Source organism: Malaclemys terrapin, chromosome 7, assembly GCF_027887155.1.
Source record: "Malaclemys terrapin pileata isolate rMalTer1 chromosome 7, rMalTer1.hap1, whole genome shotgun sequence".
Lineage (NCBI taxonomy): Eukaryota > Metazoa > Chordata > Testudines > Emydidae > Malaclemys > Malaclemys terrapin.
The window spans coordinates 57117425-57187792 of record NC_071511.1 but is presented as its reverse complement, the minus strand read 5'-3'; the positions used below and the strand labels follow the sequence as shown (position 1 = coordinate 57187792).

Sequence of the window (70368 nt, the reverse complement as noted above, 5' to 3'; positions counted from 1 at the left end):
CAAGGTGTTTAGGGGCCTAACTCTCAGTAATTGTTGGATCTGAGCCAGAATTTCACAGGTGTCTCATGGGATTTTCAAAAGCCCCTAAATAGGTTTGAACTTTCAAAAATCTAGGAGCCTAAATACCTTTGACTTGCTGGACTTCTGCGCCTCGGTTCCCAGTCTGTACAATGGGATGAGAGCACTTCCCCACCTCCCGGGGTGTTGTGACAATGACAATTGGATACCCCGGTGATGGGGGCCAGACAAGTACCTTAGAGAGGTAGACAGGTGTCACTGATAGACAACTGCCCCACAGGATGCCCTCTTGTAGCGCAGCATCACCCTTCAGGTGCGCTGACCTCTACTCCCCCACCTGGCTCTTGTACAATGCCACTCTCAGGCCAGAGTACTGTGAACTGAGATTTCCCCTGCGAGGGGTCTCATTTATTACATCTCTTATGGTACATCCCATTAGTCCTTAGCCCCTCCAGTGCATCCATGGACCCCCCTTGATTCAGGGTTCCACAGCCTTCCTCCTTGGAGGCAGCACAGATAACTCTGGCTGGCTGCAGACCTCAGTCAACTTCTCCAAGCTGGCCCCGTCCAGGTCTGGGTCAGCAGACAAACTTCTTCCAAGATCTCTGCCCTCTTTCTGTTTGGCTTCTCCTGCATCTCCAGGCCTGACCTGATTCTGACATGACCAATCTGTCAGGTGGCTTCCCCACCTGGGGAGGAGAGCCGAGTGAAGCATAGATGGTGCTTACTTCTTAAAGGGCCAGTCTCTCTGTGACATACCCCTCAAATTGCCCCCCATGTTGGCACGCAACCAGCCAACCATGACGATCAAACTGCCCACTCCCCCTTGGCAGGGAAGCTGGAACCACTGTCCAGGCTGTGAGTAATGAGGGGAATTCAGTTCCCAGGTCTGTCAAACCAGCTCTCAAAAATCATTACAGAAATAGCATATTATTAAGAGCAGGAAGGACGCTCAGAAGCAGTAGCTGGGCTCCACCCTCAGGAAAGCAGCTGAGGAGCGGTACTTTGAGCCCAGGTTCTGGAGGACACTTGCTCATGAGTCTACCTGGATGGTTCTTTTGTCAGGGGGCACTTTGTACAGCCGCCACTGCTAACAGCAGTCATCAGCATTGCATTATTTGTAGAGAGTGGCATGGAGTTCAGAGATCCCATCTGACTCAAGCCAGGACTGGAGAAATCGACTGAAATGCAGTCAGGGGCCAGCACTTTGTTTCTGGATGGAAATGCCGCCATACATAGTAACACAGATTACACAGGGCTGGTGCTTGGACGGAGGTGGTACGCTCAAGGAAAGGTCATGGACCTTCTGGCTGATCCAGCCTTCAGGAGCAAATTTAGCACTGGATTGGCAGCCCTAGAGATGGAAATGCTCTCCTTAGCTACAGCATGGGCATGCCCTGTGTTTATCCATAACACGGGCACAAAATATGCCCTGCTCATTCCTTGGTCTCTCTGCCTAGACCCCCTACACAGAGAGACATCACTTCTGTCCATTGAGACCTACCAAACTCATCTCCCATGGCCCTGTTAATGTTCCCTTGCCCCACCCCAGAACGGCCCAGCCACTTAACCCTTGGCTGTCTCCCCGTCAGCCTATTGCATGGTTCCAGACACAGCCCTTGGCGATGCTCGGGTAGGGGCTACTTTGCCTTACCAGCCTCTCTTAATTGTTACTGATAGTGTATGAAATTCATCAGAGGCAGCCAGACCCACCCAGCACGACAGCCCTGAAAAGCAGAGGGAAAGCAAGGAGAAACAATCACTTCTATTTTTAAAGAAGCCCTGCATAGAGTTGTTATGGTAACTGCACTAATAAGAGAACACATCCCTTCTTCTCTCCCCGACTCAACCACACAGCGATGGGGGAAACATCCTCCCACACCCCTTCCGAGTGCCAACAGGAGGGGGACCATCAATGCGAGGGGAGTGGGTGGGGAGGAGGGCTGACAGAAGGAGCCTAAGGAGGGTGATGGGCAGAGGAAAGGTTGGGGATGGTAAAAGAGTGAGGGGGGTGACAAAGTGGAGAAGGGTAAGGGGCTGAGGGGGCTGGATGGGAAGATGGGGGTCGGTAGCAGGGGGAGATGAGCAGTAGTGGGGAGATAGAAGTCAAGGGCACAGAGAGGGCTAGAGGGAAGATGGGGGTCAAGTGGCCAGAGGCAATATGGGGCGGGGCATCCTGAACAGGATGGGCAGGAGGGAGGGGGACAGTGGGGGAGGTGGGGAGCAGCTTGAGAGACAAACAGAGGGCTGATGGGTATGAGAGACAGATGATTTGCAGCCTGGGGGGTCCAGAGGAGCTGGGTGAACTGAGAGTCCCAGCACTTTCGGGGGAGCTGCATGGGCTGTTTCTCTGGGGGAACCTCCCTGGGGGAGACCACCCATGGGGGGAGGGAAGAGAGGCACCATGGAAAGGAAAAAGCATAACCCTGCAGAGCCGCCTCCAGCAGGGAAGGGAGAGGGGCAGGGACCCAGGAAGTTCATTAGGGAACTAGACACCCTGTAGCCTGGATTTCCCTGGGAAGGGCTTGGACCTTGGCAATGGGTGTGATCAATCAAAGCTTCCCCACTCCTCTCCTCCTCCCTCACCCCGTAGCTTCCTCCCATCTCACCAGGGGCAGGTGAGGCAATCTGAAGTGGGAACAGCAGGAGGCACCAGAGTTTATGGGGCGCCTGATGGGAGAGGGGCTGTCTGAGCTGGGAGCTCCCCAGTTGCCTCCTTTCTGCCCCAGGAAGATCTGGAGCCATGCCGCACTGGAGGTGGCAGAGAGGAAAAGGAGCAGATCCTGCTGCCTCCAGTCCTCTCTCCCCTCCAGCCTGTCCCAGCTTCTCCCCAGCCAGAATGGCCTGGCTGCCCCCCCCGGCACTCTCAGGGGGTGTGTGGGTGGGGGCAGAAGGTTGAGAGCAGAAGCCCCACACTGGGTGCACCATGTGTGGCTGGCTTGACATCTCCTTTCTGATACATTCATGCCCTATTCCCTCTTCTCCACCCAACCACAGCCCCATACATAAGGGGATGCACCTGATGGGCACCCACCCCTGTGTGGACATGCACCGGCTTGCACACCAGAACCTGGGGCTCCCCGCCCCCTTTGATCTGATAACTGCTGGGTGAGAGGGAACAGAGGGGCAGTGGGGGATATGGGGGGTGGGGTAGGGTAGTATGTGGGGGCCAGCTGAGGGCAAAGGACAGACAGAAGGGGTGGGGGAAGGGGTCACTATGGAAGGGGGAGAGGCAGGGATGGTGAGGTCAGGCTGAGACGACCGAGGGAGAGCCAGGCCAGCGTGGGGGAGCTGAAGACAGGGAGGGCTGGGGGTTGGAGAGGTGGGGCAGTGTGAGGATGCTGAAGAGGGGTAGGGGGAAGGGGCTGTGTGGGTAACGGGGCTGTGTGGTGCTCTGGCAGGCAGGGGTGTCTGGGTGGGGTACGTGTGGGGCTGAAGGGGATAGGGGAGAACATCTGTGAGGCTGGGGGCAGAGTGGGGAACAGAGGGGCTGGTTGGAAGTGGGGGACAGAGGGTGGGGGTTTGGGTGGGAGATGCATGGATGGGGGGCTGAGAGGAGGGGATGTGGGTGGAGGCAGAGGGCTGGATGGTGTGTGGGTGAGGGAACTGAGTGTGGGACAGAGAGGCTGGGTTAAGGATGAGGGGCAACAGTGGAGGGCAGAGAGGCTGGATGAAGGGCAGAGGATCTGGGTGGGGGGGTGGGACTAGGAGGGTGGGCAGAGGGGCAAGGTGTTTCGGGGGCAGGATTGGGGTGTGCATGGGGATGGGGGAGGACGGGATCTAGGTGGGGGCAGGGCGCGATGCTCTCTCTCTCCCCCCCACACTTACCGGCAGCGCCGCCCCGGTCGGGCGGGGGTCCCGGCTCCGCGTGGTGCTGAAGGGACAGCTCCGAGCGGGCAGCTCAGCGCGCATGCGCACCGCCAGCCCCTCCAGCTGCTCCCCCGGCCGGGGAGGAATGAGATAGGAGCGGGGGTGGGGTCAGTTGTGTACGAGTCTGTGTGAGGGATGGTGGTGGGTGTGTGTGAGTGGTGGTGGTGATTGTGTGTGAGTGGGTGGTGATGACTGTGGGTGTGAGGGGTGGTGGTGAGTTGTGGTGATGACCGTGGGTGGGTGTGAGGGGTGGTGGTGATTGTGTGTGGGTGTAGGGGTGGTGGTGACTGTGGGTGTGAGTGGGTGGTGATTGTGTGTGTGGGTGTGAGGGGTGGTGGTGACTGTGTGGGTGTGAGGGGTGGTGGTTGTGCATGGGGTGATTCCAAGCCCTTTCACACAGGCTGGACACCCTGTGGTGCTGGGCCAAACACCTGTGTACAGAGCTGAGGCTTGTCCCTGGCCAGTGTGCTGGGAAGAGGGGTCTTCATCTATGGCAGGGGCCTGCCTTCAGAAGCAGCGTGGGCCAATCCCCATGGCACTACAGCACAGCCCTGCCGGCTTCCCCTACCCCAAACTGTGCCCTGCCATGCCCCCAACCTGCACAGCCCTGATGTGTCCCCCAGCATAGCCCTGCAGTGACTCTCCAAGCACAGCCCTGCTATGCCCTGCCCCAGCACAGCCCTGCTGTATCCCCCAGCACAGCCGTGCCTCCCCGCCCCCCAAACAGTGCAGCACAGACACCCCGGCAGTCACACAGCAAACCCTTAGCTCCTATCTGAAATCTTGCATCTGGAAGCCGGTCCTCACATGTGCGCTGCAGAGATGCAGGCAGAAGCCAGCCAGAGGAGGCAAAGGGGCTTTACTGATCACCGGGGCAGCATCTGACCTTCTCATCCCATTGGTTCCTCCCATCCTACCCTGAGTGGCAAAACCTCCATGGACGCTAGGGGGAGCCTTCCCCCTGAAATTCCTCTGCGTTCCTGGGGGCGGGGGGTAGGAGGGAGGGAAGGGGCCTTCCTTCACCCAGAAATCAAGCAGCAGCCTGATGGGCTGGACTGTGGGCCCTTTAGGGTCTGATCCTGCAAGCTGCTGAGTACTTGGCCCTCCATCCACTGAAGCACATGCTTACCTCTAAGCATGTGAGGGGGCCCATTCAGCATGTGCTCCAGTGCTTTGCTGGATCAGGGCCTCAGTATTAGGTACATTGCAGGATCCAGCCCTTAATGCCAGAGACCATGGGGACCGATTGGAAGAGAAATGCAGTGTAAAGCAAATGATTTTCTGGCTGTATGTCATTGCCCCTTTCCTACCTCCGTTCATGAGATCCATGCTTCTTTCCCCCCATGCTTCCCTTTTTTGACTGCTATACACCTGGATCCAAATACAGCACTGGTGTAAAGGGACATGACTGTATTCACGTTGGTTTGAGTTGCAGCCGCTTAGAGTAGGTCTCATTTTGGGGTACCATTATGGGGTACTTCCTTGCAGTCATACAAGCTTGAAAAGCTGCTTAGCCCACCTGCAATGTTTAAAAGCAAAAGAAATGCAACAGAACATCTAATTTGTCTTTTATGTTCTGTTTGTTTTTTGCATTTCACTCAGCTTGGCTCAGATGGGTCAGTTTCACTTCATCTTTAGCCAGTTTCTCTCCCAGGTTCTCATGCGCTAGCCCAGTGCTAGCCTGTTTAGGTTTCTAACATTATTAATTATTTGTATAGCTCCAAGAATGTGTTAGGCATGTATAAAGACAGGGACTAGTTTCTGAGCTCAGTTCCACCAGTGTAAATCCAGAATCCCTCCTCAGCAAGGGAATTAGCTGAGAGCAGAATCTAGTTCTGCCCCCAAAAAACGTACAGTCTAAAGAGCAGGGGGAATGTTTAAAGGTAAATGGTTTTAATTTCAATGTTTTTAAAATCTTGATTCATTTCAGCATAACAGGGTTAGAAATACATCTGCCCACATGTTCTATATTTTTAACAACATTGACATTTTTCTCCTAAATCACTTGATGTATGTAGTCTCTTTACATTTTGAAATATACCACCACAAAACACAGTCCTGCTAATTCCCCTCCCCGCATAGGTCCTGCCAATGTCTTTTTCCCCTTTAATTGTCCCAAAGCTCACAGACATGCAGTGGGGCAATGAAAAAGACAGGGCAGCAATTCAGATACCAGCTGCACATTTCTCTCTCTCTAGCATTGCACTTTATCAATGCTGACAGCAGTACTCGGTTGAAGGGATCTCTGGTCAGGGTCACATAGAAGAGATCACTTTTCATTTCCCCTCAAGGGACTGGCATTTCCAGTGGTTAGTCTGAATTCTAGGCCTTTGCCTGTCTCCTCGGAACCATCATCCCAAGGAATTTCACAGACTCTGTATTTTCATCACAGAGCAAAACCTGATCTGGTTTTACACATGTAAATGCTTGATCCTTCCTCTGTCTGACAGGGGAGGGGAAATACTGCCCGGAAGGCAAACTCTGAGCCTGGGCACCTGAGCTCAGCCACCAGCTGACGTTAGGCAAGTCATGGGTGCCCACACTTGAAAAAGTGGCCTCTGATTTTGGATGCCAAAATGAAATACCTAAGGCCTAATTTTTAGAGGTGCTGAGCACCTGTTACCCGATCACCACCTCTAGAGTGCCCCCTTGTGGCATGAGGTAGCTCTGCAGGCACCTGCCCTCAGTTCTTTCTGGGTTCTCTGCAATAATTCCTCCCTTCTACAAGGATTTGGTCCTCCAGCTACGTCACACTTTCCAGGTTATCCAGGTCCAAGACAAACGGAGTCTCTCACTTCCTGCTCTCTATCCAACAGCGACTCCCAGGGCTTCTTGCTTGGAGTCTGACCTCCCTGGCTCTTCCACACACCTATGCTCCTATTTCTTCCCCAAGAGATAATTTAGTCACATGATCCACCCATCATGTGACATTACCCCTTGAGTCACTGGGTCACAAGTGGGGCTGGGCCTGTTACCTGAGCGAGACGGCAGCAGGAAATAAATCAATGGGGACACACCTGTCCGACCAACAGATGGTTGACACAAACAGTATAATACAAGAGTGCTCTTACTAAAAGCTACACTTCATTTAGTCTCAAGTACTTATGGTTCACAACAGGTTAGTAAAAACACCCCAACCCTCACATAATTACTGAAATCTGGATCAGTTTTCGAGTGGTACAGCAACAGACGTCCGATGGCCCATCTTCCGTTGGGGACCCTCAGATATGTCCACAAAGTGATCCAACTAGCCCAAATTTCTCCCCCCCTTATTTATTGTTATTATGACAATAACATGTTAATCAAAAAAACTTGTTAAGCAAACAATTTTAAAGGTTAAGCAAGAGTTTTCCTCAGACCATTAATTAGACAGATGTGTTTTTGCAAAGTCCACAGGCTTGAGGGTCCTGACAAACACATCCCAGAGGGCAAATAAGTTTCCTATAAAAACACATTCCTCAGCAATTCCAACAGAGATCTTATCAGGAAGGACGCAGGGCAAGGCTCCTTTCTTATGGCTGCTCAAGCCCCCCTCCCCTCCTGGGTGAGCTATGCTAAGGCTGCTGCATAGGCTCACTAAAGGCTACTGACTTGGCTGTTTTAGGCAATAAGCATGATAATCGACATTCCAACTACCGGTAGTGGTTCAGGCAATTTACCGATCCACCAAGATCTCCCCGTACAGGCCCATCTCGCCTTAAAGATGCCAGTCACCCTGTGACAGCATCTAACACTTCTACCAAAGTCAACGGGAACTGCAGGTTCTGAAAAGCTGGCCCAAGTCTGGCCCCCAGATTCAAGAGGCACTTTTGAAAATGGGAGCCTTAACCCCCGTCCTTACTCCGCTCTCCCACTGACCACAACAGAGTAACCTCCCATTCACACAAATGTCAGTAGATCACAACCTGGCTCTGTTGAGTTTCCCCATCTCTAGCACCCCAATCCTGGCCTACCATGCAGGGGTGTTGGGAGACTTCTTTCCCTAACGTTTGTGAGCTGTGCCCAAGATGCTATGGGAGGGCAAACTATGGTAACCTCCTTCACTAGGCCAGAACCTGCAGGTTTGACAGGAAAACTGCACCCAGCCCAAGAGGTTAGAAGCTCTCCAGGTATCAGGTAGCTGCCACAGAGAACAGGATGTGAAAAGTGCTCTCTTGAAGTCAGAGTCTGTAATTACATTACTGGGAGAGGCTGGTAGGTCCTAGGACAGGCTGCCTTGCAAAAAAGCCACGCTCATTTGGGCCACTGGTATTGAGGGAACCCAGTGGCAATCTCTGTGCAATGCAGTTTACTGCCTGCTGGAAATCCAGGCTATTTCAAAACAGGAATGAGCAGCAGTTCCAGGTCCTGCTCCTGAGTCTCCCGGCCCATGTGTGAGGTTTTGCAGCCATATTTCCTTACACCATTAAATGTGCTTCTCTCCCGTGTTGTTGTGACGGAGCCACACAAACGGCATGGAATTCTCCGCCCTGTGTTATACAGGAGGTCAGATGAGCTGATCACAATGGTTCTGTCTGACCTTCACATCTAGGAAACAACCAGGGAAAATGACAACAGGACCATTTCCCCCAAACGTGACAGCTGATTCTAGGTGTCCAACTGGAGGCACTTTGCTCCTGGTTTTCAGAAGGGCTCAGCACCCCCAGCTGACCTCAATGGGAACTGCAGGGGCTCCTGAAAGGAGGCCCAAAATGACAGGCCAGTTTTGAAAAGGAAGCTGTGACTGTCACAACTGTCACTGGAAAATGTGAAATTGATTATACCCAGGGGGCAGCCAGGGTGAAACTGACTCTACCCAGAATGAACAGGAGTACTTGTGGCACCTTAGAGACTAACAAATTTATTAGAGCATAAGCTTTCGTGGACTACAGCCCACTTCTTTGGATGCATACCTGTAGTCCACGAAAGCTTATGCTCTAATAAATTTGTTAGTCTCTAAGGTGCCACAAGTACTCCTGTTCTTTTTGCGGATACAGACTAACACGGCTGCTACTCTGAAATCTACCCAGAATGCAGCCAGGGTGAAACTGGCTATACCCAGAGAGTAGCAAAGGTGCAATGGGTACAACAGAACAACCTTCCAGTCATAGGTATCTCTGGGGTTATCTGGCTCTACAGTCAGTGACATATGTTCAGGCAGAGTTTGATACTGACAGTGCCTGTTTAACAGCCTAGAGAAATTATCTGAAGGGTTAATACTTCACAGTGAAGCGTTCTGGGCATATATCGGCTTTGCATGAGGCAGCAGCCATTCCCCATTTCACTCCTAGAGCAGGTGCTTCTCTCACCCTGTGACATGTTAGCACCCGGTTTTCCAAATAGCTCAGCATCCATTTAGGCACCTGGATGCAGGGCCCAGATTTCAGGTGCTCTGTGCCCAGCAGCACCCGTTGAGAACAACGGAGGCTGCTGGGAGCCAAGGTCTTTGGGAATCTGGTCACATGATTTAGGTGCCTAACTGGAGCTGTTGGAGGCTGAGCTCTGTGGGAAATCAGACCCTTAGTGCATATCATGATTGTTTCTTGGCCTGACTTAATAAACGGTGCTCAGCCTCTCTAGCTGCCACTGACTTCTCTGGGAGGGGAAGGTGCTCAGCACCCCCAAACATCAACTCATCTAGGCCCCCACCTTTCTAGGGGCATGAACAACGCAAGGCCTCAGACAGATGACTGTTAAAATCCATACTGCCACCAGATCGTAGAATCATAGAATATTAGGGTTGGAAGAGACCTCAGGAGGTCATCCAGTCCAACCCCCTGCTCAAAGCAGGACCAACCCCAACTAAATCATCCCAGCCAGGGCTTTGTCAAGCTGGGCCTTAAAAACCTCTAAGGATGGAGATTCCACCACCTCCCTAGGTAACCCATGCTTCCCCGCCCTCCTAGTGAAATAGTGTTTCCTAATATCCAATCTAGACCTCCTCCACTGCAACTTGAGACCATTGCTCCTTGTTCTGTCATCTGCCATCAGCCGAGCTCCATCCTCTTTGGAACCCCCCTTCAGGTAGTTGAAGGCTGCTATCAAATCCCCCTTCACTCTTCTCTTCTGCAGACTAAATAAGCCCAGTTCTCTCAGCCTCTCCTCGTAAATCATGTGTCCCAGCCCCCTAATCATTTTTGTTGCCCTCCACTGGACTCGCTCCAATTTGTCCACAGCCTTTCTGTAGTGGTGGTGGTGGGGGCAAAACTGGATGCAATACTCCAGATGTGGCCTCACCAGTGCCGAATAGAGGGGAATAATCACTTCCCTCGATCTGCTGGCAATGCTCCTACTAATGCAGCCCAATATGCCGCTAGCCTTCTTGGCAACAAGGGCACATTGTTGACTCATATCCAGCTTCTTGTCCACTGTAATCCCCAGGTCCTTTTCTGCAGAACTGCCGCTTAGCCAGTTGGTCCCCAACCTGTAGCTGTGCATGGGATTCTTCCATCCTAAGTGCAGGACTCTGCACTTGTCCTTGTTGAACCTCATCAGATTTCTTTTGGCTCAATCTTCCAATTTGTCTAAGTCACTCTGGACCCTATCCAGATTATCTACCTCTCCCCCTGGCTTAATGTCACCCGCGAACTTGCTGAGCATGCAATCTATCCCATCATCAATGAAGATGTTGAACAAAACTGGCCCCAGGACCGACTCCTGGGGCACTCCGCTTGATACCAGCTGCCAACTAGACATCGAGCCATTGATCACTACCCATTGAGCCCGACGATCTAGCCAGCTTTCTATCCACCTTATAGTCCATTCATCCAATCCATACTTTTTTTACTTGCTAGCAAGAATATGGTGGGAGACTGTATAAAAAGCTTTGCTAAAGTCAAGGTATATCACGTCCACTGCTTTCCCCATATCCACAGAGCCAGCTATCTTATTATTCATTTTACACTGCTCTGTTTTTACATAGCTGTACATGGATTACATTCCCTTTATACATTTGGGGCAGTTAAGTTCCAATAGAACCCCCTTATGTTCTTTGAAATCATTTGACTATGGACAATTTAGTCAAATTTGCTAAATCAGATTGTCTCTTTGCCTGGACTATTTACAGACATTCCTTTGGAAAAGGGCCCATTTTCCCTTCAGAATAGCTGCAAAGAAACCAAGAAACTATCTTATCATAGAAGGCAATCAGGTTGGTCAGGCATGACTTGCCCTTGGTGAATCCATGTTGACTGTTCCTGATCACCTTCTCAGCAGCCTCAGACCCCATGGCAAAGAGGTGCTCTTTAGATGCCAGATTAGATAGAGATTAGATCCGCCACAAACGATGGAAACCCTTCTCCTTCAAACCTCACCCCCAGGAAAAACTCAGCTGAATAGACAGGTCTTCAGTTCGTGCCAAGGATGAAGAAACCCTCAGGCCCACAGGAATGGGGAGGCACCAGGAATTGAAGCAGGGACCTCCAAAGTAAAGAGCATGAGCTGCTACAGATCCCTAGCTGGTGCTGTATCAGCGTCACATCCTCCTTGGACCAAGCATAAAGGGGGACCCATCATATACACTGCTCTGCGGGTTACACAAGCACTCCACTGAGAACGCCCTGCCTCCAGCGGTGAATCCGCACGTGAATTCCAGGGGATCTCAGCAGCCCAAGGCAGAATACAGGCAAAGAGGAGGTTGCCAGGACACATTATGATGGGCCTGAAAGGTTCCAGACAGCCAGCAACATGGGTATGAGATGCTCCCTGGGTGAGATGCCCCAAGACTGCTGAGCTGAGCAAGCGGGAAGCTGATTCCTCACTGGATGTTTTATCAAGCACAGTGTGGGATTCACTTTGGGAACCTCAGGGCCCCTTCCCAGGCCATGCTCAGGGGTGACTTGCTTTGAGAGCTGGGCTGAGATCAGGGCAGCCTGGTGGTCTGGCTAGCATGGGCTGGAACAATCTCCTCCAGCCTGTCTGGCACCTGATGGGACTCACCCCCTGGTTATTTCAGGAGACGCCTCCAAGTGTGCACAGGTGGTGCCTGTCCTGGCTGGAGGAGGGAGACAGTGTGAGTAGGGCACCTGCTCTAAGGCTAGCGCATGTCCCTGGAGAGAGCTATGCCAGCACATTCTCGGTCAGCGCCGGCTGCTCAGTGATCCCGCCTGAGTCTATTGACTCGCCAGAAGGTGCCTTAATCCCTCATCTGCTAAATGGCGAATCCTCTTTATTCACCAGTACCAAGTCTCAGATCAAAATAGCCATAAGCTGCATGAATGTCTGCCCTGCTCCAACACTCCCTCCCCCACCCCCAGGCAGTAGCAGATTAGCCACAGGCCCTATGGGACCTGTGCCCTGGGGCCTCGGTCAACTGAGGGGCCCCGGAGCCCCAGCCACTGGGTGGGCGGGTCAGGGAAAGTTCCAGCACCTCAACCCCGCTCCCAGGCAGCAGCGCCTGGTGGGCAGGGCGGGCGCAGCGGTGGAAGCCCCAGCACCCCCTGGCCTTGGCAGAAGCTGGGGGCAGCAGGGGAAGCCCCCCCCCCCAACCCTGGTCTCCAGAAGAAGCGCTGGGCGGGGCAGGAGAAGCCCCAGTGCCTTGACCCTGGTCCCCCGCAGAGGCACGGGGGGTAGCCCACATGTCCACATCCACCCACACAATTAAATTCAAATTGATGCATCCTGGGCCCTGTTGGCCAAGATTAACCCAGCACCACTGCCTCAGGGGATCCTTACACCCCATAGGACCCCAGTCCTTGCACTCAGCAGCTACTAGCCGGCTGGCAAACCCCACTGCCCAGCTCCCTGCTCCAAGCCCAGAGATCTACCTGGCTCTGGGCTGAGCACTGGGGCTAGGCCAGGCCTGGGCAGCTCAGCCACCTGCCAGGAAATAGGAGTGAACACATCCATTGTGAGTGGGGAGTCCCCCGTTCCTCACTTTGTCCACAGTACCCTCCCAACTCAAGGGAGACAAGCTTTCTGTCCCCTCACTGCCCCAGAGCTGGCACTGACCTTGTGGCTCCAGTTTCATTTCTGTCTGTGGCTGGGATACACTCCTGTTTCCTCCCCCACCACCTGTGTTTCAGGGGGTGGGTAATTTCTCTGGGAGAGGTTTTAGTTCTGGGTCTCTTTGTAATTAACAGCATCAGTAAATTGGACACAGCCCCAAGAGACACTGATCTCCCCCTACTCTGTAGTAAAACACCTGGCTTCTCTCTCTGCCCTCACTCTTGGGATTGTTTTGTCCTGCTCCCCTCATTTGCCCCCTGCACAATCCTGGCTCTTCTTTTTCTCGGATCTCACCAAGCCCCGTTGCCCAGGTGTTTCTCCTCTTTCCCCCTCTTGGAGTCCCTGTGAGCAGCAAATGGGGAAACTGGGCTTATCACCTCCATGTTAAAGACTGGGAAACTGAGGCACGGGGTAGTCAGAGGACTTGGCCATGGTCCCAGGGTGAGTCAATGTCCCAGTACTCAGGTGTTTCTGACTCCTCCTCCTGAGCCACCTGTCACATTGGCTATAAGCTATGACTAACTAACAGTAATCGCCTCTCACAGGCCTGACATCCTGCAGGGTCCAGAGGCATCTCACAGACTACGTGTATGGGACCCCACAGCTAGCTTGAAAGTGTGGCTGTCTCCAGGGAGGAGTGTCTAACTATGCCAGGAGCTCTGTACATCAGGGTTTGTTAGGGTAGCAGGCAACCAAGTGACCCCGTGGAGGATCTGAGCAAGCCAGTGGGGGGTAATCCCCCAGTTTAGACAGGAAACTCTACAGGAGTACGGACCCCCGCCAGGCCTAGACCGGATCGTTTTTCTCCGGGTCGGCCGGTCCAGCCGGACAGAACACATCACAGGAACGGACGTGTCGACGCCGTAGCGCTCGATTGAGTTGGTCTGTCAGAGGGGGCTCCCGCATTTCCGCCCCGCTGAGCGGCATGCTGGTGGATGACATGCTTAGCAGGTGCCCGGCGCCATTGATACGTCATCGCTAGGGGCGGGGTAGGCGAGCCGGCTGGCTGGCGAGGACTGGACCAGAACCCCATGGAGACGCCAGGGGAGACTCGGCCCTGCCCCAGGTACCGGCAGCTGTGCCCGGCCGGGGAGGGGGGAGGCAGCGCCCCCAGCTGTGCCCGGCCGGGGAGGGGGACGCGGCGGCAGTGTCCCCGCCTGTGCCGGGCCGGAGCGGGTAGTGCCCCTGGAGGCAGGTGGTGTTTAGGGCCAGAGCAGCCGCTGCTGTGGGGCTTTCACCCTTGCATGGGAGCCAGCGCTGCTAGCAGGGGGCTGGTCTCTGTGACCGATGCAGGGCTTGGTCTCTCTGCCTAGACTGGCAGGAGGGCACTTAGTGCTGCTGGCCTGGCCATGTGCACGGGAGCCCATCTGCCTGGTCTGGCCCGGCCCGGCCCGGCCCAGGGCTCCCTCGCAGCTGCTGGGCAGGAAGTGGGTCATTCCTTGCTGGTGCCCTAGCGATGGGAGGCTCCCTACTCCATCACCAACCCGCGCCACAGCTGGCGACCACCCAGCTGCCTCTGCAGTTTCCTCTGAGGTGACACTCTCTCTGTGGCTTTCCCTGGGTTGAAGGCTCAGTGATGAGCAGGGCGATGGGGAGTGGGGGAGAGGTGTAGGCACTGCTGACACGGTTGGACGGGGGAGTGTGCGTTTACCGGCTCTAGGTGTAAGTGACTCCTCAATTACCTTCGCTGCTGCTGGAATTAGTTTGTAGAGAGGCACTCGCCATGGTAGTTAGAAGAGTGACCGCCTGACAGTCATGCTGAGGCAGTTGCTCTAGCTCTGCCTTTTAAAGCACGGAAAGCTAGTTACTGCTCCATGTTTCAGTCCCTTTAAAAAAATGGGCAAAACTTGAAGCAGAAAATGTATTTTCTCCCCCCTGGAGGCTGCTTCTGCTGTACGCTGTGTTTCTTGTGCCCTCCGTGCCTCATCAGAGGGTGCTGGGCTCTGTTCTGCCACAGCAGAGCCAATTACATAGTGCCAGGGCCTGCATGACAGCCCCTCCCCCTATTTACATGTTACACTGGCTGCCCCCACTGCAGACTGCCCATATGGTTAGGCCTTGAATGGGAAGGATTGGGTGTGCGACAGAATAGGAGCTGAACAGACTGTCTCTGTGCAATTGGCCTTGCGCTTCAGCTCACTGTCCTTATTGTCGAGAGAACGCCTGTCCAGCAGCTGGGAATTGGGAGGCCTTTTTGACAGCCTGAAGGATGGAGGGCTTGACTGGAGTGGGAGCACATCTGAGATCCCCTGGAAAGCTTCACAAGAGAGAAAATCCAGCCTTGAGCTGGGAGTCTGCTAACAGTTTCCCCTTCTGACAGCTTGTTTTCTGGACGTACTGGTTAGCTGCTGCCCAGCCACTGTCGTGAAGCAGGTTGGGCTTTTACTAGAAACAAGGTCTAACTGGCATCCCAGGGTTTACCTGCCTTTGTTTTTCCTTCAGGGGCCACCTCCTGGACCTGCCCTGGGAGGACATCCTGGTGCCACACATCCTCTGCCATCTGCCGCTGCGACAGCTCCTGAGTCTGCAGAGGGTCAGCAAGTCATTCCAGACTCTCATCCAGCTGCACCTGGCCAACATGCGCCGCTTTGACTCTAGCCAGGTATGGGACAGTTCTACACTTGACGCTGGGGAGAGCTGTTACCTATGGGAAGAACCTACAATGGGAAAGTCAGGGTAGGTGGGAGGGAGGCAGGCAAATCACAGTGAGATTATTAATGCAACCCCCCCTCCCATGCTTTCAGGGGCTGACAGGAGTGCTTTAAGTCTCAGCAGTGAGCAGATTTATTTGTTAATAATAGGTCATTAGGCTGACAGGAATGATGAAACCAGAAGCCCCTCCCATGGCCCTATCCAAGCACCAGCTGGGGGGAGCAGAGAGGCCCTAGACTGGGAATGGGACAGACTTTCTGTTTTGCCCAGGTGTGGAGGCGGATGGGAATGATGCCTGTAGCTATGTGTGGAATAGGATGTGTCTAGATGGGTCTGGCTTCTTGAGGTGGGGGGATGGGAATATGATGTGCGCAGGTGTGTCCAGCCTTAGGGGCTGGAACTCACCAAGCCAAGCATTCTTCCAGCCTTACTGGAAAGGTGGTACGGGGGGCTGCAGGGATGGCTCTTCCTGATGAGTAGGAAACACAGGAGATTATAGGTTAGGCCTCACTGAAGAGCTGGGCTACACACAAATCAGCACAGAAATAGTAAGAGGTGGATGTTAAACCAGTTACAAATAAAACCACTGGAGTTATTTTAGGGCAAGTCTGAGTGAACATACTTATTACAGAGTAACAGTGGCTCAAGTGGATTTAATGAAATTCAGTTTGTTACTAACTGTGGCTAAAGTCACTTGAGCTGCAGTTATTCAAAAGACGTGTGTTCACAGGGGGACTTGCACAGCTTAGGAGAGATTGAATGGAAGGAGTGACTGGCTGGGAAAATAAAAAAAAGAGCAAAATGGCCATTGCTTGCCCTAGCACTGACTAAGAGGGGCAGGACTGTCTGCAAGTATTTACAGTTGGAGACTGTAGAGAGGCAAGGATTTAGAAAGAGAAGCTATGCAAGGGCATTAAGAGGAGGTAACCTTGGATAGAAGAGCTGGAATAACTTCTTGGGCAAGAATTCTCGTACTGTGGAATGGTCTCCTAAGGGAAGCTGTGGGAGCCCCATCACTTGGGCCACTGAAGTGGAGAAGAAGCTGCAGGAAGTGCTGCAGCCCTGGCGGGGGGTGTGTGGATTTGGTGACCTACCCGGTCTCCTCTGGCTCTTTAATGTCTCTGGTGCAAGGAAGAGACTGGTGGGGGAGAGAATTTAAGAGCCAGGGCAGCGTTGAAACACTGTAGGTCTTGTTCTCTGTTCTCCCAACGCAGGTCGGCCCTCACCTCCCCAAAGCTGCTTTCTGTAACCTTCTGAAAGACAATGAAGTCCTGCAACAGTTGGCACTCCAGAACTGCTCAGATTGGCTGACTGACAAGGAGCTGCTTCCTGTGATTGGCCAGAACCACCACCTGCAGGAGATCCAGCTGAGCAGCTGCCTGCAGCTGAGCCGACATGCCCTGGTGGCCATCTCGCTGAGCTGTCCCCAGGTGCGCTGTCTCTCCCTGGCTCACTGCGAGTGGGTGGACAGCCTCTCTCTGCGCAGCCTGGCTGACCACTGCAAGGGACTTGAGTCCCTGGACCTGACGGCCTGTCGCCAGCTGAAGGATGAAGCCATCTGCTACCTGGCACAGAAGTGCAGCAGGCTGAAGTCCCTCTCTCTGGCTGTCAATGCCAATGTGGGCGACACAGCAGTGGAGGAGATTGCCAAGTGCTGCCCTGAGCTGGAGCACCTGGACCTCACTGGGTGTCTGCGGGTCAAGAACGAGTCCATTAGGTACCAAGTTTGCTTAACTGTGCATGCAGGGTGGGGGCCCTCCATGTGGGGTCAGAGCGGGGGGGCGGAGGAGAGGGGGAGGGGAGATCAGAGAGAGAGAAGGGAGGCAGGGTCTCTTCCTTGCTTGCTTCTGTGGTGCTGGGTGCAGTGGGAGCTCTGCGCTGCTGGGGGAGGCTGCTGCCAGGCCCTAGAGGAGTGTAGATACAAGATGCAATGGATATGGGCTTGGCTACAGTAAGCTCTCTGGGATGCCATGGAGAGGGATCAGGATTGAGCGGATCACCAGATTATCATCTCCTGCTTGTGCTCTATGCCCAGGCAAGGTGGTCCTCCCATGGGACAGGGGTATTGGGTGTCACACAGATTCACCTTCCAGTAACAGTGCAGGGGGGTGCTTGGAGCAGGAGCTGTGGCCTCCAGCCTGCGCTCTCTCTTGGCAGGGTCCTGGCCGAGTACTGCACCAAGCTGCGCTCGCTGAAGGTGAAACACTGTCACAAGGTGGCCGAGTCCAGCCTGAGCATCCTCCGTGGCCGTGGGGTGGAGCTGGATGTGGAGCTGCCGCTGCAGAGGGCCCTTGTTCTCCTGCAGGATGGGGTTGGATTCGCCCCCTTCATTAACCTTCAGATCTAGAGGAGGGGGACAGTTGCTGCTGCTGAGGGGGGGAGAGAGCCCAGCTGGCCTCTGCCTCCTGCAGGGTGCTGTAAGAAATTGCTGCTGAGACACTCAGAGGGAGCAGTCAGTCCCATCAGTGTGGCTGGTCCTGATGGGGCTCTCTGACCTCCCTCTACCCCCTGCCTCCTTGGTGCTCTTTAGCCACTGCTGTGTTTGTAATGGGGCTCCCTCATTGCCTCCTGGGGGAAGCAGCAGCCCTTTGCAGTGTGAAAAGTGAGAGGCACTCTTAGCAGCACTGTGGTGCTGAACACGTCCCGGCTGGGCCAGGTCGGCTGGTAAATGGGATATATTATTTAAGCAATATTTAAAATCTCTAAGTCCAGCATGCTGGGTATCGGCTGTACAGAGAGCAGGACACTGTGCAAGGACTATGGCCATGGACTGGCTGCAGAACTGTTGAATAAACCTAACCACCTCTGCCCTATTGAAGAGGAAGTGTGAGCTCTCCTCCCAGCCAGGACAGGGCTTGCTGAGCTGTGGGGGAGGGCGTCTCAGTGATAGCTACAGCACGCTGGAATGACCTTGTCAGAAACCAGAGAGCTCTGCTCCCTCTGGGTGGGCCATCTCCCAACAGCAGTGGCACAGGCTAGTCACCCTGACCATGCAGCTGTGGGTCCGGGCAGCTAGCCTGTACCACGCCTCACTGCGTGTGCTACTGCAGCTGTTCTTAGCATGTGGCTCGATGAGAGCTGGGAATCACAGCCCTAGCTCCAAGTGTGGGCTGGAGGGGAAAGTGACACTAGCCCTGGAAAGGGGGGGCCTGATTCCCAACTGCTATAGCAGGGAGAAGAGCAAGGCCTCTGAGTTCTTACTGCCGGGGAACTCAGTTCACATCTGAGTGTGGTCAGAAGTGTAACAAGCCTTCATCCTGAGCTGTGTCCCCTGCTCATCACAGGGCTGGTGGCTGCCACTCAGGTTCCAGCCGTGAAATAGCAGGGCCCTGTAGGGGTGTCCTCAGCTGCCGGCCCCATCGGGGTGCTGCAGATCCAGCAGGAATTGTGCTGGCAGAGGTGTGGGGAGCTCACAATACCAGGCCTAGTTTCTAGCCTAAGCCCTTACACTCGCTGTGCAAACTACTAAAGGAGCTGCATGTAGCCAGTCTGCAGGCACCATCTCTGCCACACCCCTGCCTGGGGCATGAGAGAGAAGGATGCAGCTTGAGCCTCCAACCAACCATGAGACCCTGGTGACCCTTCCCAGGAGCAGACGTGGTCTGTCTGAATTCCACACTGATTCACACCATCTTTACTAACAGTCACAATCAACACCATTGCACACACATTTAAAAAGACGGCTGTCAACTGCACTAGCCACACATTAGCTATAAAAAATCCCCATGCAAGGAATGGCAGAGAGGTCCAGGACACACAGCAGCCGGGTTGGTCAAATTTGCCATAGCGACAGCTGGCTCCTGGCTGCAGAGGGACAATTTGGAGGGTTACACAAACAGCGTTGCTGAACAGGCTCCTCCATGGCATCATGCTATAATTACAGGCTGACAGCAGCATGCTGGCTCCCAGTGGTAGGTTAGTTCCAGTTAGAGGAGTGTAGAAGGCCCCTCTCACCCTTCCTGCCCCAGGGCTGTCCCTCCATGCCTCAGGCAGCAGGGTAGAGGGACGTTCCCTCCAAGGGATCGTCATCAGTGGAATTTGTATTTCTTGGCTGGCTTGAGGCTGATGTAAGTTCTCTTCATCTCCTCACTCTCTGGCTTCTTAATGTCTTTGTATCTTTCTCCCTTTGTACTCACCACCTGGTTGTCAATGTAGCGGATCAGTTTCTTGGGAGCCTAGGAAGGAAGTGAAATTGATGTGAAGTGGAAAGTGATGGGAGCCCTGGGTGGGTCTGCGGGGCAGGTGCAATTGGCATCAACTGAAAGGGTTAGGTTCTTTGTCTCACACGTTCTTTAAGAGCAGGAATAGCTGAGCTCAGCGGCTGGAGAATGCTGTGTTAGTCTTGGTTAAAGAACTGGTAGGAAAGCAAGATGAAGCCACTGGTGTATACCTACCCCCTCGTGGGGAACCACAGCATTAGGCTGAAGTGGTAAATAGTGACAGCCCCTGCTGCTCATCTTACACCAGTTCCCCCTTCCCTCCAGCCAAAAGCTCTATGAACAGGGCTTTCACTGTGGCAGATTCACTCTGCTGCCAACTGGTAGTTAGACCCCGTTACAGCCAAAGACTCTCATAGCCATGCCGAGCGTGGCTCTCCTCACCTCCTTTGGTGGCACCGGCCTGTGTGTTTTCTGGTCCTCCTCGCTGTCCACCATCATGTATCTGAAACACAGATGGGGATTAGTGAAAGCTGCAACACATACAACACTGTGACTATCATGGGCTACTCACATCCCGTTTCCTTACCCCCCGCCCCATTTTCAGTGTGACCTCAACACCTGCTGCCTTCCATTTCCAGCTGGAACTTGGGGTTGAGCCCAGGACTAACAGTGGGAGGGAGGAGGTACTGCAGCATCAAAGGCGCTATCCTTCCAAAGGGTGGGATCCTGCACAGCCAGCTAAAGGTTCCTGGAGCCTGGGGTGACGTCCCAGGCCGTGTGAAGTGTACCTAAAGGCAGACTGGCTACTTGGTTTGCTCAGGTAGGCCCAGATCACCAAGATATTTAGGTGCCTAGCTCCTAAATGGGAGTTAGGTGCCTAAATACTTTGGAGGATCTGGGTCCATAATCCTTGCCTTATCAAGAGTTGCTCAGAGATGTAAGGGCCAAGTTCTGATCTATTTTAGGAAGCAGGTTTGCTACTTTCCAATCTCTGTGGGCGGGCAGCATCGACGACGTATTCTGAGCACCACGCAGCTGAAGGACACGACAGTGGGTTCCTGGTAGCACAGTGCAGAAGTGGCTGCATCTCTCCTTTCAGAGGAGATGACTCCCTTTCAAAACTTCATGCACTATAATCCTTCACTAAAGGGGTTTGTTTGAGGGGTAAAGTGTCACCTCGCTCCACGTTTGACTGATGCACAGGTACTTGCTCGCAGCACTGATGAGTTCTTTACTTCTGTTCCCACTCTGGAGCCAATACAACTATGTGACAGCACAGCCAGCCTTGGTCATTTCCCCCCCGAGCTAGAATAGCTGCTCCTGTGTATTTCCAGCTAGAGAACTGCTCTCAATCACTGTGTTTGAGTTGTGTTGTAAGTGCAGGACCTTGCCAATGCCACCATTAAAGTGAGGTTAGCATATGTGACTACGTGGCACCTTTTTAGTCAACGCATCTGCTCCCTCGCGATCACGCCAAGCTTGTGTCAGATCACCTGGAGCTAGGTTAGCCCCTGGGAGACAGCACGGCTCTGGGAAAGCGAGCTGGGTTCTGTTCGGCCTTGCTCACACCCGCCAGCTGAATTCCAACTGTTGCTTATCCCTGGCAGTGACGTAAGGAAGCAGAAAGAACCAGCCTGGAGGGGCAGATCCCAGCTGGGCAGGTGCAGGCTGCAGCTTCAGCACTTATGGATAGCGGCTTTAGGCTCATCTGAACCAAACATGGCTGTAAGAATCAATAGGGAAACCCCAAACAGAGTTCACATCCCTTCTCTGACTGGACCTGCATTTTGAGATTAGCCATGGCCCAACATGCCAGGATCCTCCACTTACCCATGGCCCAACTGCAGAGTGGCACACGCCAAAGCTCTCGGATAGGTTGGTTTGGCAGGGTAGCCTGGGTGGGCAAGTTCCATTTGTGACCATTTCCCCAAGCTCCTCATTGGAGCCCGTTCTTGCCACTGAACAAGGACATGAGCTTGGTACTTACTTCTGTAAGATAAATCGTTTGAGGTCCTCTTGTTTGGGTGCTCGGCGGGGCCTTGCAGTCTCCTAGGATTAGAGAGTAGGAAAGGATATGTGGGAGCTACAAAGCAATCAGCCTGTTCAATCCCATCCTGTTAGCTAGTCCCCATGTGGAAAAGCCACCCCGGCTGCCGGCCAGTTGACATTAGGGGAGGAGGATGCCTGTGGCACAACCTCTCTTATGGCAGCCCAGCAGGCTGGACAGCCTGTACCTGGAGTCCCTGGGGAAGGAGCCAACTCAGTGGGATCTCACTGCTCTGCTCACAGTGTGAAGACCTGCTGGCCTCTTCTATTTGCTATGGGGACATGGAAGATCCCCACAGCCACTTTCAGAGATAAAGAACCACGTTTCAGCTTGTGCGATGCCCTGCTGTATTTGTGGACACTGCTTCCTCCAATCCCCCCCCGTGCTGCTGCCAGGGCCACAATACCTTCATGTTAGCGCCCACTGGGCCAGGTTCCACCTTCTCCTCCACCAGTAACTGCACCGCCTCTTCCAGGTTTCCCAGCACCATGGCCAGTGCCTTCTGAGCCTGGCTGAGGGTGCAGGCTGGGAACATCTCCAGGAGCAGCTCCACCCCATCCTTCAGGTCACCTTCTGCTCCCTGGTCAGGGTAAGACAGACCTGGGATGAGCCTGGAGGGCAGTGAGGTGCATAGCATTTTAGGCCAGGAAAATTGGTTTCCAGTAAGCCAGATATTTTTCCACAGCTTCAATAGAACCAAGTCTCCTCACAGAGGCAGGTGTAAGCCTCATCCCTGAAGCTGGGGAGCTAGTTATGGGTTTAGCTCTTTGCAGGCCCTGCCCTCACACACAGCAGCAAGGAGTCTGGATATTATTGGCCTACCTCTTGCTAGCAGATTAGCAGTCCCCCAAGGTAGGTCTTCTGGGTGTTGGCTCATTTGCCTACTGTGCTGCAACACATCCATCCCCCCAGAGACACAGATTCTGGGAACTGGCCCATTTACCTGTAGCCCTGACAACTGGCACTCCCATCGTGTGGAGTCTCAGCGAATGGGGTGGGGGGGGTTTAAGCACAGCATGCTACCACAGCAGCAGAGATGCTGAAGTGCAGCAATGACAGTTTCTATAAAGCAAGTGGCAAATGGTGACAATCACCAAGCAAGAAGAGGGCATCAGTATGCACGTTCTAGCCCCAGTGCAGGGGGAAAGAGAGCAGGGATGGGACTGGGTGTGCAGGGAAGTGCTCACAGTGGGGATACCAGCTGAGCAATGCTCCCTACAGCTGGAGCACAGCTGCCTGGAGAGTAAATGCTGGCTTGTCCCTGAATTGCACAGAGGGGATGGAGGGCAGTGGCTCGTATTTAATCAGTGCTTGTTATCCAGCACAGTACAAACATTCCGAACAAGTTCTGCAAACTCTCTCTTCAGGAACCACGGCACTGACCACTGAAATGCAGCCACCTGTCCAGTGGAAAAGGGAAGCCGTATGATGGTTTAGGACAAGAAATGGAGAATATAAGAAATTAGAACTTGGGGGGATTTAGGGGTGCAGAATGCAGCAGTCAAAGTCGGAATTTGGCTTTTGTGAAAAGTCCCATGGGATCTTTAATGACAAGCAGGCAGACACTCTGCTACCTCCCATCCAGAAAGTAGCACAGCGTCCCCCAGCTGCAGGGCTGGTTCCGTGCTGATTCAGAGGGAAGAGCACGAGCTGTGGAGTTGCCCACACCACTTCTGGCAACCTTTGAGTTTTCCTGGGAGGTTTCCCCTCCCAGTACTGACAAGACCCTGCTCATCATATATCACAAGCTGCAGTCACATCCTGAGATAATACTGCTTCCAGCCACCTGCACCACATAGACCCGTTCAGAGCCAGATTATGTCCAGACCCCTATGGTAACCTATGGCATGCAACTCTGTCTGTCCTGTGTCTAGTTCTCTATGACAATATTCCAGTACCTGAGCTACAGCTCCCTCTGCTGGTATATGCAGCCTCCTCTCATCAGAAGCTCCTGCCCCCTGCTCATCGCTCTGGTTCAGCTCTTCAGCAGGGGCTCTGCTCACGCTCTCCACAGCCTTTTGACAAACCTTTCCTTAAAGACACAGTGCACATTTATTTATGAGCAACCCTGTAAAGGTTACCGCTATCTATACCTTTCGTTATGGGAAGGACAAGGTTGCTACTGTGCCGTATGCCAGCACAAATTCCTTTCTCCATGATTGGTTTCCAGCCAATGCTCTCCTACTACTGCCAACCAGGTATGGCTGCCACCTTGTTCATACAGCCCACAGTGGGGCAGTTAAGGTTGTTTGGGTGCCTTAACTGTGTGTTTCCAGACCTTAACGTGTTTGGATTTCTTTTAAGTGACACCTTAATCTTTTAAATGAATTTCTGGGGTTTGTATTGCTGGGGTTGGGGTAGATTACAGCATCCCTGTATTAAGTGACCAGTACATATTCTCAATTGTTGTCTGGGAATTAATGCACATATAGGCAAGGCTCCTGCATGCTGTAAGGCCCAGTGTGCAATGTGGTCAGGCTGCTTTGATGAAGCCAGCATTGTCCTAGGTGTGTGTGTGTAAGATGGTTAATGCACTGGATTGGGAATCAGGACCCCTGGGTTCTTTTCTCCCAGCTCTAACACAGATTCCCTGTGTGTGATAAGAGGAAGTCATTTAGTGGGTATATGCCTCAGTTTCTCCATCTGTAAAGTGGGGATGATACTTCCCTGCACATGTGAGGCACCTTGAGATTGTAGCTTGGAGGGTGCTGTGGCTATGCTGTGTATTATTGTTACGTTATCTGTTGGCTGCTCTTTGGTATGCACGATAAGGGTGGGGCAGTCTGCTCTATTATGTGGGGCCTTTTGGCTCCAGGTAAGATGCCAGTGAGGCTTCAGTTGGGCAAACTCTGGACCCCTCTGCCCCGATGGGTCTCACCACCAGAGATTTTACACATCTGTTCTCGGGCAGAAAGCTACTACTTTGCTTTAATGCACTGATACCACTGACTCTCAGATTCTAAGTCCAGAAGGGACCATTATGTCTGCCCTCCTGCATAGCACAGGTCAGAGAGCCTCACCCAGCAATTCCTGCAGCCAGCCCCTAACTCCTGAGTGGGCTAGAGCAGTTCCTTTAGAAAGGCATCCCATCTTGATTTACAGACTCCAATGGCAGAGAATCCAGCTGACTCGCTCAGGCTAAGTATCACGTACAATAGACTGTCTGGGTTTGCAACACTTGAGCCATGCTGCTAACGGGAATGTAGAGAGAAACCCCCAACTTACTGACTTTGGAAGGAGGATTTGACCTGGTCTGTCCAATCCTGTTTCCAAATTATACACAAGACCCCTCTAGATACCTCAGGGGCAATAGTCCTGTACAGGAACCTTCCCTTTACTCTGCATTTGCTTTATATGCAGTTGGGATCACCAGCAACCGCAGGGATTTGTTCAAGTGGATTTTCCCACACAAGTGCCTCTAGTTCAGCCACAAACAAGCGCATTCCAAGCTACCAACTCTCCCACACGCTCCTGTCAAGACTCTGACTCAACCCGATCAGAAGTCAAGCGATTCAGACTCCCATATGAGACTCTCCTAAATATCCCAGCTTAAAATAGCAAGATCATGCATTGCTCTGCGACGCTCCCCATCCCTCAGAGAACTTAAGACTAAAACCACATCCTTGATGCACCTCCGCATGCCTGAGCGCCCACCGTGCAACTTACCTTTGTTGCGAGCTTCGCTGAGCCTTTCCGAGAGGGCAAACATCATTTCACAAATGTTCCCACTGCAAGAGACAGTTGCAGTGTGATTGGCATAGGGAGCATAAGCATTGTCGCCTTCCAACACAAGCTTCTTCTGCTGATCTAGGTACTTACAAGTCCCCCACCCTGAAATCACTGTATAATATCTGTGTAGTATTCCCCACACACCTGGCAGGGATTGAGAGAGTCAGTAACAGCAGACAGCTACTTCTGGAATTCTACACCGAGGACATGCGACCCAATCGATGCAAAACAACCATATTGCTGAGCCACTGATCTAGAAAGATGGACCCTGTAAAGCCAGTATGTGCAGCAGGCTAGTGCCATAGTAAATCCAGTACTACAAACTGGGGTCTCAGAAGGCCTGGGGCCTGCTTGCAATCTGTACTGGTATTAGTCATCACATACCCAAGTAAAGGCCAGATTCCGTACATGACTGCATGGTTTTGGGACCAGAAGACCCTTAAATCAAAGCACTGAGCTGCTTGATTTGACAAGTGAACTTTGTGGTACTAAGACACTTAGACCCAGTTCTGTGGCACGTATGTCCCAGATGGTTAGAGGCACACACCTGTTGATTTCTGCAAAGCCAGGGATATACGCCTCCATCATTTCCACAAAGGTGTCCATATCAAAGTTCTCCTCGGACGACTCTGGTGAGCCTAGTTCTTCCAGAACACTAGCGATATAGGAGAAGAAGACTTCATCCATCCCACTGGAGACAAGGAGAACACAAGAGGAGGGACTTGAGCTAACAGGTACTCACCCCTCTAGTGCCCTTCCACCTAGTGCAACTGCAGTCACAGGACCCACTTGGCCAGCTTCCTGTGCTGTGATTGGATCAGATCTCGCAAGTGAAGGCAGATAGGACCTCGTCAATAGTTGTAGGGCAGATTTTCAGGGATAATCTGAGGTCCTGCAGAAAATGACTTGTGCAGTTTAATTTGTGACCATCTTCCTTCCCAGTCAGCACTAAAGTAATATCCCAGTACATTGCTGGGGGAGGGAGGACAGTATTGTTGGAGTTACAATATCTGACCAAGGTCCTGAGCACTTGTGACAATGTTAATTCTGGTGTTTTGGGCAGATTCCAAGGGTAATTGCACTCTGTAGATAGAATTTCAGGTCAACAATCTACTTCTGTAGTACTCTTCTTCGCTTTCTGTCCTAAACCTGCACACAGCTGCCACGTACTGCAAAACAGCCACCGCATTCCAACCTAGAGATGGCTGCATTTCATTAGTGGGCAAAGTTCTTGTTATATAAACTATGTACGGGTATATCAGTCCCTGTTTGAAAAGCACTTTGGGATTCTTTTAAGATGATAGGAGCTAGAGAGATCTGTGTTAATGCATAAGAAATTAATAACCTTATTCCTTAATTTCACTGGAAGCTATTAAATGGTAACACTAAGTTATGGATGGTGGGAGGGTTTTAGCAGACTTTGGACAAATTACATGCGCCCCTGAGATCTGGATTGAGGAGCAGCAGAATACAATACATGGAGGTTAGAACATCAGACCTGGAGTTTAATAAAAGGGGAAAAGGGGCAACTAACAGAAAGTCCAAATTCAAAAGATGAGCTGGAACATACCTGAGATCGGCATCAGGGATGTGGGACTGGATGAAGCATGTCAGAGAGTCTCGAATGATTCTTTCAAGATCCATGTCTCTTTAAATGGGTTTCTTTAAATGGGGGGAAAAAAATCATAATTTCAGAGGCAAGAATGAGACCAGAGCATTCACATGCACAACACCTCCATGTAGGCTCATGCAATCAAAACACTTCATGAACTCCACCGGTCCAGCATATTGCCCTGGGGAACTGTCATAGGAGTTACCTGCAGTATCAGGAGCCACTAGAGATATCAGCCTAACATAGTCCGACCGCTCTGTGTTTCACAGCTTCTCTCTGCTACTGGTGTGAAAGGCTTTCACAAGTGCAGAGTAAAGCTCCCCCGCTCAGCAGGTGTAGTACAGCAAGAAATCCTAACACGTGGCAAGCTGCAGAGTTGTGGAATCAGATGGCAGGATAGACTCCGATGAAGAAAGGCTTCGGGTATTGCTTGCTCCCTGAGGGGGAGGACGGATCTTCCAGCTAACAGTGTTTTCAGTGATGCCTGGCTTTGTAAATGCCAGGATAGTGCCTTTCAGTGAAAGGGCAGCCTATAGCGGCTTTCACAAGGGAATACCAGACAGGGCACAGCCAACTAGTCTGCCAGCCAAAATATCAAAGGTCTCCTGGTCAGGCAGGGCAGCACCAGCGGAATCCTGCACACACAGGAGCCCACTGTTGTGCTTTGTGAATGAGCTGTTTTGTAGATGAATGTGACCACAATGGGAGCATTTGATAACAGTAACTGAGCAGGGGTGTTCTAAGGATCACAGACCTCCCACGCAAGCAAGGGCAGGACTGCACTGTCCACCCACGCGCTCTCTGCTAGCGTCAGAGTGCAGTCTGAACCCGCTGGAGAGACGCTATCCTACCGGCTGTCTCACTCATAACTTCCCTCTTGTGCTTAAGGCACATGGCAGCTGACGGCACAGCAGGCAACCTCTCACTGCAGGGCCTGAGTTATATACGTGGGCACAGATGCCTACTTGAGGATGGTATCATGATTCCTGGTGAGCGATCTTGGCACCGTACAGACAGCCTGACATGGTCCCAACCCCAAAGAGCTTACAATCTACAGGCACGATCACACTTCCAGTACGCGTCTGTGGCAAAACTCCCTTGATTTAACTGGGAGCAGGACCAAACCCTAAATTAGGCAGCACGGGCCTCTAGGAGAGCAACCTGTGAGGTGCTGAGCACCAGTTCTGATAGGAATTAAGGTTGCACACATCTCCTGAGAGAGGACTTTACCAGAGCTAACCAGATACAAACAGCTACCCCATTGTGCTCAGCACTGGGTTTGAGAGCCCCTGTAGGGAATAGCACTTCCAGCCAGGTTATAAGCTTTGTTTTCACGTGTGAATAGAGTTTTGGAGGCCCCCCCATTGGCCAGAGAACAGCAGGGCTCCTGTATATTCTGCAAGAGCCATCTGGAATTTATCACCAGACACAGAACCCCCTGCACCAGCGTGCTGAACACCAGACAGTGGCGCCACATTGGCAGGTACTCTGCCAACCATGCCAGGGTTTAGCACCAATCACAGCAGCATTCTGTGCTCGGGCAGAGCAGGGAGCAGAGTAAACAACTCTGGCAAATGGGAGAGATTCATAGACTCCAAGGCCAGACGGGGCCACTGTGATCATTTAGCCTGCCCTCCTGCATAGCACAGGCCAGAGCGCTACCCTGAACTAGAGAGATCTTTTAGATAAACACCAAACCTTGATTTAAAAGTGGTCAGTGATGGAGAATTCACCATGACCTTGGGTAGTTATTCTAAGGGCTAATTACCCTCACTGTTAAAAATTTACACTTTCTTTCCAGTCTGAATTTGTCTAGCTTTAACTTCCAGCCATTGGATTGTGTTAGATCTTTGGCTGCTAGACTGAAAAGCCCTCTCTTATTAAATTTTTGTTCCCCACGTAGGTACTTACAGACTGTGATCCAGTCACCCCGTATTCTTCTCTTTGTTAAACTAAACGGGTTGTGGGATGCAGGGAAGACCATCTATACTCCTCCTGGTGGACTCCGATGCAGCATTTGATACTGTTGATCATTAAACTTTCCTGTCCTGCACAGGAGTGGCGCCAGGGTTTTTGCCAACCTAGGCGGCAGCTCCTCCTCTTCTCAGGGTCACTATGGGCAATTGCACCTCTCCCTAGAAGACTCACATGTGAGAGGCTGCACAAGGCTAAATCCCCCTCCTATCAACCTCCCTAAGAAGCCACTGTGGCAGTTAGTGGGCGACCACGAGCTGGAATGCCAGACGAACCCAGATGACACCCAGCTCAGTGCATCCTTTACATCAAACAGCGATAACCCTGTCACCCAGCTTTCTCATTGCCTAGCTGAGATTAGCACCTGGATGAAGAGTGGCTGGCTGAAGATGAGCCCAGACAAAACTGTAGCAATACTGGTGGGGGAGAAGAAACTCCCTCATTCTATAACAGCTCCATTTATCAAAGGCATCTGCCATCAGATTGTTGCTGTGGTCTGGTTGAGGTCCTCCGAGTCTCTGCACTGAGCCTGTGCAACAACACACACACTGATGAAATACACCCACTTCCATCTGCTGCTGGCCAGAGGGGCACACCCACTCCTACTGGACTCAGATCTGGCCATATGATCTACATCTTTGTAACACCTAGGCCCAGCTACTGCAGTTCTCTATACTTAGGAATTAAGCAAGCCCCAAGTCATGACAAAGGTGTCGGGAATTCAAAATACAGCAGCTCTTCTGCTCAGCAGCAAAGGTTGCTGGGAACACGTTACCCTGATTTGCTTGTCCCTGCACTGGCTCCCTGCTGGACTAAGTCCAGTTCAAGGTTGCTCTCCTGGTTTTCAGTCTTGCCTGGAATGGGTCCTGAAGGACATCTTTCCCTGTGCCACCAAAACTTCCCACGACAGCTCCAGCTCCATTTCACCGGCACAGTGGGGGAGGCTCATTACAGACAGAACTGAAGACAGAACTTCACAGCAGCTGGACCCAAACTACAGTACTCATTATCAGCTGGAATAAGAAACACCACCAATCTCAATTTGTTAAGAGCTAAAAGGCAAACCCATTTGTTGTCCCAAGCTCTTCTGCAATTGCAGCCTTCTGCCACTTCCCACTTTTCTAAATGTAATAGTTAAAAGACCCCTCCCCTGCCTGACTCTTTCCCATAGGTAAGTAATAATGAGGCATCATTGACATCATTCTTCTTTGAGATGCTCAAATGCTCACAGTGAGGGCATCAAAAAAAGAACCTAGATAAATAACATACCTGCAAAAACAACAAAGGAAGGAAGACATCTCCAGCAAGACAAATGTATTATTATTAACCAAAAAGGCTTCTTTGCAGTAATTGCAACATGAAAATTCCCATTTCATAACATTGCAATAAAACAAAAGCAAGAAAGTACCCTCTTATTAGGCCACATGCCACCCCTTTATGTGTCTGCTTGTTGCACTGCTTTTCCATTTCGGCTTAGGAGGACTCTTTGCTAGTAATTTTCTTGCTTCTGCAAATGTCATATCTTCAAGTATGGAATCTGATTATAAACAAACACCTCTCTGCTGTCCATGTGTTTTTTTAAATGAATCGTATCTTCTTAGTTGACTGGCAAAAATCAGTTTGCATTCATCAACCTTGCAGCTTTTTATCCATAGAAGAGCTAGATTCTCTTCTGCTTCAAGCATCATCAACCCAACTAGAAAAATTCTGACCTCAGAATCTCATTGTTGGGGAGACTGTACTGAGCAGCAGTTCTGCAGATGCCAAGCCCACCCTGCAATCGCTGGTCACTAGTAAATTCCCTGAGTTTGCAAGTCCAAGAAAGGTCATTAGCCTTTACAGAAACCGTGGATGGACAATCAATATAGAGCACTTGGGATGTCCTTTTTACAGTCACTCCTGGAGTGAGTTCATCACCCTCTTACTCAGAACCATCATGACATTCTGCTGGTAGGAGAAGAGATTTTGGTCATTTCCATGAGGCTGGTTGCTATTGCTATGCGTGAGAACTGTAACAATAAAATGTAACAATAACTGTAACAATAACTTTTTCTGAAAACCCAATTTACTGAACAATAGAGCACAGCCCACCACATCAAAGGCACTTCTGCGAGGTCCATAAATTAGTTGCTAGTAATTTATTCTGATCAGTAGAACTGGCAAAGTCACTTGTCTCCCTAATCAACGGCGCTTGCAGGGGAACATCAGACTGGGAGGAGAGGAACATAAGGCTAAATAAATCAGTAACTGGAATATTGTAGGTCAGACCAACTACTAACTGATCATTTACAATCCTTTCCAAAACCTTTGACAACTCCTGAGAAGATGTCTGTTTGTAACGATTTTGTCCCCCAGAATTACCCAGGTTGGTTTCCAAACAAAGGGAATTTCCCACGTTTATGGGAAGTAGACAGACAGACATTAGAAAGAAGCTTCAGTCAATGCGCGTAGAGTCCTCAGCTTTCTCAGAATGACTATTTTAGCATTTCCCCAAACTTCATTTTTATCTCCTAATACAGCCAGATTTATGATTTTGTTCTCAGAGAAACCCACCTTTAACAGGCCTCTGAAGAAAGGAAACCCTTTTGTAATATATACATGAGAAGTTCCATGCCAGACGAGGGATGGGCGGAGTTTGGATAATCTGGGTGCTTTTCAGTGAGTCCTCCATAGCCCTCAACTTCCCTGCCACAAAGGAAAATGGCAAACAAACATGAAGAACGTCTCCACTGCTGAGCTCCCTTAGTTCCTGGAGCTACAGAGGGAGACTTTTCATAACACTATATGCTACGAACTCCCCCTGTTCTCTGATATCAATTAGTGACAAAGGACACCCACCCCACTACCGCAACCACCACCATAGAATGTGAGACAGTCTTTTGGGATGACTGAACCAGGCTCTATCGCCCCATACTGCTTAACTCCATCCTCAGTGGGCCACACTCTTAAGGGCCAATGCACATTTCCCATTCTCCTCCAGCCAGAGATCACCTTTCTTTGAAGGCTCTTCTTCCTTGGGATACCTACTCACCAAGAGCAGCTAGCCTATGATGTGCTGATTGTGGTAGCAGCATTATGGCAGGACATGGTCCAGATTTATTCCCTGTCCAGGCAGACTAAATTGGCAAAGACAGTCTCCTTTGTTCAAGCCCAGACCAGCAGTAAAATACTGGTGATTATTAGCGTACACCCCCCCCCCCCCGCCCAATAAAAAAAAATCCAACCACCCTTTTCTCAATCAAAGGCATTTATACTTTTCACTTTTTCCATGCCTTTCAATGCACAGACATTGGTTAGGCCTCAACTTCCCTGTGATGGTAGTCATTATTATTTACAGACAAGGAAGCTGAGTCATCAAGTAGTAAAGTGACTTGACCAAGTTCATACATGATGTCTGGCAGAACTGGGAACCAGAACCCAGGTCTCCTGACTCCCAGGTCATTAGCAGATCCCAAACTGAATGCAGAGCATCCATCTCAGCAGAGGACATCAAAGAAATTTGCAAGGAAGTGTTAGTTCATGGATCATCCTCACAGCAAGATGGTTTTTAAATGACAGACCTGACAACTTCAGTAACTGAGTTAGTGCCATTGCTAGGTCTCCACCACTGCCAGATGTCTGGGTCCAGTAGGACTAGCAGCTCCAGCATTGGAGTCCATTCTCTTCTATCTCACAGGAGTCCGGAAATCACTACTTTAGTAAACTTAAGAGACTAATCTAGTCAAAACAATGGCTTTATGGGATTCTGCCTTCTGAAGTTTGGAGGTCACCTCAGCTTATTAGTCGAAGGCCGATAAACTAGTCGATTCTCTCTATGTAACTAGCATTCTTTCTATGAAACCCCTCTGAAGATGGGCCTGATGGGCGTGATAGGATAAGGCTGCCTCTCGGATGAGCAGTGTCTGATTTCAGCGGCCTTGCAAGAGGCTAGTTTCTGTTGCTGGAGATAAATGGGTGTTACTGAGTCAGGCATAGTGTGATGTGTGTGTTTGTATGTGCGTATTCTTATCTACATGAGTCTGGTTATTCTTAAACTGGGCACAAGCAATTCCAGGAACCCCAGTTCGGTCCTCCTTGGCTGCTGCCTTAGTGACTCTTCCCCCACATCTCCAACCATCCTCCCAGCTGCTGGAGCCTTCCCTCACTGGCTGATCCAGCACCTGCCACTCCAGAACTAGAAGACCAGCAGCAGATTCTCCCTTAGCAGATTCATCACACTGCCCTCTGCTGACCTATTATAGCTCAGCGGATTCATTACACTATCCTCAGATGTAATTTCATGAGCAGAGCGGTCCTAGCTAGTGTAGTCAGAAGAGACAATGCTCCATCAGTTATTTTATCAGCAAACAGGGAGGTGATGAAAGTATGTGGCTTCCATAGGCTCCCATGCCCCATTTAGCGAACGGAGAAACGTCTGGTTTCAGAATATTATGTATGGCCAGGAGAGGGCCAGTTGGCTTAGTCTCTTAATTATAAATCTCAGAATGACATGTCAACAGGATAGTATTTTACCATATCCATCAACAAGAGCTGTACTTAGATAAACCTATTCATTACAAAGCCAAGCCATTATATTCAAAGTGCAAAGATGTGTTTTTAATTTAAAGGCTGTAAGATCTCCTGAATGTACTCCACTGGAGACCACAAGCCTTGAGCCCTCAGAAAAATGAAAGAGGACAAGCACATCTGCCGACCCAGGCACCTGTCTCTGAGACACACCTCCTTCTAAGGTACACAGGCCATCCAGAATTTCTCTTCCAGTGATATAGGACCTTGTATCTCAGACCTCTCCTTCCCTTTCACATGGCACATTCATCTGGAATGATTGTGAAGTCTGAAGGCTCTCCTGCCTATCAGATTTCATTTGTAGTTATTCTCCTAAAATAGAGAAAACTAAATAAAAACCCATGGAAAAATATTTGGAAACTGATTCTTCAAGATCAAGCTAATCCTTGCAAATTTTGTTTTGTGTTATTGAAGTTTCAGAATGCCTTACCTTAGGACAGCAGAAAGGTCTTTGGTGCCGTACCTTCTTCTATTTATGACGCGAGAGGATTAACTGGGGGCTCTTTTACCAAATCTCATCCTTTAAGCAGATTTTTGCAGGGGACGAGTTTTATAATGCAGTGAGCAATCTAAAGGCAGGGGAAATAATTTTCCCCAGGGCACAAACACAATTGTACTGAAATGATGCTATCATTCTTTTAAGCCTCTAGCCACAACTGCAGTGTGGGTTTTAACAAAACCACCTCTTTGGTGGGGGTTAGCTGGCTCAGCTCTCCACGCAGAACTCCTTAATTATTTTTCACCATTATAAAATGGGCCTGAGAACTCTTCCTAGTTTCCTTATGCAAAAACATATCTCTTCTTTCATGCATAGCCAAGAAATGGCATTGCTGTCATTCTGCCTTGATCGGTTCTTTCAGAAGTGATTGTGTCATCCCCTGGCTGTGGTTACAACCTGATAGTTTTACACTGTCAGAGCTGAAGATCTCAGATCACTGGAATCCCTTGTCATCTTTTGGAGGGTCATATATAATAAAACCCAACCTATTTAAGTGCTAACAGTTTGCTCAGGGGAGCTTACCAGCTGAATACAGGTATCCTGGCAGGATGGGTTCAAGTTGCCATATTGGATGGACTGCTTATTTGGTTTCCACAGAACTCATTTGGTCAGAGCTTTTTCTCAAGCTGGACTGAGAGAAAAGTGATGTCATTTAGAAAAAGGTGTGAAGGGACTACTTGAAAATCTATTCCTTTCTCTATTAAATAACTTTGCTCATGGTGTTCTTGATACTATGGTTCAATAGGTTATTACACCATCCTACATATCTCAGGGTATATCTACAAAGCAGTAGCTGTGCACCAGAGCTAGTGTGCCTACCTGAGCTAGTTTGAATCCAGCTAGCATGGATAACAATAGCAGTGAAAGACAGCACAACGTGGCTCCAACACAGGTAGTGCAAGCCCTGCACAGATAAGGCCACGCTGCATTGTCTCCATTGCTATCGTTACCCACACTAGCTGGATTCAAGCTCGCTCATGCACAGCTTTTGTTATATAGACATACCCATAAACTGTCATGGCCAGTGCTACCCACATCCGTTCTCTGATGTGCCTGCATGAACAGAAGGAGTTTCCCCTCCCCCTTACATGACCTACACGTTGGGTCTTTGCAATGGAGCTCCAGAAAACACTCTCCTATAGTGATGGTATGATTATCATGGTACAGTACTAATGGAAATACCTAGTTTCCTTTTATCCTGGAAATTTCTTGACTCACACACATTCTGGAGGTAGAATTATCCCCAAATTCTGATTTTTTTTTCCAGTTTCTCTTATTACCTGTTACTTTAGGGTAGCAGGCCCATGAGTCTCTGTTGCTGGACTACAAGAATTTCACTTACAGGCAGGACAAGAATGTTCTCTCACATACAACACAACTATATTTCCTACTGGTGCAGAGATCCATGCAAAAGCTAGAGCCCTTTCTATTAACTAGAGAGCTAAAGATGGTATGTCTATAATTGTATAAATAATTTAAGTGTCATCTTTCAAATATCTCTGCTCTGGAAACACAGGATCAGATCCCAGTGGAAGCTTCTTATCTTTTGACCCGCTGTAGTAGATACCCTGAATTCCGTGCACTTTACAGCCTGTGGATCTTTCAGATGAGAGCTTAAAAAACAAAAGATGCCTTGTCTGCTCTATACGAACATTAAAGATCCTCCAGCATTTTTTGTAAGGATAGATGCTGTGGTGAGGCCTACACACTGGGCTGGAGTCTTGCTGAAACTAAAGGGCAAAAAAAATCATGGTAGGCCATATGATGTCCAGAGACTTTTAGAAGATCACAAATTAGCAGAACAGCCTGATGGCTTCAGTAAATGGAAGGAGGTGTCTGTGTTTCAGGCACTGGAGATTATTCTTGAATGGTTAAAGTGAGGGAACAGGGATGGTTCATCATGTCCCTTCTAGACACTGTTTGAAAGAGAGTTATTGGAGTGGTGGGATCCTTGGGATATGGAAAGCCGTCACTTCAGCCTGCAAATTGTGGCCTCTGCGGAATACTCTGGTACATCCAGGGCATTAACCAGACCAGCAAGGACGTCAGACAACTGCTGCTTGATTCCAGAGTATCTCTGGAAGTCAGAGTTAAGGTTGCTGTGGCCCCCTCACTCATGGGGCAATTTTGTTCCCCTCTGTTTTTTTCTAATTTTGTTTAACCAACTCTGAAATTAGCTGAACTCCACAGAACCACTGCCACAGGATAAGACAGCATCCTGCCCTGATGCAAAGGAAATTGACCAGAAGCATGTTCCGAATGCTGTCCCAAGACCGAGGAAGCGAGATAGACAGGTGAACTTTGCGCTCTGGATCCTATGTATGAGCTGCTTGTTCAACAGAACAGCAGGCATTACAGACACAGCTATATTTTCCTTTCTTGTTCTTTCCTCTCCCCCTCCTTGTGCATTGCCTGTGTTGAAAAAAAACAACTCCCAAAACCTAACCAGCCAAAACAAAAAAAGGAACATTTTTCAACAACAGCTCCCCTAGCTACAATCCAACAGCAAACTGACTCACATTGCTTCTCCCCCCCGCAGGAACTTTCAGTACAAGCAACACACTCTCTAACAAACAATTTACTCTCTGAAACACTTTGTTAAACTTAAAAGAAAACTTTCCACAATGAATAGCCTCTAGGATATTTAGAGTTCCAGTATTTTAATGATTATGCTTTGGTTTTTGTTGTTCTGTGCATAACAAGTGTCTGAAGGACTTTTATGGTGTGGTTGCTATGGGAGAGCAGGTCAGGGTTCTTGTACACATAACACAATTAACTTTATAGTGTTGCAACAGTAAAATCAGGCTTCTATCAACAACCCAATACCCTCCAGCCTGATACTTCTAATTAATACAACACACAGTACAGTTGGCAATGGCCAGAATTTTCCCTCCCTCCCTGTCACACAGCATGCTGTGCACTGGATAGCTGCAACCCTCCTCTCCAGAGATGGCTGCACTTCAGTAGTGCTGTATGTATACAGAGCCCTATCTTGCAGCCCTTACCTAGGCAAAACTCACATTTATGTGAATGGAAGTTTTACCTGAGTAAGGTCTACAGGATCACAGCTAGGCTTTGTAAAGCCTTTTGTTACCTGTAGTATAGTCAGCAGTTCATTCTAGGACTGTTTAGCCCAAGCCAAGAATTAGGGAGACCTAGTGTGGGAAGCACAGAATGTGTAGTTTAGGAGCTAAAGACAAGGAATCTGTCTTTATGTAGTAGCCGAAAAGAATTTCCTTTATACGAATTACTAACAAATGATTTTTCTTCTCTAATGCAAAGGCACTACAATATCTCTCAGGATGAAAGGTACTATATACATGTAAAATATTAAGCTGAATATGTTAATAGGCATAATAGCCTTGGAATTTTGTGGCAAATTTCTCAAGTTTTACATTTCTGTGGTGGGGCTTGAAAAACCATAGAACTGGAGGACTGGAAGGGAGTGTATAATTAATACAGCAAAATCCTATTTCTAACCAGCAAAAGGAGCTGTGGTCCCAGCTACAGCCACGAAACATTACTTGTGTGTCTTATTAAAGCAATAACACACCAGAGGATGGAGGCTGAGCTGTGCCATCACAGCACCTTTGCATTTTCAGCATGGGCCTCAAAAGCAAAGTGTTAAACCACCCAAATAATAGGTTGATTGTTAAAAACAGTCCTGAGCTGTAATCCCAGTTCTGACACAGACTGGCTAGTGACCTTGGGAAAGTCATTTAATCTCATTGACTCAGTTTCCCTTCTGTAACATGGGGATAATGTTCAGTTTCCTACCTCACAAGGAGTTCGGAGGACTAGTTAATGTTTATAAAACACTTTGAGCAAGTGCTAAATGTTGTCATCTCAGCATGACACACATCCTGGAGTACCTTATTTCCTAATTTAATGGTGTTTTAAAAAGTAATTTGGTTAAATAGCAGCTATCTTCATACATCTGAGTGCTACACAAACAAACTGGGACTAGATAAAAGCAAATATTATATCTAAAGTTAAACTAATCGTAACTTTTGTAATGAATTTGCTATAGCTTTGTCACTTTTCAAGACCCCCTGTCCCAGTAGCTTTTATAGTATGTTAGTCAATAGGCCAGAAGCATGAATACGAACTCTAGATAGTTGTATGATTGTAAGTCAGGATACTTCGAATATCACAATCCCACTATTATTAAGTGTCTAGAAGTCAAACTAAAATACAAAAATCTAGAGTTTAACTCCCCCATCTCATACACGTCTTCCCAGATCCACTACCAAGAAACCCAAGAGATCACCAGCAAAAGAAAAAAAAACACAAACATGGAAGAGGATTGAATACAAAGGCACATTTGTTTTTTATTATAGTCAGATATATTTTTCCTGTAAATGTCATGTGACAGCTGTCAAATAAAACACAAAAGTAAGCAGGGCTATACAATTATCTCGGGGCTTGGCAGACTGGTGTGATGTTATGAGAACCTCTCTGGCTGCGTGTGTACACAATCCCCACCAAGGGAAATTAGGAACCATGGAGATAGAACCACTTCAAGGAGTCTGAGGGATGCAAGCAGCATTTTAGTGGTCAGAGTCAGGACTGAGCTGTGTTTCTGGCTCTGCCACTGACTTGCTGCATTGCCCATGGTAGGTCACTAGGGGGACAGGTTTTCAGCAAGCAGCCCCTATCCCGAATGCTGCCATTTTTAGATGTCTAACTTTAGACAGTTTGGGGCTGATTTTCAGAACGGGCCCAGCTGAGCAGTCACAGCTCCACAGTTCCTAATGACTTTGGCTGAATTCTCAGCATCTCTAGAAGTCGGGCAAAGGTGCGTCAAGTTGGGCAATCCAAAAAACAAAGGCACCCAAAATCAGAGTCTGTTTAGATGTGGCCTTAGTCTCAGTACACCTTCGATCTGCAGAGAAAGGTACCATGTGAACGCCGTTAACTATGCTAGTGCAGCCCCACGGATGAATCCAACACCCCGTAGATGCAGGGCCGGCGCTTCCACTAGGCGACCCTAGGCGGTCGCCTAGGGTGGCAGGATGTGCGGGGCGGCATTTCGCCACCCTCTGCAGAATTTCGGTGGCAAGAGGCTTCTTCCGCTCCAGGTCTTCGGCGGCAATTCGGTGGCGGGTCCTTCACTCGCTCCGGGACCTGCCGCCGGAGTGCCCCAAAGACCCGGAGCGGAAGGATCCCCGCCGCCGAGAACGCAGCTTCAGCGGAGGAGCTGCCGCTGATTACTGTGGAGGAGCGCTGCTCCTGCATGGATGGCACTATGGCCTGGCCATTCCACACGTGTCTGTTGGGTGTCTGACATGTGGTCTGACCCAGATGCTCAGGCCTGGCTGCTGGGGCCAAGGAGGGCACACAGGCCTGGCACTTTGCCCCCACATGGCACTTTTGCTGCTCCCGCCACTCCCAGGGTTAGTCCTCATCTGCAGCCACCCGTGGCTCTGGGCGGGGCGGGCGCCCACTGTCCCGGGGGGGCTGGGGGACAAGGGCCAGTGGAGCAGCCCCCAAGCTGCACCCAGCACGCAGGGCCCCCGGAGACAGACACACGGACGCGCTCCACCCTGCCCGGGATAGACACACGGACGCGCTCCCCCACCCTCGGACAGACACATGGACGCGCTCCCCCCGGGGACGGACGCGCTCCCTGGCCGCCTCGGGGACAGACACACGGACGCCCTCCACCCTGCCCCTCCCCGGGACAGACACCCGGACGCGCTCCCCCCGCCCCCGGGAGTCCCAGCCGGACAGACACAGGCGGCTGGGGAACGCGGCCCCGACAGGCAAGCGGGTGGGGGAAGGGCGCGGTGCGCGGCGTCACCTGGCCTCCTGCGCGTCCCCGTCGCGGCCTGGCGCTGCCTCCGGGCCGGGTCCCGCGCAGCCAGGTTGAAAGCAACAGGTGACTCCCTCCACCATAGAGTTGGGAGCGGGAGGCTAGAGCAGCTCCCGCCCGGTCAGGCTCCTGCGCCGCCATCTTTATTGTGGGCACGAGGGCCTTCCCAAGCCGGCTGCAGAGGCTTTGTGCGGACGGGCTAGGGCGCCTGCCTGTCCCCCGTCGCTGCCTGGCTTGGAGCCAGAGGGGCCACCCCTGCCACGCACCCCCACAATCTCCCTAAGGTTGCCAATTTTCTACTCACACAAAACTGAATGCCCCTGCCCCGCCCCTTCCCTGAGGTCCCGACCCTGCTCACTCCAACCCCTCCCCAGCCCCTAGCCTCACTCACTTTCACTGCGCATGGGCTGGGCTGAGAGGTTTGGGGTGCAGGAGGAGGCGCCGAGCTGGGGCAGGAGGTGGGAAGGCATGAGGGCTCCAGCTGGGGGTGTGGGCTTTGGAGTGGGGGCAGGGACGAAGGGTTTGGGGTGCAGGAGGGGGCTCGGGGCTAGGGCAGGGGGTTGGGATGCAGCAGGGGTAGGGTGACCAGATGAAAGATGTGAAATATTGGGGGGGTGTGGAGCAAAAACAAAAAAAAAAAACAAAAAAAAACAAGAGCTGGCGGTGGAGGAAAAAACAAAAGCAAAAAAATCCCAAGAGCTGCCGGAGCATAGGAAAAATTGGTGGGGGCTGAGGACCCACTGGCAGCTCCGCGCCCCGCCCCCCCGCACCAGCTCGCCTCTGCTCTGTCTCCTGCCACGTCCTGCTTCTCCCCCCTCCCTCCAGCACTTGTGCTGCCATACAGCTGATTAGCGCAAGCCTGGGAGGGAGGAGGAGGAATGCAGCATGCTTGGGGAAGAGGCACGGCCAGGGCATGGATTTGGGGAGGGATCCAAGGGGGCAGTGAGGGGGCGGGGCTGGGGTGGGGCAAGGGCAGGAATTTGGGGAGGGATCCAATGGGGGAGGGAAGGGGCGGAGCCGGGGCAGAGTTGGGGCGGGGGGGAGGGCACGAGCCCCCTCTGCTTGTGCGCTGGAGGGCAAAATATCGGGACAATTCACATTCCGACCAAACATCAGTCGGGACGCGGCACAAACAAGTAAATATTGGGACAGTCCCGATAAAATTGGGACACCTGTTCACCCTAAGCAGGGGGTGTGGGCTTCAGGAGGGAATTTGTGTGTGGGAGGGGGCTCAGGGCTGGGGCAGGTGCTTGAGGTGTGGAAGGGGGTGAGTGGTGCGGCCTCTGTGTGCAAATTTGGGTACAGGAGGGGGCTCAGGGATGGGGCAGGGGGTGTGGGCTCCAGGTGATGCTTACCTCAGGCATGTCCTGGAAGCAGCGTCACGTCCCTCTGGCTCCTAGGTGGAGGGGTCAGGGGGCTCTGAGCTGCCTGTGCCTTCAGGTGCCACCCCCGTAATTCCCATTGGCTGTGGTTCCTGGCCAATGGCATTTGCGGAGCCGGCGTTCGGGGCATCACACGGAGCCCCTGTGGCTGCCCCTGTGCCTAGGAGCTGGACATGCTGGCTGCTTCCAGGAGCTGCACGGAGCCAGGGCAGGCAGGGAGCCTGCCTTAGCCCCACTGCGCTGCCTACCAGACTTTTAGTGGCCTGGTCAGCAGTGCTGACTGGAGCCACCAGGATCCTTTTTGCCAGGGCATTCTGGTCGAAAACTGGATGCCGGCAATCCTAAGCTTCCGTCTCTGCCCCCAGTGGGGCTACTCCTGCCCCACAACCCCTGTGCCCTCCAACCCCTGTGCACCCCCCCCGCTCCTGCCCCCCGCAGTCCCCGTGCCTGCCTCACCATCCCCCATCCCTGGGACCGCTGCAGCCCACCCCCACCCCAGCCATTGGACCCCTGATTACATCAGCAGGGTGGAGGTATCTCCATGGCATCAGGCCATTGGACTGTTTCATAAAAGTCCCCAAGCAGCCATGCATAGTTTATATTCTCCTACTCCTCAGCTATATGGGTTTGGGCCAGAGTCTGCTCTCCACTGGGCCAGGAGAATGCCACTCAGGTCAATGGAATTATTCCACATTTACACTGGCGTGAGAACAGAACCTAGACCCATTTTTTCTTTTTATTCTAATGTATGTACATTCTTCCCTGACGTAGTATGAACATATTCTCCCCATGTCTTTGACTTCTTCGACTGCTGCTCGCTGCATGAATCAGTATTTTCTCTAAAAAGCAACAAAGAGTCCTGTGGCACCTTATAGGCTAACAGATGTATTGGAGCGTAAGCTTTCGTGGGTGAATACCCACTTCGTCAGACGCATGTATTTTCTCTGTATTTCCTGCACTATACCGCTCTATCTTCACCTGATTCTTCAGCTGTTTTGTCTTATTTTGGATTAGAAATAAAAGTTTGAACACTCTTCCACAAATTTCACATTTCTATAGTGGGTTTCGTCCTGTAGGATCCCAACAGAGCTCTGTACATACACCAACTGAAATGCACCCACTTCTGGAGGGGAGAGGAACAGCAAGGTGCACAATACACTGCAAAATCATAGAATGGAAATGGAAGTTTTAACCAAGGACACTGTTGGCTCTTAAGAAAAAAGATGGAAAGCTTGTAATACCCACAGTTTTTAAAGACTCATCCATTTAAGATAATCACACATTAATCAGTCTGGTGCTCAGGATAATCTAGTTTGGAAGAAGGAAGGAGCGAGGAGACCTTGCTGAGACGTGAAGCAGAGGCTTCAGGAAATCTAAATATTCAAGCCCCCTGTGACAATGTATCCCATAATGCTTTATGGGAATATGACATAACTGGAATATGTTTTATGCTACACGTGCCACGTAACATATCTCTGTAAAGGTTATGGTCTACTGAATCTATTCATCCTATTTGTACACATATATCATTTTTGTACTTGAAGTTATGAATATTGGCTGTATACTTGCTTGATTTCTAAGTAAGCTTTGTAAGGCATTTGGTCAGCTTCTTTAGAAAGGAATTTCATAGAATCATAGAAGATCAGGGTTGGAAGGGACTTCAGGAGGTCATCTAGTCCAACCCCCTGCTCAAAGCAGGACCAATCCCCAACTAAATCATCCCAGCCAGGGCTTTGTCAAGCCTGACCTTAAAAACCTCTAAGGAAGGAGATTCCACCACCTCCCTAGGTAACCCATTCCAGTGCTTCACCACCCTCCTAGTGAAAAAGTTTTTCCTAATATCAAACCTAAACCTGCAACTTGAGACCATTACTCCTTGTTCTGTCATCTAGTACCACTGAGAACAGTCTAGATACATCCTCTTTGGAACCCCCTTTCAGGTAGTTGAAATCCCGCCTCATTCTTCTCTTCTGCAGACTAAACAATCCCAGTTCCCTCAGCCTCTCCCCATAAGTCATGTGCTCCAGGCCCTAATCATTTCTGTTGCCCTCTGCTGGACTCTCTCCAATTTTTCCACATCTTTCTTGTAGTGTGGGGCCCAAAACTGGACACAGTACTCCAGATGAGGCCTCACCAATGTCGAATAGAGGGGAACGATCACTTCCCTCGATCTGCTGGCAGTGCCCCTACTTATACAGCCCAAAATGCCGTTAGCCTTCTTGGCAACAAGGGCACACTGTTGACTCATATCCAGCTTCTCGTCCACTGTAACCCCTAGGTCCTTTTCTGCAGAACTGCTTCCTAACCATTCGGTCCCTAGTCTGTAACAGCGAATGGGATTCTTCCGTCCTAAGTGCAGGACTCTGCACTTGTCCTTGTTGAACCTCATCAGGTTTCTTTTGGCCCAATCCTCTAATTTGTCTTGGTCCCTCTGTATCCTATCCCTACCCTCCAGCATATCTACCACTCCTCCCAGTTTAGTGTCATCTGCAAACTTGCTGAGAGTGCAGTCCACACCATCCTCCAGATCATTAATGAAGATATTGAACAAAACCGGCCCCAGGCCAGGACCGACCCTTGGGGCACTCCGCTTGAAACCGGCTGCCAACTAGACATGGAGCCATTGATCACTATTTGCAAAGTTAAGTGCCCAATCAAGAAGCACTTAAGGAACAATGGATCTTGGAATGCTCCAATCCACATAAGAAGTCTACTTGAGGATGGTTCACCCGTAGCATGTGAACAATGGCTGCTACCTGTAGTTCTGAGTCATGCATGGACATGTGGCTTGCCCATGTGACTCCAAATCTCCATCTTGAAACTGGATTTTGATAGGCGAGAGGGGGTCTCCACCCACAAGAGAAAGTCTATTTAAGCACGTGGGAAACCCCTCCATTTTGTCTTCAGCTGACTAAAGAGAGAGCCTCTCTACCCCAAGGATATCTAAAAGAAACTGGAACAAAGGACAGTAACCACAGGGGGTGTGAGCAGGGCCGGATTAACTTTTTGTGGGCCCGGCGCCAAACATATTTGTGGGCCCCCCTGGGGAATAATTGTAAAAGGGGCCGGGGGTAAAAGCACAGTAGGACAGGAGCTAGGGTTGGTCTCTGGAGCAAGGGAGGGGTCAGGGGTAAACTGCAAGGACAGCAGGGCTGGGGAGGGGGTAAACAGGATCCCCCCGCCCTGCCCACATAGAGCGGGTACGTTCCTGGTTCTAGCCCATCCTCTTTGTCTCTCTCTGCACTGAGCTGCCCCTCCTCCCACAGCAGCAGGACTGGTTCTCTTCCAGCCCTCTGGGGTGGGTGTTGGGAGTGGGAGGAGCAGAAGCTAATGTGGTTACACCTATAACCGGACATTTAGTTTCCAGTCAGCACTGCTGACCGGACACTCAGGTCCCATTTTCTACTGGAGTTTCCAGTCTAAAACTGGATACCTGGCAACAGGGCTGCCAGAAAAGCCTGACGGGGGGAGAGGGGCAAGCAATCATTTTTAAAAGTAAGAGGGCTAAGCCTTAAGGGGGGGGCAAGTGGTGGGTGGACTAGGGAGTGGAGAGGAGCTAGTGGGCAGGGCCATGTCTGCTGTACTGCCCAGGTAGGTTGGAGACTGTGGGGATCAGCTGACACAGTATCCAGGGCTGATGCAAGGATATTTTGCACCCTAGGCGAAACTTCCACCTTGAGCCCCTCCTCCGGAACATCGCTTATTATAAATGTTCAAAAATGAATACAGTGGAGTCACATCTTACATGGGGGTTAGGTTCTAAGGTCAGCGCGTAAGAGGAAAATTGCATATAGTGAAAATTACCTTTAAGTACAGTACACACTAGAACAGGGGTCCTCAACCTACAGCACGCATGCCAAAGGTGGCACACGAGCTGATTTTTTTTTTTAATGGCAGCCTGCGGGTCCTGGCCACCGCTGAGCCTGCTGCTGGCCTGGGGTTTCGTTCACTCTGCTGGGGTCCCAGCCGGTGACTCCGTTCAGCCTCCTGCTGTTCACCCAGGCTGGCAGGAGGCTGAGGGGGGCCGGTGGCCAAGACCCTGGCTGGCAAGGGGCCGGCAGCTGGAACCCCAGATCGTCAGCGGGCTGAGCAGGGCCGGCGGTCAGTCTGGGGTTTTCCTTCCACTGGCTCCTGCCAGCCGGCGTCCCAGCCGCCGGCCCCGCTGAGCCTGCTCAGCCTGCTGCCAGCCAGGGTCCAGGTGCTGGATCCGTTTAGCCTCCTGGCGGCCGGGACCCCAACTGGCAAGGGGCCGGCAGCCAGAACCCCAGACCGGCAGCAGGCTGAGTGGGGCTGGCGGCTGGGACCCCGGCTGGCAGGAGCCGGCCCACTGCTGGCCCTGCTCAGCCCGCTGCCAGCTGAGTGAACAGAACCCCAGGTCGGCAGCAGGCTCAGCGGCAGCCGGGACCCGCAGCCTGCCATTAAAAAAAAATCGGCTTGCGTGCCACCTTTGGCATGCGTGCCGTAGGTTGAGGACCCCGTTCTAGTGTGTACTGTACTTTATGGTAATTTTCACTATACGCAATTTTTCTCTTACACGGTGACTTTAGAACCTAACCCCTGTGTAAGATGGGACTCCACTATAGTGTAAAAAAAAAATTTGGGGCACCACTTTTTGGCACCCCCAAATCTTGGTGCCCTAAGCGGTCGCCTAGTTTGCCTAGTGGTTACACTGGCCCTGACAGTATCCCCAGCCCAGGTGATGTGACAGCCAGTGGTGGATTTAGAGTTAGTGGGGTCTCCCAGCCCTGGGCTCAGCTTCATTTTTGGAGCAACCTCCTTGGGACCCAGCCAAGAAAAAGAACATTCTCTCGTATCTCCCCCCGCCCCCATGTTTCATTCTTGTTTTCTTCATCCTCCTCCTTTAAGTAATAGCAAGTAAATGAAAATAAAGTGAGGTACCTTGATTGTTCTTGTAGTCTAACTTGTTTTTCCACAGACCACTTGAAAATCACAGAGGGTCTTGACGGACCACTTAATGATCTCTCCAAATATTGTAAAAAAATGTTCGGGTGCGGGGTCTGGACAGGAGCTAGGGCGAGAGAGGGGGCTCAGGGTTGGGGCAGGAGGTTGGGGTGTAGAGCACTTACCTGGGGCAGCTCCTGTTTGGTTCTCAGGATGGGGGTGGGGATGTGGAGGGGTGCAAGAGTCAGGACAGGGGCCTGGGTGTGTGTGAGGGGGGGTGCAGGTTTCAGGGCAGGGGGGCATGAGGGGGGGATGCAGGGGTCAGGGCTGGGGGCTGGGAAGGTGTAGGGGCTGCAGGGGTGAGGGCTGGGTGTGTGTGAGGAGTGAGAGGGAGTGCAGGGGGCTGAGGAGGTGTGAGGGGGATGCAGGAGTCAGAGCAGGGGGCTGGGGAGATGTGGTGGGTGCAGGGGTCAGGGAAGGAGGCTGGGGAGGTGTGTGTGGGGGTGCTGAGGAGGTGTGAGGGGAGTGCAGGGTCAGGGCAGGATCAAGGGCTCAGGAGGCAGGGGGATGCAGGGGTTAGGGTGGGCAGGTGGCTGAGGGGGTGGGCTGGGGTCGTGGGGGTGCTCACGCAGGAGGCTGGAGGGGGTATGCCCCAATTCCAGCCCCTTCCTCAAGGCCTCACCCCACCTCATCTTCTCCTCCTCCCCGGAGTGGTGTGCTGTGGCTCTCTCCTCCTTGCCCCCCTCCTGCCTGCAAGGCTGATCCAACTGACCAGCGGGGGGGGGGAAGGGGGGGAACGTAGCATGCTGGGGAAAGAGGCAGGGGAGAGGCCTCATCCCCGCCTCTTCTTCTCCTCCTCCCTCCCAGAGCAGCGTGCTATGACTCCCTCCTCCCCCCCCCTTGCCGGCTAGCTGCTGATCCAGCTGATTGGGGGGGGGAGGGGGGAACGTAGCATGCTGGGGAAAGGGGCGGGGCAGGAGCCAGGCTGCAGGCAGAGGCTGCCACGGAGCCACAGCAGCTCACAGTGTCAAGCTCTGACCCCACAGGAGAGAGTGGGGGGCGGAGGAGAGCACGCCGGGGTCCCTTTCAACCATGGGCCCGGCACCATGGCGCCACTGACGCCATTATAAATCCAGTATTGGGTGTGAGTGATTGCTGGACCCAAAGTAGAAGGAGACTAGTCTGTAAAAGGAAGCCTACTGGTGAGATTTTTATCTGTATACAGTTGTATTACTGTATTAGACTTAGATTTGCATGTTTTATTTTATTTTACTTAGTAATTCACTTTGTTCTGTCTGTTACTACTTGAAATCACTTAAATCCTACTTTCTGTATTTAATAAAATCACCTTTTACTTATTAACCCAGAGTATGTATTAATACCTGGGGGGGTGGGGGGCAAACAGCTGTGGATATCTCTCTATCAGTGTTATAGAGGGTGAACAATTTATGAGTAAATAAAATGGATTTATTTGGGTTTAGACCCCACTGGGAGTTGGGCATCTGAGTGTTAAAGACAAGAACACTTCTGTAAGCTGCTTTAAGTCAAGCCCACAGCTGTTAGGGGACGTGATTCAGACCTGGGTCTAGGTTTGCAGCAGGCTAGCGAGTCTGGCTCAAACCACGCAGGGCACTGAAGTCCTAAGCTGACAGGGCAGGAAAGCAGGGGCAGAAGTAGTCTTGGCACATCAGTTGGCAGCTCCCAAGGGGGTTTCTGTGATCCAACCCGTCACCCCACCACCACCAAAGTAGCCCCTTAACTCTGCTATAGCCCTCTCCTTATCACTACCTCCCTTTATCGTCAGGGCAAGAAGCCTTTTCAGCTAAGGTCTTCCTGGGTCTGACCTTGGAGCGTTCAACTCCCCTGTTCTCACCGTGCACTTCCTGGAGTGGGGCCACATGGACGGGACGCCTGGAGGGCCCCTGCGCCCTAACTCCGCAGCCAACAGTGACTCTCAGCCAGTGTTGTAAAACAGAAGGGTTTATTAGTTGGCAGGAACACAGCGTAGGTCAGAGCTTGCTAGCAGGATCATTCAGTAAAGTCTATCTTGAGGGGATTCAGGGCCTGGTGCCCTGGACTCTCACCTCCGAGTCCCAAACTGGAGACTGACCAGTTCCAGCTGCCTGACCCCAGGCATGCGGGTTGCCCCTCCTCATTCCTTTGTCTCTTTCCTGGGCCAGCAGGTCACTTGGTCTGCACCAACACCTCCAGCTGATTCTTGCAGAGGAGGGGGCCCAGCCATCTGTTGCCAGGCTACAGTGTCCTGTTCACTGTCCCAGGCAGCCAGGCAGCAGGCACACTATGCCCTCTAGGGGTTGCTGCAATGATCACACATGCTTATCCCACCACCTAAATACTTGAGTAACACACTGGAGAAACTGAGGCACACACAGTATTCAGAGAAGACATTAAGAACATTCCCATTTCGTCACAGTGGGAGACCTGTTTGCTCATGAGTGTGATGGATTTTGACCACGTATTGAATGGGGCCAGATGAAGATTGTTCTTTCTCTGAGTTGTTATTGGCTGGTGGTTTTGCAGTGGGTTTGACAAACCTGTGCATTTCCTACCATTTTAGCATGTGGGGAGGTGGTGATTGTTCTTCAGCAGCCTTCACTGTAACACAAAGTTGTGTTTGTGTTAGAATTTACGTCAGACTCAGAGAAAAGCTTATTCTGCTCCACTTAGTGCTGCCCCACTGGGGCCAAGTGCAGGATTGTTCTCTACAGTGTATTTGCCACACCTTTCTCCAGTCTGGTTTGGAATGTCTCCAGAGATGGGCTTCTGCTATTTCCCTTCCCTAGCCTAACAGAGCTCACTGCCAGGTAGTTTTGGTTGACATTCAGCCTCCATGTCTCCTTTCCTGAGTTAATCCCATTACTCTCTGATATGTGCCCCGAGACCAGCCTAAGTATTTCCTCTCTTTCCTTGGTATTTAGACTCTTCAAATACCAGCATACAGAGATCATGTCTTCCCATCGCCGAACCAAGCCACCTGTTCAACGAGAGCCAGCTTTGCGCTTCTATGGGTCCATTTTTTTTTTTGCTTGCCAACTATAAAATAAGCCTAGTTTTGGTCTAAAAATATTTTTTCAAGCAAAAATGGGATTTGTTCTCCAGTTACTCACCAAATGGGAACAACCCTGAATTTGGAGCTTTGCGTTTCCCTATGAATGCTGGGCATATGGCTCCTATTTACAGAGTGCCATCTTGTGCCTTCAGAGGAGGATACAGCCCCTCTTCGATTTCAGTTTTACAGGAAACATTTCAAGTTGCTGGTTTTGCAGCAGGACAGTGAGAGAGAACAGAACACTGGAGCCCTCTAGTGGTGTGATGTAGAAGGCCGGCATCTTAAAGTGAGTGATGCTTTAAAAAATGACATTGCCATGGTCTCTTATTTCCTCAGTGACTTCCAGAACAAATATGCTCACTTTCCACTCCTAGAGATATTTCTAACTGTCAGCCCCGCAAACTCCACCTGAGAGATGCACAGCTAATTTGACGTACACAGGGAGATCACTACTGGGCTTCTCAGAGTCTTCTGGCCCTTCCCTGGTTACATGGGGTATCTCTCTGGGGTTTTTCAATCCCCCTTAATTTATCACTACATCTGAACTTAGCCGGCACTTCTGCAGTTGCCTACAGCAGACCAGAATTTCAGACTGTAGCTGCTTGGGCTTCCTAGTGCTCACAGGTGTAAAAACATTTTCATGACAGTAAAGTGAGCAGTTAATCCAATAATCACCACCACAATGCAGGAATAAATATTGGCACTTTTCTAGCACCATTCACTCAAGGGTCTCAAAGTACTTTACCAACTGTAAAGACCCATGTTAACTAGAGATCTTTATCCTCATTTCACATATGGGGAAACCGATGCTCAGAGAGGTGGTGTGACTTGCGCAGAGCCAGGAATGGAAACCCGGTGTTTTGATGCCTAGGCCCCTGCCCCCCTCGGTATATCTCAAACACACACAGGGAACAAATCGTTTGAGAAAGAAGATGACTTTTTCAGTCCCACTGCTGCCAACACATTGAACAAAAAGGGCCAGTGTTCTTGGGCTGGGTGCAAGGCCTCCAGGTTGGGAAGGGAGCATTTTGTGTCGCCTTTGAGCAGTTCCCAAGCAGTGAGTGGGTAACTGTGCAATATGGGTCCTTTCAGGGTGTGGAGAATACAGGGACCTGGGAGCACTGATGATGCAGTCCAGCCACTCGACAGGTAGGCCAACATCCTCAAAGGTATTTAGACTCCTAACGTCCACTGAAATCAGTGGACGTTAGGAGCCTAAATATTTTGAGGATCGGGCTGTAGTGATCACAGAGACTACTTTCCAAAAGGGAATGGGGCCCTTCATCCTGCTAGGTGGGAGACTGTTCTGTGGGAGTGATGTGTTTGTGCCGCTGAAGACAGAGGAAAAAATAGCTCTCTGGAGGAGGCAAAAGGGTATCACAACAAGTCAAGTAACAGCTTTTTGGCAGACAATACAAAACGCAGTCAGGAGTTCTTTTAATCTTCAAAATATCTGTGAAGTTGTCCCTGTGGGCATGGATCTCCCCTTGACCTCTGGGTGGGATTATTACTGTCGTGCCGGGCAGCTCTTGTAAATCTCTGCAGCTCTTGCAGAATGCAGCGGCATGATTGCTCAAAAGGCATTGCCTATAACCCTTGCAACACACTCTCCTCCTACTTAGTGTGATTTGGGAGCTTTCTAGGAGCATTTCCAGCTTTGGGCAATACACTGCTACCTACAGACAGTTCATTGTCCTGTGGCAGTTGAAATCTGTGGGCTCAGAACCTCTGACTCTTCTTATGTGTATGTATGGACACAGGGCCTATCCCATAAGGCACTATGATGTTGGAATGTCATTTCCCCCCGTTCATATTCCAGGGCACATGTGTGATATCCTTTCAGGTTAGGGTAAAATTATTTTGGATTCTTTTGAAATCTGTTGTTTATTGCACACAAGTTAGTTGCATGTTGGGAGTATGATACTGGCATGGCCTCTTCTCTTGGATGTAGTTGGCAAAGTCAAAGTCACCCACTCAGGATTAATTGCTTTCTGTAGCAGGTGACCCAAACCAAAATCCAACTCCTTCCCTAAACTTTTGTTGAAGTTTCAGAACTTAAAATTCAGAGGCATAACAGGGTCTGCCCAAATGTGTTTCTGAATTTCACAGATCCCTTGTCTATGCAATAGGCACAGCCAAAACTCTGGGTCAAGACACCTTTGAATTTTGAGGATCCAAACTCCCTGTCTTCAGCCTAGTCTGAGGTCTAAATTCTCTTTTGTTCAGGTGCAAGGTGACTATCTAATTAAAAGGTTTTGGCACTGGACTGGGACTCCAGATACCTGGGTTTTATTCCTGGCTCTGCCACAGACCTGTTGGGTCATCTTGGGCAAGTCACCTCACCTCTCTGTGCCTCAGTTTCCCCATATGTAAAATGGGGGTTGTAGACAGGTACACAGTTCCTGAGCACACCCCTTTGTGGTATAGCACACCACTGCACACCCCTGCCCCATTTCCCTTCATGTTCCTGGAAATAATACAGTCATAGCCAAAGTCTTTGAAAAAATATTCCCCCTCTCCTGGGGTCTAATTTATTACCTATCATTCAGTTCCCTTAAAGGGGATGTGATGCACTGTACCTCAGGGGAACACCCTGCACCCCCATGTTCATCCTTGTAAAATGATTGTGTGGTATCCAATGCAAAGTTTGTCATGTCAGGTGTCTCCATGATGCACTGAGCATTGTTGTTACAGTAATGTTATAGTGATGTTATAGGTTATAATTTCATGTATGTAGTTCTGAGGCTGAAAATGTATCCTCATGGCTTAAATAAACCCAAGCAAAAACTCTCCAAGAGCAGAGATGCAGTTCATACCTCATCAGGGCAGGTATGGGACAAACCCAGCCCAGCTTCACAGGAACAAAGGACGCTGTCCTAGGCAGCAACAAAAAGATCTGTTGAACTCTTGAGTGAGTCACCCCCCTTCATTTGGCCAGTTTGGGACTACAATGAGGTAATGCTCACCTGACTCTGTAGTGGGAGGCAAAGCCAAGAGGGAAGAAAGAACGTGATAAAAGGGAGAGACATTTGCCATGCTCTTCCTCTCTCTTCCACCTGCATCTACAGATACCACACCAAGCGACTGAAGCGCTGATCAATGGGGAAAGCCTAGCAGAAGAGCAACCAGCCAGCCTGTGGTGAGAAGCACCTAAGTTTGTAAGGACATTGAAAGTGTTAAGATCAGCTTAGAATGCGTTTTGCTTTTATTTCACTTGACCAAATCTGACTTGTTATGTTTTGACTTATAATCACTTAAAATTTATCTTTTTAGTTAATAAAACTGTGTTTATTCTACCTGAAGCAGTGCGTTTGGTTTGAAGTGTGTCAGAGATTCCCCTGGGGATAACAAGCCTAGTACATATCAATTTCTCTGTTAAATTGACAAACTCATATAAGCTTGCAGTGTCCAGCGGGCATAACTGGACACTGCAAGACGGAGGTTCCTAGGGTTGTGTCTGGGACCGGAGATATTGGCTAGTGTCATTCGGTTGCACAATTCAAGGAGCAGCTTACATGCCAGAGGCTGTGCGTGAACACATCAGAGCAGGGTAAGGCTGGCTCCGAGAGTCAAGGATTGGAGTGACCTAGCAGACCACCAGTCCAGAGAACACCAGAGGGGAACGTCACAAAGGCCCCTTTCCACTCACCCCTCTTGTTTAGGATTCACAGTGCTTCTTGTGACTGTGGCTTTAAGTCCTGGATTCCCCAGCTCAGAGCTCACCCCTGAAATTTAGGGCTTCCAAGTCTTCCTTGGGATTGTTTCCAATCCTGGCCTCCACAGCCTGCAAACTGCTCCGAGGTACGGGAGTTCCACAGTTGCTTGGGACAACATCATAGCTGGGTTCTCCCTCTCAGCCATGCCTCCAACAGCTCTCCTCCTGACACCACCTGGAGCCTCCTTTTGTGTCACTTATCCAGGCAACTAGTCAGTCTCTTGATCTTCCCCCAGGTGGCTCTCATAACCCTGAACACCAGTCTGCACTGGCTGGGAGAGAAGGGAGCCTTGCCCCACCCACTCCACATGGCTCCTTGTCCCCTCTTACAGGACCCACACCTTCCCTCTCCCAGACACTGATTGCTCCCCAGGACCAACTTCCTCTCTCCTAGTGATTGCTCCACTAACTTCCCTGGGCACATGGCACTGGCTTCTCCACCTCCTTTGCCCTTAAAAGGCCAATATCCCATAACAGCAACAACAACACGGAGCATCTTCGTAGAGTGCTTTGAAATCAACTAGACAAGAGCTAGGTATTATCATCATTACAACTAGGCCACTTGCCAATCCACCCACCAAAGTGCCTCATCTCAAGACGTGGGAAAGAAAGGCTGAGCTGAGATATGGAATCTGCTTGCTTAAATAAGATATGCACCAGCCCATGGCCTGGCATTCTGGATACTGAACTGGCCTCTCAAGTCACATTAGGGAAGGTTGTGCTGCCCCCTTCTTTTCTGTGAGTTTCCTCCAAGGACTATTAATGTGGCACCTTTGCCAGCAAGCAATGCAGAGCTAGCGAAATGCAAAGGAACACACTGTATCCCCTGAGTCTCCCAGCAAGGATCCGATCATCTCCGTAGGGTTTGATTTCCTTGGAAGTCTGGGCAGCCACAAGCCAAATCTCCTTTCCCTCAAGGCTTCCGGCCAGGGGAGTGCTCTGACTCTCCAGTCTCAAGCTGGCTGCTTGGTTGGGGTCTGAGACAGAGTTTTTGCCCTGGTGTCTGGACAGCTAGCGGAACTTCCATAGTCCAGCTAAGGTTTGCCACTAGTGGAGGAGAAAGTTTTGCTGCATTCTGACCTCTGAAATAGTACTGATGGAGAGTAATACAGCAGCTGAGCACTAGATGTCACTCTGAGGCCACAGTAACAGCTCTGCAAGCCCGGGCTGCAGGATCCATCCTGCTGGGGACCCGTAGGAGTGTGGACTCCCAGAGAACTCCACGGGGAGGGAACCAGGCCTGCAGTCCTTGCATACTCCTCCCATGCCATGATGGTAACAAAACAAAGAGTGTAAAGGTGAATCTAGGGCCACTGGCAGCAAATTCAGCTCCCCGCAACCCAGAACCAGCCGCAGGTGCTTCAGATGGGAACTAAACCTCCTAGTTACCAAATAATTTCCCAGCTGCAACAACCCAGGGCACAGGTGTCAATAGTTATGTGTCAGGAAGGAGGAGGGAGAGCAGGATGGAGGGGCATGTGTGGCACAGTGAGTGCAATTTTCAGAAGGTTTTGGGGATGGGTCTCGGCAGTGGGCTGGAAGTTTACAGGTTCTCTATCAGGCCAATTCAAGCTCCAAATTTAGTTTCTCTAAGAACAGTTTTATAAAACCCAAAAATCAATAGCAATGTGTCAATGAGAATTAACAGCTCCTCTCTACACATCTTTCCTTCCACTGCCACCCAAACATTGCAGCACTGTGCTAGTGCATGAGGCACTGAAACTGGCTAGACACTGACTATAGAGGGGACTGGACTAGATGCCCTCTCGAGGTCCCTTCCTATCCTATGATTCTATGAGTTGTGAAATTCAGAAACAATTTTTACGACTCCCAAACGCCGGGAGTGTTCGGGTCTAGATTTTGGTTTGCTGTACCGGAAAGATAAAGGCCAGCTGTGGAGTTTGGACTCCGAGCTGGGCTGGATTCTGACCCCTCTCCCAGGGTTCTGGGGTGGATCCCTCTCACTGAGACCTGAAGAGTCTAGTTCACTAGCCAAGCTGAAGACGGGGCCTGAAGCAAACAAACTGTGCAAGTGACGTAGGCTCCACAGCATCCTTCAACAATGGCTCTTATTCCCCAGCCACACAGGGTGACACTAGCCCATCACTGGAAATAGGGTATGACAATGTTTCTCAATGACTGGTCCGTGGACCAGAGCCGGTCCCTGAGCTCTCCCGGACACAGGTTAGGAAAGCAGCAAGCCAGACCCTGATATCAAAAAGGTTGAGAAACGCTGGGTTACAGGGTCCCAGCTGGAGAAGTGTTCTAGAACATGAGCATGTTAGTAGCACTGGAAGATGGTGAGATTCTGTGTTCTGACCTAGGGGAAATGGGAATGTCTAAGTGGGTCAGTCACCACTGAACCTGCCTGAGAGGGTGGCATTTATTCCCACCCACTTAGAGTATGTCTGAAATGCTTCCAGTTCCACGCACAGGGCCAGGCAGAACTGCAGGGTCTCAATGCCTGGTGGTGTTGGGAGAAGGGATTTAGGTTTATTAGGAACTGGGGAACCTTTTGGGAAAGGAGGAGCCTGCATAGGCATGAGGGTCTCCACCTACGCCAAAACCGAACCAGATTGCTGGTATGCAAAATTAAAAAGGTTGTGGATGAGTTTTTAAATTAAGGGCTGGGGGAAGCCGATAGGTGCAGAAGAGCACATGGCTTGGACATGGACATACCTTAGGGGAGAATTTACTAAAGGGGATACCGTATAACCTAATAAAGAGGAGAGGACAGAAGTTGATAAAATACAGGTAGGAACTGAAGAGAAACAATCAAACGAAAAGGAGTCCCATTCAATTACATCACATGAAGGCAGACAGCTAAATATTGACAAATTGTATAAGTGCTTGTACATAAATTCTAGAAGTCTAAATACTAAGATGGGTGGACTTGAGTGCCTAGCATTAAATGAGGGTATTAATATAATAGGCATCACAGAAACTTGGTTGAATGAGGATAATCAATGGGACACAGCAATCCTAAGGTACCAAATATATAGCAATGAGAGTGGGTCACGCTGGTGGGGGAGTAGCACTGTATGTGAAAGAAAGCATGGAGTCAAATATAATAAAAATCTTAAATGAATCGATTTCTCTATGGACAGAAATTCCATGCTTGAATAATAAGAGTATAGCAGTAGGGATATAGAATAGAATAGAATAGAATAGAATATCAGAGTTGGAAGGGACCTCAAGAGGTCATCTAGTCCAACCCCCTGCTCAAAGCAGGACCAATTCCCAGCTAAATCATCCCAGCCAGGGCTTTGTCAAGCCGGGCCTTAAAAACCTCCAAGGAAGGAGACTCCACCACCTCCCTAGGTAACGCATTCCAGTGTTTCACCACCTTCCTAGTGAAATAGTTTTTCCTGATATCCAACCTGGACCTCCCCCACCGCAACTTGAGACCATTGCTCCTTGTTCTGTCATCTGCCACCACTGAGAACAGCCGAGCTCCATCCTCTTTGGAACCCCCCTTCAGGTAGTTGAAGGCTGCTATCAAATCCCCCCTCATTCTTCTCTTCTGGAGACTAAACAATCCCAGTTCTCTCAGCCTCTCCTCATAAGTCATGTGCTCCAGACCCCTAATCATTTTTGTTGCCCTCCGCTGGACTCTTTCCAATTTTTCCACAATAGAATATACTACTGACCATGATTGTGACGGTGATTGTGAAATGCTCAGGGAGATTAGAGAGGCTACAAAAACAGAAAACACAGTAATAATGGGGGATTTCAACTCTCCCCATATTGACTGTGCATATGTCACCTCAGGACAGGATTCAGAGATAACATTTCTAGACACCATTAATGACTGCTTCTTGGAGCAGCTAGTCCTGGAACCCACAAGGACTACAGTAAACTACAGTAAAAGCAGAATGATCAGACACATAGATGAACACGATTTGTTGGGGAAGAGTCAAGATGGCTTTTATAAAGGGAAATCATGCCTCACCAATCTATTAGAATAGTTTGAAGGAGTCAACATGCATGCGGACAAGGGTGATCCAGTTGATATAATGTACTTGGACTTTCAGAAAGCCTTTGACAAGGTCCCTCACCAAAGGCTCTTAAGCAAACTAAGCTGTGATGGGTAAGAGGGAAGGTCCTCTCATGGATCAGTAACTGGTTAAAAGAGAGGAAACAAAGGGTGGGACTAAATGATCAGTTTTCACAGTGGAGAGAGATAAATAGTGGTGGCCCCCAGGGACCTGTACAGGGATAGTGCTATTCAACATAGTCATAAATAAGCTAGAAAAGGGGGTGAATGGTGAGGTGGCAACATCTTCAGATGATCAAAATTACTCAAGATAGTTAAGTCCAAAGCCAAGGGCGATGGGTATAATAGGCCAGGGGAGGCTAAGCCTCGTCTGGCACAGTCGCCGGCAGACGCCTGGGCCCTGGTGGCCCCGCCTGCAGTCTGCCTCTTCCCTCTCTGCTCCGCCCCTTCCCTGAGACCCCCACTACCTGCCGCTGCCTGGTGAATCTGTCCCTCATCTCCTCCACTCCACCCCCCTCTTCAGAGGTCCCCACCACTTGCCACATCCCTCCTCATCCCCCCCACCCGGACCCACAAGACCGCTCCTGCCTGCCATGTCCTTCCTTACCATCCTCTGCCTGCAAGCCAGCGGGGGCTCAGCTCCGGCTGGGCCCAGAACTCGGGGCTTGGGCCAGCTGGCAGCCCAAAGTGGCATGAGGCTTGGGGTGTCTGGCAGTCTGGGGTGGCCTGGAGCAGCTTGGGGCTCTGGCCACCCGGTGGCCTGGAGCAGCTTGGCCCAGTGCTTGGGCTGGCCTGGGGGTCAAGGCAGTTCAGCTGGGGCTCCTCCAGCCGTAGTGGGAGCGGGGGCCTGGGCCCAGGGAGGTGAAGGGGAGTGGAAGGAACAGTGTAGGGGTGGGGCCTCAGGTGGAAGGGGCAGGGCCAGGGGGCTAGCCTCCCTGAAGGAGGTTTTCACCTGCTGCCCCATGTCCAAAACTGACTGTGAAGAGAGTCACAAAGAGATTTCACAAAACTGTGTGACTGGGGGCAATAAAATGGCAGATGAAATTCAATGTTGAAAAGTGCAAAATAGTGCACAATGGAAAACATAATCCCAACTACACATACAAAATGATGGGCTCTAAATTAGCTGTTTCCACTCAAGAAAGATCTTGGAGTCATTGTGGATAGTTCTCTGAAAACATCTGCTCAATGTATAGTGGGAGTCAAAAAAGTGAACAGTATATTAGGAACCATTAGGAAAGGGATAGATAATACGACAAAAATCTCATAATGCCACTACATAACTCCATGGTACACCCACACCTTGAATACTGGGTGCATGTCTGGTCACCCTGTCTCAAAAAAGATAATTAGAATTGGAGAAGGTGCAGAGAAGGGCAACAAAAATGATTAGGGGTGTGGAACATGAGGAAGCACTTCTTCCCACAACGCACACTCAATCTGTGGAACTCGTTGCCAGAGGATGTTGTGAAGGCCAAAAATATAACTTGTTTCAAAACAGAATTAGAGACAGATCCATCAATGGCTATTAGCCAAGACAGTCAGGGATGCAACCCTATATTCTTGGTGTCCCTAAACCTCTGACTGTCAGAAGCTGTGAGTGGATGACAGGGAATGGATCACTCGATGATCGCCTGTTCTATTCATTCCATTTGAAGCATCTGGCACTGGCCACTGCCAGAAGACAGGATACTGGGCAAGATGGACCATTGGTCTGACCCAGTGTGTCTATTGTTATGCCAAAACAGAGAAATTTACTAGCCCTATCAGAGTCTTCAGGGTTAACTCTGTGCCCCAGACTCTGCAGAGGAGGAAGGGAAATTTACCCTGGATCTGAATAGATGCTGCTCATGACGGGACAGGAAAGGCAAACTGCAGAGCCACCCAGAGGATTCAGGGGGCCTGGGATCTTCAGCGGCGGGGGTCCTTCTGCTCCGGGTCTTCGGGGCACTTCAGCGGCAGGTCCCAGAGCAAGTGAAGGACCCGCGGCCGAATTGCCACTGAAGACCCAGAGCGGAAGAAGCTCCGGGTCTTCGGCAGTGGGTCCTTCATCCGCTCTGGGTGTGTTCAGCGGCTGAAGGACTTGCCGCCGAAGACCTGCCGAAAACTCTCGTGGGGGCCCCTGAAAACTCTTGTGGGGCCTGGGGCAAATTGCCCCACTTCCCCCCCCCCCCCCCGGGCGGCCCTGGCAAACTGTGTCAAAGGTTTCTAGTAATCAATGAATACTATACCTTTTGCAGTCCTCCAATGTCTCTGCACTAGGAACTCTGTGGCTAAGCGAGTTATGTTCCCCTCTAGCGGCTGGTCCACATAGAGGGTAAGAGCCTTTTACCACTATTAGCTAATTATTACCACTATTAGTTTCTCTTTTAGCTTACATGGCAGAGGCCTGTGCTCTGAAGCAGTTAGTTACAGAGAGGTGGCCTGCATGGGGATTTGAATCGCTGTGGGGCTCAGATGCGCAGGAGGAGCAGGGCAGTGTGTCATGCATTGGCTAAGTGTGCTGTGCCCCCCTGAACTGGTTGGTCCACATAGAGGATAAGTGCCTACTGGAGCTACCGGCTAAGGGAGAGACTCCATTAGCTCGAGTGGCAGAGGACTGTCCTTTCGGTGCTGAAGGTTCAGTCCCCACTGCCAGCCCCATGGGGGATGTTACATAGACATACAGGGATCACCAACCCCACTGCTGAAAGGCAGCCAGCACCGAGTAGATCACTGCAGCTGTTCTGCAGCCTTGCCCAGTTTGGAATGGGAGATGGTGTCCCCTCTCCCTGGAACATCGCCCCCCACAGGGAGGAGGTTGTGCAGAAGTGCACAGCATATGAATGCATACTTTGCAGAATGTGCGTATGTCCATGCTCGTAATCTGTGTGCGTATTTCCTGTAACTGACTACCCATCCATCTCTATACACATACACATCCATCCTTCAGTCCTGGGTAGATGAATGAACTAAAACCCAAATAGCTACTTCCGCCCAGGACGTTGGGCTGGTTTCTCTTTCACTTACTCCACTGTAAATCTGCAGTAACAACATTGACTTACATGGGGTTACTCTAGATTTACACTGGGGTAATATTAAGGAGCAGAATCTGGTCTTTTGTACTTAAATTACACCACCATCACCACAACAAAATCCTTTTATTCACTAAGCCACCCAGCCCCTATGCTGGGCTTTTTGTCGGTGACATCCATCTTCCGGGGCCCTCCTTGTATTAGCATTGATCTACAGGGGAAATAGAGAACATGGCTGTGTTATTATATACCCGGCCGCAATTGCTGTTCCTGTGATTGAGTGTACATACAGAATTTTTGAAACATGGCCATTCTAACTTATTTTGTCTTCCTGTCAATAGCGTGGCACTTGTCCAAATTATGGATCAATATCAGCTGATCTTTTTATGTTAAACTGTAATGAAGTTGCCTCTCTTATTGGAGATGTGATTTTGCTCCAGGCAATGGTTTTAACTGAGAACTTTTGGAATGGAAATAGGGGTGAGAGGAAGGAGGGGGAAAGGAGAAGAGGGAAGGGATAAACAAGGTAAAAGGGGAAAATAGTAATGTGAGAAAAGGGAGGGGAAATGAGGTGGAGAAAAATGGAAAGAGCAGGGAGTGGACAACGGGAAGGAATGACCTATTATGGCTATGTAACAGAGAAGGGCTAGGACCTGCTGGTCTTCTTTGGTTTAATGGATGTATCCTCAAAAATACCAACAATATACAGTGTGGGTGAAATCCTGGCCTTATTGAAGTCAATGGCAAAATGCCCAGGCTTTCCCTCTTTGGCTGCTTCAAGAGTTTTCAAAATGAATTAATTAAAAAAAGTAGGATGAGGAAGGAGGAGCAAAATTAGAGATGGAAAGGACCTTCTAGGTCAGCTGATCCACCCTACCATGTCTTCTGCAGGTCTTAGTCCAGGTCTGAAGGACTTTAGCATATTTCCAGTATCCAAGGCTTGCATAGCAATTGTGACACAGAGTAGATGAATGCCTGTCAACTCATCTGTAGCCTATTTCTGGTCCTGCCCTGTTTCCCAACCTCTCGTCATTTTGATGGGAGTTTGGGGTCCCAAGAAAAGAATCAAGAATGGCTTTAGTATATCTGGTTTTGGTGAGAAGAGTCTGGAGGCCCAGAGGGGGCAGAGTGTCCAGCCTTTGGGAGGAGAGTCTGGGGAGTCTGGGAGACAGTGTTCGGTTTACTTTGGGGAAAAGAACCTAGGATGAGGGCAAGTTGATATTTTTGGTGCTGGTGAGGTCAGTCTCTAGGGGATGAGGAAGTTGGTGTTTTGGTTCTGGGAGCAGAGTGATGTTGGCATTTTGGCTTTTGGGGAAGCGTTTACAGATGTCTTGATTTCTAGGTCCCTAATGGTCATTGCTCTGGTCCTCAAACCATCTCCCAGGCCAGCTCAGCAGAGTTCACTCTCCGTAGCTTCTTCAGTTGATATGGTCCCTAGGTTGCTTTCCATCAGTCTTCTCTTAGAGTACATGTTGGGCTCCCTGGAGTCATCCTTCCATTGCAGCCCTCATTAACGCACAGCCCTGACCAGCAGAGCTTCACTTTACATGAGTCAGAAATAAGAAGTTTCTATTTCTTATGTGACTTTCTTGTAATTCTCTTTCTCTCCCCCCACCCCACCTTTGTCATCTTCTCACCTTCCTCTCATTGCCGGCTCTTTTGGTCCTAGAAAGTAGGGTCAGGAAACTCCCTCAAAGCACAGCTACATAGGCGATTTGGCCATCTACTAAGGTCATGTTTAATCCTTCCTAGCCTCAGTCACCTCCCCTGGGAGTCTGTCCAATTGCTCTGATTCCTACCTGAATGAGGATAAAAGGGTTCCCAAGGTGCCCATCACCTTAGGATATAGACACCACTGTGGGTTCCAAAGAAGGGGAAGGAATCATCCCCTGGGGCACACCTTCAGGAGCTGGGGTTATGTTGTATCAGACCTAAGTTGCTTCTTCCTTAGCTCATTCTCATCTTCTCCCTTTTCCACTCTCTCTTTTTTCTGATTCTCTTCCCTTCTTTGTCCACATGCTCACTGTGACGGTACCTCCCATAAGGCTTTATGAAATTATGCTTAGAATGTGTTTTACGGAAATATACTTAGAATGTGTTTTATGCTACATATGCCATGTAACACATCTCTGTAAAAGTTATGATCTACTGAATGTATTAATCCTATTTGTATGCATGAATCATTTTTGTATTCAACGTTATGTTGGCTGTGTACTGGCTTGATTTCTAAATAACCTTAGTAGAGCATTTGGTCAGTTCCTGGAGAAAGGAATGTTGAAATTAAGTACCTAATCAAGAAACACGTAAAGGACAATGGATCTTGGAATGCTCCAATCCACATAAGAAGTCTACTTGAGGATGTTCAAGGTAGCATGTAAACAATGGATGCTACCTGTAAAAACTGAGAATCATGCATGGACATGTGACTTGCCCAGGTGACTCCAAAACTCCATCTTGGAGCTGGACTTTGCATAGGAGTGAGGAGGGGATCTCCACCCACAAAAGAAAGTCTATTTAAACCCCTGGGAGACCCCTCCATTTTGTCTTCAGCTGGCTAAAGAGAGAGCCTCTCCACCCCTCCCCTCCTCCCCCCCACCCAGGATACCTGAAAGAAATTGGAACAAAGGACAGTGACTGCAAGGGGTGTGAATGATTGCTGGACCCAGGCTAAAAGGAGATTAGTCTTTAAAAGGCAGCATTCTGGAACTGGTGAGGATCTTATCTGTATTCAGTTTGATTAGACATAGATTTGTGCATTTTATTTTATTTTGCTTGGTGACTTACTTTGTTCTGTATCAGAGGAGTAGCCGTGTTAGTCTGGATCTGTAAAAAGCAACAGAGAGTCCTGGGGCACTTTTAAGACTAACAGATGTAAGTGGGCATTCGTGGGTGAAGGCCCACTTCGTCGGATGTACATGCATCCGACGAAGTGGGCCTTCACCCACGAAAGCTTATGCTCCAATACATCTGTTAGTCTTAAAGGTGCCCCAGGACTCTCTGTTGCTTTTTACTTTGTTCTGTCTGTTACTACTTGGAACCACTTAAATCCTACTTTCTGTATTTAATAAAATCACTTTTTACTTAATACATACTCTGGGTCAATTAATAATACCTGGAGGAGCAAACAGCTGTGTATATCTCTCTATAAGTGTCATAGAGGGTGAACAATTTATGAGTTTACCCTGTATAGGCTTTATGCAGGGTAAAATGGATTTATTTGGGTTTAGACCCCATTGGGAGTTGGGCATCTGAGTGTTAAAGACAAGAATACTTCTGTGAGCTGCTTTCAGGTAAACCTGCAGTTTTGGGGCAAGTAATTCAGACCCTGGGTCTGTGTTGGAGCAGATGGGAGTGTCTGGCTCAGCAAGACAGGGTGCTGGGGCCCCGAGCTGGTAGGGAAAGCAGGGGTAGAAGTAGTCTTGGCACATTGGGTGGCAGCTCCCAAGAGGGTTTCTGTGATCCAACCTGTCACACTCACTCCCTTCAATTGTCTCTTGGTTTTTCCTTTCTGTCCCACTCTCATTGTCCCACTTTCCCTTGCTCCAGGATAAGGGGGTGGACATGCATGTTCTACCAATCCAACTTTTATTATTACTATTGTTTTTTAATACAGTAGCAGCTAGAGGACCCACACAAAGCCTGGGCACTGGGCCCCATTGTCCAGATTCATAGGAAGTCTCAGTCCAAGCCTTGGAGAGCTTACAAGCCGGGCAGGCAAAGATAGGAGTGCTAGCCCCATTTTACAGAGGGAACGAGGGCACAGAGACATGAAGTGACTTGCTGGTGGGTCAGCTACGGAATCTGTAGGAGAGAACTGACCACAGATCTCCCCTGTCTTCCTTATCCATCCTTTCTCTTGTAAGTCAATGTGTGCCCAATCCTGAAGGCATTGCTTAGGCAGAACTCCCATTTCGAGACAGCACAAGCCTGAGTGAAGAATGAATGAGGATGCCCTTTGAAGGTTTAGAGAGTTACTTGGATCCAAATTCAGCTCTGCAGAGTAGGACATGAAGGTGAATCCTACATCCTGTTGGGTTTCTATAAGGGCTCTATTTTTAAATGTCAGAACTCACCTTACTACAACTTTTGATCTATGCTGTGTATCTGGCCCTCATTACCCCAGTATCTGAGCACTTCACTGTCTTCAGTGCATTTATCTTCACAGCACCCTGTGAGGTGGGCAAGGCTGTTATCCCCATTGTCCAGATGGGGAACTGAGGCACAGAGCCACTGAGTGACCCACCCAAGGTCACATGGGAAGTCTGTGGCAGGATATGGACTTGAACCCAGGTCTCTAGTCCTGGATGCCTGCCCTACCCACTGAATCATCCTTCCTCTCTGCATGTTCGCTCTTATGCATTCCGATGGAAGCTCCAGTCTCACAGGCCAGCTCTGCGTTCTCAGCTGGCCGCTTCTGATCCGATCGGTAATTGCCCTGTGATTATATTTAAGATACTTAAAAAAATAATCATTTAGGAGCTGCTCAGCTGTCAAGAGCCCAAAATGCCCCAGTAACAACAGAAGGAGATAGTAGCAAATTCTCTCATATGCCTACAAGGCATTATTCCTGATCGCCATAATAATTATTACTACTGAGCACTTCCCAGCTGCACATCTCACAGAACTTCACACAGGGGGACAAATCTCAAGGCACCTGTTTTTACAGATGGAGGCGCTGAGGTGCAGGGAGGTTAAGTGATTAACCAAAAGATAACCAAGGCCTAATCCTCAGTGGGAGTCAGGCACCTAAATCCCTTGGAGGATCTGGGCTCAAGCGCCGGCTCCAGCTCCACTGGAGTCAATGGCAAAGCTCCCAGCCTGAATATTTTAAAGTTAATGGGAACTGGGTTTCCAAATCACCTAGGTGACTTTGAAAATTTCAGCCCCATTGACTTCAATGGGGGAGGATTAGGCTCAAGCTAAGTCAGGGGATTGACCCCAGGTCTAACTCTATGGGCCCACTGCGGTAAATTGACCTAGCTCCACTGAAGTCAACAAAGGCCAGCAGAGGGTCTGACCCTAGTCTGGGGCTGCTAGACCACCCCAGCACAGTAAGTAATACATGAAATCAACACATCCTCCTTGGGGTGCAAGCCCACGTGGAGCGGGAGTGAAGGCAAAGCAAAACCACTAGCTGTTGCCTGTTAAAATCTCATTAAAAGCACAGAACAGGACTGAGGAGGCCACCACTGCTGCTCCTACTGAGCAGAAGACTATAAACAGGCCACCTGTTTACACCAGTGCTACGTAGGTGTAACAAGTTTCCATTGTCACCTGGCAGCGTTTTACCCCCAGTGTGCTGACAGAAGGGGCAGGGCAATGGGGAACTGAGCACTGGTAACCCAGCCTAGTGATAACTGACCGCACTATCGATCATATACTGTCTGTTCCTTCCCAACTCTCTCCAGGACAGGAGATGATGCACATCAGCGATACGACTTCTTAACAGAGCACCCGCTAGGGATAAAGAGTGGTGCTGTGAGGGGAAAGAGGGATGGTTTCAGTCCTAGTTCATAGACATTGAGGGAGTTACACCAGCAGTCAGCTGGGCCCAGCTATTTGGAGCCTTTGGAAATCAGACTTAGCACCTAGCATAAGGGAAGGCAGCACATCCTGGCTGAAAGCTGTGCGGGAGAATCACGCACAAGGTAACCAAGAATGATTTAATTGTAGACAGGAATCTTTCCTGTCTTGCATTAGCAAATAAGTGACTGTAAATGGGTTAAATCCATTCCTGGCATCACTCAGCTGACTCCAGTGGAATTACACCAGGGATGAGTCTGGTTCTGCACTTTACATAGATTCACTGCATTTAAGGCCAGAAGGGACCCCTAGATCATGTAGTCTGATTTCCTGTATATCACAGACCACAGAAAGTTACCCAATTACTCCTTTGCTCAGCCCAGGAACTTGTGTTTGACTAAAGAATCTTTTCCTGAAAGACATGGAGGCTGGACCTGAAGACATCAAGAGATCCAGCCCTTTCCTTGCTAGTTTGTTCCAGTGGTTAGTCACCCGTACTGTTTTACTGATCCACTACCCCTCTTTCCTTTAAGCAGTGGATGGGAAACTGGATCAGGACTCAGGAGACTTGGGTCCTGCTCCTGGCTCTCCCACTGACCTCGGGCAAGTCATGGCTCTCTGTGCCTCAGTTTCCCCATCTGTAAAATGGGGCTAATGACACTTTTCCCTCCTTTGTCAAGTTACTTGACTCTATGGTTGAAGGGTGCTGTGTATGAGCTAATTATATACCCAGCTCTCCTATTCCTGCTCTTCCCATTTTCCCCATCGCTGGTAGAATCATTTCATTTCACTGGTATTTTTAGTGACTGCTGTATTTCCTGGGTACGGTACCAACTATTTACTAAAATAGTATGTACATTTGCTTTACAAAAACAAACAAAAAAAGTCAATACAAATTAAAATAAAGAAAAAACACAGTTTTGAACAGAGAATCCCAAATTAGCCTTCCATTTATCAGAATGCAGCACACCAAAGACCCCTTTTCGATCGCAGCAATTTACTCATCTCTGTAATTAGGTGTGGGGAGCAGGTGGTTTGTTGTTGTAGGTTATGTTTCAGCTTCCCTTTAATAGCCAACCCAGGATCTCACAGCTGTCACCTACTGGCTGCAGGGAACTTCATGGTGCCAATGAGGTTAGAACTTTGATCTCCTGCCCCACGGCACAGGACACCAAGCACCTGCTCTAAAGGAGAGCCACTATTAGCAGTATAGGGCTTTTGACACACAGCTGAGCAGTTCTGGATTCATCGAGTAGAGGGCAGTGGTGCAAATAAACATACATATATATGCACATGCGCACACACGTGCATACACAGACTGTTCATTACACTACTGTGAGAGTTTCACTTATTTGTAAATAAATGTCATTAGCCTTTGGCTGTAACTACTGCCTACCTGTCTTGGTGCTAGAGAGGGCCCTGGCCAAGCCCCTGTTTGGCTCCAGGGGTCAGAACGACATATCCCAACTTCCTATCTTTAAAATGGGTGCAGTGCTCCCAAATTTGGGCTTCAAAATCCAGATCTGACTCCAAACGTTCCCAAATTTGGGGGAGTTTAGGTTTGGCCCATTACATAGAGAGGTTTGAGCTGGGAACTTGGATCCAAATCTGGATCCAGGGGTTTGGTTCTGGCCCATCTCCCCTTCAAGTCATTTAGCTGCAGCGCTCCTGGCTAATAAAGAGGGAGAACTGAGTACTGTTCTCCTTGCTGATGGGCTTTAATGACAAGGATTGACAGCTGGGTACATACTAAAGCCTCTCTACAGAGGGAAGAGGCCTTAACCAAATGTCACTCACACAGGATATAAGTTTCAGAGTAGCAGCCGTGTTAGTCTGTATCCGCAAAAAGAACAGGAGTACTTGTGGCACCTTAGAGACTAATAAATTTATTAGAGCATATGCATCTGAAGAAGTGGGCTGTAGTCCATGAAAGCTTATGCTCTAATAAATTTGTTAGTCTCTAAGGTGCCACAGGATATAAGCACTTCATTATAGGAGCTCGCTGCTCAGGAGATGGGCACTGTGGAAATGCCGTCCATACATGAGATTACACAGCAAGTGGAGGTCCCTGGCTTCTAAGGCTACACTGCAACTGAAAGGGTGACCGTAAGCATATCCATTTTAGCTTTACTCTAGCTAGCACAGCTAAAGTAGCAGCAAAGAGTCCACAGCACAGGGCAGTACGCGAGTACAGAGCCACTCTGAAACCCGGGTGGCAGCATCTTCCCTGCTATTCTTAGAGTGCTTAAAGCTCCCACAGGTACCCAAGCAGCAACCACACTGCGCTGGGGCATTCGGAGCCCTTCGCGCTCAGCCTGCGCCTATGCTAAAGTCAATCTGGGTGTGTGACCCTAAAGCACCCACCTCTATAAGCAGTGACAAGGTGGGTGAGCGAGGCAAGGCACTTTCCCCACTTGGCTCTTGCATTTAATCAGTTGCTCAGGACTGGCCCAGTCCCTGTGCTTCCATGAACAAATCAAAGATCCTGCCTGCAGACCTAATTAATTTCAGGGCTTGGGCTTTACCATGCCTCGGCTGCTGTCCTTAGGGTGACCAGACAGCAAGTATGAAAAATTGGGACAGAGTGTGGGGGGTAATAGGTTCCCATATAAGAAAAAGCCCTGAATATCGGGACTGTCCCTATAAAATCGGGACATCTGGTCACCCTAGCTGTCCTGTCCCGTCCCACTCACAAGGGTTCTGCACTTGTCTGCTTGCCCTGGGCCTTCAGAATGAGTTATGCTTCCTTTATCCTAGGCCTCTATAGGCCTTGGGGGTTTGGTGCCCTTTTCCTGCATCCTTTGGTACCCTGACCTTCCTGATTATTTGGAAATTTGGTCCTCTGCTCCATGTCCCTGGAGGGGCTCTCTCTCTCCCCGTGCAGCCCTGCCCCCCAGCATTCAAGTGACACCTTAATAAAAAGCTTCCCTCCCTTATCTCCCCTCTGCTTGCTGCCTCCCTAGGCCGGGGATCAAGTTCCCAGCTCTTTCACACACACACACCTGGCCATAAAACACTGGGTTTGTTTTTAACCTCAAACCAGGGAGCTTTAATTAAAGAGACAGTGACCTCTTTTATGAGTTTGCTCGCATAGGGTTTCAGGGCTATTGTCACATGCAGCTCACATAACACCGCAGCATTGGACAAAGCTCCATTTACACATCCCTCCCTGGCTTTTTTCTTCCTCTTTTTGTTTTCCTGGCCCAGAAGGAGGTTGTTTGCTTGTTTACCCTAGGGCCAGGTTGTCTCTCACTTTAATAGCCGATGGCTAGCACCCTGTCTGGGGGATTGCACTCAGGATCTACCCTCCTGACTGGAAGCATGGAGGTACCACCAGCCCTGCACAAATACTCCTCTTTTATTCACCCAGGAAATCCTCTCCACTTTTGCATCTCCCAGACTTGCTGCCTATGAACAATTGTCATTAAAACAGGTCCCCACTCCCCCAGCCACCTTCGGCAGCAAAGGCACCACATCTGCAGAACTAGGACTTGGGCATTTGTCACCATGACTATTTGTCAGCGTTCATTGGACTATTTGGCCATCTTCATTCATTTGCGGGTACAGTGTAAGCTCAACAACCACCTCAGACACGTAGACATCCAGAAGAAATACACACCCAGAGGCATGCAGCCAAATACACACAAAGGCATGCAGACACATACAGAAGAGACACACGGGGTATGCAGCCAGACATGCAAACACACAAAGGCATGTAGACGCATTAAACACACAAAGGCGAAATATCCACAGAAAGATACACAGGCATACAAAACTACAGACAGAACTAGATAGAGGCATACAGAAACATTTATATGCAACACACACACAGACCCCAAACATGTAGACCTATGCATAGAGGCAGGTACAGATTTGTACAATTACACAAGCACAAACACAAGTACCCACTAGGGTCCCAGTGGTGGAATCCTTATGGGTGTTGAATATTTACGTGAGTAATCCCATTGACATCACTGGGTCTCTACTCATGTGAGTAAATGCTCACCAACACAAGTTGGACTGCAAGGATTGCACAGACAACCCTCCCCCACCTTCATACAGACGCATACACAGATGTATGATACACATATACATGCTTTTATAGAGGGATGCACAGATTCACCTAGCCCTGTACAGATATACCCCACACACGTAGTCCCATGCCTTTGTTCACTGAGAGAGGTGCACTTGAGATCTGTGTGTGTGTGTGTGTTGGGAGAGGGTCATAACCTCCTCTATTCTTCTCCTGAGGGGGGCTGGATAATGAAGGGAAAAGAAATGAGGCCTGGGGCTAATTTGTAGTGGCATTTCCTGGCCTCTCTACTGCCAATGAGGCTCCATTTCATCTTTAGCCTTATCAATTCTGCAGTCATGTGGCTTTCCGCTTGGACGCCTCTGTTTCTTCCCCCTCCTCCCCAATCTCCGATGCTAATGGAAACTTCGTTAATGCCATTAATCTGCTGACTGGGACAAGTGTAAAAAACAACAACCACCCCCAAAACCACATAACACATCCACATACGCCAAGCAAGGGCCGCAAGTGTCCTGGGGCTGCCAGACCCAGGAGCTTCCTGCAATCACCACATTCCTGCAAGCTCTGTGCATTGATTTAGTTCTCTCCCTTTTCTTCCTCCAAGACCTTGCCCCCTCAGAACAGACTCCTGGTGGAAGGTCCATTCTTGTCACTGTTTCGCTCTCACAATGACATTCCTGCAAAAATCCTCCCTGAACCCTTTTGCCAGCACTGGTGCCCCTTCAGTTCCCCCTTATCCTAATGTCTCTTCTCTCCCTACCTCCCCTAGTAGCCTCACCTCCTCAGTTCATGACCCGGCAGCAGTGACAATTTAGCATACTTAATCCAGAAGTTTAGCAGTGTTCCCAGCACTCCTGTGTAAAGG

The 70368-nt window shown here is 50.1% G+C and overlaps 2 protein-coding genes and 1 long non-coding RNA gene across 9 annotated transcripts; 2 read left to right on the top strand and 1 right to left on the bottom strand.

The window, feature by feature from the left end:
* Positions 1-13814: 13814 nt before the first annotated feature.
* Positions 13815-18278, top strand: FBXL15 (F-box and leucine rich repeat protein 15). Its single transcript, XM_054034993.1, has 4 exons — positions 13815-13879; positions 15256-15415; positions 16680-17182; positions 17623-18278. Exons 1-4 carry the CDS (start codon positions 13845-13847, stop codon positions 17810-17812), a joined length of 888 nt encoding a protein of 295 aa, XP_053890968.1. The 5' UTR covers positions 13815-13844; the 3' UTR covers positions 17813-18278.
* A 798-nt stretch (positions 18279-19076) lies between these two features.
* On the bottom strand, positions 19077-46419 carry CUEDC2 (CUE domain containing 2). 7 transcript variants are annotated; one of them, XM_054034996.1, is made up of 10 exons: positions 46337-46401; positions 31541-31672; positions 26972-27063; positions 25949-26092; positions 25339-25400; positions 23571-23704; positions 22079-22252; positions 21613-21674; positions 20067-20127; positions 19077-19640 (listed from the first exon to the last, which is right to left on the bottom strand). In XM_054034996.1, exons 3-10 carry the CDS (start codon positions 27043-27045, stop codon positions 19494-19496), a joined length of 858 nt encoding a protein of 285 aa, XP_053890971.1. In that variant the 5' UTR covers positions 27046-27063; positions 31541-31672; positions 46337-46401; the 3' UTR covers positions 19077-19493. The 7 variants fall into 7 exon arrangements, with proteins under 7 accessions (XP_053890971.1, XP_053890973.1, XP_053890969.1 ...); XM_054034998.1 differs by lacking the exon at positions 31541-31672 and having other exon boundaries at positions 46337-46419; XM_054034994.1 differs by lacking the exons at positions 31541-31672; positions 46337-46401 and adding an exon at positions 39856-39959.
* Positions 46420-47161: 742 nt separating this feature from the next.
* On the top strand, positions 47162-52502 carry LOC128840703 (uncharacterized). Its single transcript, XR_008445691.1, has 3 exons — positions 47162-47353; positions 49091-49507; positions 52290-52502. It is a non-coding gene; the product is annotated as an uncharacterized LOC128840703 (long non-coding RNA).
* The last annotated feature ends 17866 nt before the right edge of the window (positions 52503-70368 follow it).

Excerpts from the sequence above, each read along its gene's own strand:
- FBXL15 (XM_054034993.1), top strand. The coding sequence starts at position 13,845 with ATGGAGACGCCAGGGGAGACTCGGCCCTGCCCCAG. Across the intron at positions 15,416-16,679 it reads GCCGCTTTGACTCTAGCCAG|GTCGGCCCTCACCTCCCCAA; the intron begins GTATGGGACAGT and ends CTCCCAACGCAG. Across the intron at positions 17,183-17,622 it reads GTCAAGAACGAGTCCATTAG|GGTCCTGGCCGAGTACTGCA; the intron begins GTACCAAGTTTG and ends CTCTCTTGGCAG.
- CUEDC2 (XM_054034998.1), bottom strand. The coding sequence starts at position 27,045 with ATGGATCTTGAAAGAATCATTCGAGACTCTCTGACATGCTTCATCCAG. Across the intron at positions 26,093-26,971 it reads ATCCCTGATGCCGATCTCAG|TGGGATGGATGAAGTCTTCT; the intron begins GTATGTTCCAGC and ends CCTTGTCTCCAG. Across the intron at positions 19,641-20,066 it reads GGCCGGTGCCACCAAAGGAG|GCTCCCAAGAAACTGATCCG; the intron begins GTGAGGAGAGCC and ends CTTCCTTCCTAG.